Source organism: Netta rufina (assembly GCF_964035555.1).
Source record: "Netta rufina genome assembly, chromosome: 6".
NCBI lineage: Eukaryota > Metazoa > Chordata > Aves > Anseriformes > Anatidae > Netta > Netta rufina.
In genome coordinates, this window is record NC_140129.1 from 33795227 (window position 1) to 33866348 (window position 71122).

Consider the following 71122-nt stretch of genomic DNA (forward strand, 5'->3'; position numbering starts at 1 on the left):
CCCCGTGCAAAACCTCCCGACTGTTATAGGCCAGTACCACCTTCCCCAGCGCCCCTCTCCCTCCTTTCCTCCTCCCTCTCTTTCTTGCTTTTTTTTTTTGTTGTTTTTTTTTTTTGTTCATTTTGTTTGTTTTGTTGTTTGATTTCCCAAAACTTGAAAGCCTTTGGCTGCAGAGAAAGGAGCCGTGCTGCCCGGGGACAGGCGGGATGCGAGCGGGCAGAGGGATGGCAGCTCCCCATGGGACATTTATTTCGGATAACTCAGCTCCCAGGGGACACAGACCAGCCTGGTGGTGGCCTTAACGATGCAGCCACCACCTTGACACTGGGAGGGGGACAGAGGAGGACTCCCTGTCCTCCCCATACAAAGTGGGTCCCAGCTGTGGCCCCACGAGCTCCAAAACCCATCGGGCGGTGACCAAGCGCTGCCGTTCCCAGCGGGCAGGTGGAGGGACCCGCTTTGCCTTTGGGGTGGGAAAACCAGAAGGGGTGGACGCGGCACGGGGACCGAGGCGCACGGGGAGGTTGCCGGCCATTTCACGCACCAGCGGCCGCCGGGTGAGAGGAAAAGGCTGGAGCAGGGGTGAGGACAGCCCTTGGACCACATCTCCCAGGGGAGATGTTCAGCAGCTGGGTTACCCCTTGTCTGTACTGCAGTGGCCTTCGAAAACCACTAGTACAAGAGCATTTTGCACTATTTCTCTGCTCCCTCTCTCTCTTCCTCCTTCTCTTTTTCTCCCCTTTCCACGTGAAAACTTCTTTTTGTTGGTGTTGTTTTTTATTTTTTTTTTCTTTTTTTGTGTTGTTGTTACTGATTTTTTTTTTTCCCAAACGGAGCATTGTATATTTAACAACCGACAGCTCACCTCGCTTCCAGACCGCTGTCCTGGCCCTGGCGAGGAGCCCTGCGCACCGTGCCCTGTCCCCAGCCCCGCCAGCCGCCCGCCACTGCCACTGGGACAGACGTCACCGCGCACGTCGCCCACCGTCACCCACACTAGTTCACACACACCAGATTCCGAGTTTCCTGCCTGGTCTTTTTTTTTTTTTTTTTTTTTTTTTTTTTTTAAATCTTTAAGCAATACTCACTACACATTTTACGGTAGCTTTTTATAGCTTTACATACATACGGTAGCTCTGTTGTTTCGTTTCGTTTTGTTTTCGTTGATTTTTTTTTTTTTCCAGTAAACAAGAAATACTCATAATCTTACTGGTGGGAAAAAAAAAAAAAAAAAAAGCAGTTTGTGAAAAACTGACAATGGAAGAAGAGCTTAATGCTCTGTTTAGCATTTTGTACTTAAAAAAAAAAAAAAAAATCTCACATTTTATTAAAAAGTGAAGATTGCTGTATACTATTTATTCAACTTATAATTTATGTTACTCTTTGATCTTTGTCTTTTCTCATGACAAAGCATTTATTTAATAAAGTTATGCATTCAGTTAGCTTGTGCCTGACCCTCGTGGAGCGTCTGTGTGCCGGCCCTGCCCTCAGCACACTGTGCCCGGGGAGGCTCAGCCAGCCCCGCAGGGTGCTGCGGGAGGACCAGGGCAGGGCTGGTGTGGTGGCAAGGGTTTAGGAGAGCTTTAGACTCGGGAGCAATCTGCTAAGGCAGCAGGAAAATTGCACGGTTGAGCTTACAGCAGGTTCTGCCAGGTTATTTGGGGAGAGAGATTGGTGCCAGTGATGCTGAGCTCCCAGCTGCTACCCCAAACAGATTCACAGTTTGGGTCACAATGTTTGAGCCTCAAAACACCACAGGCAAGGGGAAGTCCTGCCCCAACACCCCAGCGTGCAGGAGCATCCCCAATCCACCCATGCAGGGCAGCCCAGCCAGGCCGTGGTCCTCAGAGACCTCAGGGTAGCTCTCAGTGCCCCTTCCCACCACCCCTGTCCTTCCCCATGCCAGATCCAGCCGCCCCTCCACCCACACCACCCTTCGTCTTCCCACACACCCACCTCCTGCCCTCCATCCACCCCTGCTGCCAGCATCACCCTGTGCACCCAGAGCAAGGCAGGACACAAAACCACCCCCTTCCTCCCCAGATGAGGACTGTAGGTCGCCAGGAGCGTGCCAAAACACGTCCCCCCATCCTCATCTACACCACGGGGGGCTGGCTCTGCCTCCCGCTCACCCCACAGCCCATTGACTGGGGGCCAAACCAGGCTGTGGGGTGACCCCACAAGGCTGGGCACCCCACAGCGCAGGAGGCGGCCGGCAGCAGGCGGCGCGCTGAGCCTGCCTGCGCTGCTCCTGCTGCCTGAGCTGCTCGTGCTGCTGGGCAGGGAGGCGCTGCTGCTGCAGCTGTCAGGCGTGCAAGGCACTGAAAGCAGGCTTTCCACCCCAAAAGCGAGGGTATTACCCCCCCAAGCTCACAGGACAGTGATTCATAGCCCTACCACCATGCTATGGCTACAGGCAGGTGTAGAGAGTAGCTAGAGCTGCACATACTGTCTCATTATGTTGTTTATATTAAATATTATTTGCATTATCCTAGTGTATAAGGTATGCTGTACTAGAAGTGCAGTTTGCCAGTGCACACCAGACCCCACAGGGCTTTCCCTGATACCCAAGTGCCGCTGGCTGGGTCCCTGCACCCTGACCTCCCACCCCATCACCCAAAACACACAAAGCTGGGCAAGAAGAGAGCCCAAAGCCCAGCCCCAAGCTGTGACACCCAGCAGAAACGTGCGTGCATGCACACACACCCTTGAGGATATGTCACAAGGCTGGGGCAATCTAACCAGAAGCTCTTTGCCCCCCTTGCCCTACAGTAGACCCTACTGTAACCCAGGCATGGCCGGGCTCTGGGCTCCTTTGCCACCCCCAGCCCTCTTTGGGCAGGGTGCTCTGCCTGTCCCCCACCCCATGCCTTTTCTGGGTGCTCCCCCCGAGCTGCAGAGCTAAATACAGGATTTGGGTGCCCAAATCCCTCTGGGGACAAAGCCTGGCCTTCTCTCAGCCATGCAGCCCAGGCCCAGCAGGGGCAAGGCCCAGCAGGCCCACCCACAGCACGTTCCTCACAAGGCCCCTGGTTAACCCCAGCCACACGGGGCCTTGGCCTCAAAGCCGCGATTTTAACCGAATATAGCATGGTTTGTTGTTATTCTTTGTTTTGTGGTGGTGTGTCCCAAGCGCTGTGCTTCGGCCAGGGGACTTTTCTCCAAGCAGCACTCTGCCCAGCCCAGAAACTCCTCACACAGACGGCAGAGGAGACCAAAACCATCAAGACCTGGCTGAGCCATGGAGAACAGGTCCATCTGCTGGCTAACCAACAGCATGGTCAGGCACAAGCACCAACTAAAACACTGCGGCTGGGAAAGCTGGGAGGAGCAGAGCTCCCTCACCCTTAGTCTTTGGCCAAATATCTGCCACGACCCCAAAAAGCAGCGCCCACACCGGGCAGAGGGACCCTTCCTCGGAGCTCTGCGAGCACAAGGCTGGTCAGGGTGCTCACGCTATCCCCTCCCCACCAAACCAAGTGTGACAAAACCACCCACCCTTTTCCACCAAACCTGGCTGCCATCAGGCAGGGAAATGGTCTCCGCACACATGTGCTGGCCAGATGCTGACTTGAGAGGACTCGAAGGCACGGTTGCATTTTGCAGAACCACAAAAAAACACCGCATGCAGCATGGCCCAGAGGGGGGATGGGGGTGACACCAGCTCCTCTCCGCTCGTACAACTGGGACCAGTGAGGATGAAAGCCAAACTCCCAGTGTCACTTGTTGGGCCCGGCATTTTACAACACCCCCAGGGCAAAAGCTAAACAGGCCCAAATTTGTGTGTGATGCAGCAGGCAAGAAAACATGCTCTATTAATAGAGGGGAGTGGGGAAGGGGGGGGGGGGGGGGAAGATGACAGTTTTCTGGCATCCCATTTAATTTATTCCAACTTTATGCAGCTCAGCTTTTCCAAAAGAGAAAAGAAAAACAAAAGAAAACTTCCTGACTCCTAAACAAAACAAAAAGTACAAACTGCAGCTGAGAGCCAGCATGCACAAGGTTTACATGAAAAAGCAGAACACCCTTGGCTGTTAACAGAAAACAGGTAGCATCATTTTTACAGTTACTTGGCTTTGCATGCAGGTGCGTTCCTCCCCTCATACGTTCTTGCTCCCTCTCACACATCTCCATCGCCTTCCCACCACAGCCCCGAGGTCTTTTCCTTTTCTCCTCCACTGATACTTCCAAACTCCCGCAAGGACACAAGGGGTTTAATAGACACAGACCATCCATGCTCTTTCCACTTCAGATGTGAAACACAGGGACAGGAAGGAAGAAAAAAATAGCAACGAATCCCAGTGCTCCCTTTCCTGCAAAGTCTGGGGCTTTTTGCTTTTCCTTACCCAGCTTCAAGCCCCCAGATGAGGGATATCAGCAGGAGGACTCCACTGTGGTGTTTCTCCAGAAGCTCCAAGGACAGCACAGTGACAGCACCAGCCCCTCAACCCCTCTGTTAGCGATGCCCACCCCCAGCCCTGCCCAAAGTCCTGCAAAAAGCTCTAAGACAATTTGCTTGCTTTTAATGTAAGGAGAAGGACGTTTGCAATTGCTTTGCAAAGGGTAGCCATATTAAAAAGGGGAGGAAAAAAAAAAAATCTCCTTGCTTAGGCGACGGGGAAGTTATTTATTCTCAGCGTCGGTGTGTTCTGTACAGAAAGAAATCAACAGGTGAAGTAATGGCAGAGACACATCGGTCCTCAGAGCGGCATGTCCAGTGCAAAACCTCTCAGAGTGCCTGCAATTGCTTGGCTTTAACCTATACAAACGTGCACGTGGGCAGACGGGTGCGTGTGTGTCCGGGCCTTTACAAAGCATGATATATACTGTACTTACAAAAAAAAAAAAAAAAAAAAAAAGTGTGTGCTGAATAGCAAATGCTCACTCCTGTCCCAAGCGAAAATGGAGGGACAAGAGCAGCTGCTGGGAGTGCAGGTTTTAGATGAGTTTTTCCTATCTAGAAAGAAAGAAAGAGAGAAAGAGAGACACTCCCTGGCTGGTTATCCTAAATCTACACAGGCATCCTTCCACCCAGCCCCGGCAAGTTCACTTTAGCTCCCTCAGCTTAAGCCGATCCTAAGAAATACTGGGCAGCAGCCCTCCAAACCCCTCGGAAAACCAAGCGTTCAGCTCCGCAGTCACCCAGAGGCCCCATCCTCCTGGACCAGCAGGGCTGGCTGCAGCCAGGGGTGGTTTTTTGGGGGGGCTGTCTTGTTTCTATCCCCTGGCGATGCCCCCTTGGGGGACGCATCCCCATTGCGCTGGCATGTTCCAGCTGGGAAGGGGGGCTCTCCTCCTTCCCTCCCTCCCACACCGCATCCCGCGCCAGGACCAACAGGACACGAGAAGCAGTATTTACAGTCTTTGGTCTCGGGGGAGGGAGGGATGGAGGGGGGGAAGTGGGATATTTTTGTTGGTTTTTATTTTATTTTATTTTTATTATTTTTTCCCCCCTCCCCTCCATGGCAAAGGGTTTTTGCCTGCGGAAGGTGCCGCAAAGCAGCAGGGAGGGCAGGGCCACGGGGCGAGGAGCAAAAAAAGACCGGTTCTCTGGCTGACGTTGGGCAAAAGACTATAGGAAAGCAGTCCCTTCTCCTTGCAACCCCCCCCCCCCACCGCCCTTCCCCTCCCCTCGTCCCTTCCCTCCCCAGGAGCCGGGCAGCAGGAGGGCAGAACGTGGGACCCAACCCTGGTCTCTTCCAGAGCCTAAAGAGACACGCTGAAACCCATGTACAAATCCAGCACCAGGGCCACGGCGAGCAGGATCACGTCCGTCTACTGGCTCCGCAGGGCGTGTGCTCCCCGGTCCTCCTGCTCGTGGGCTGTGTAGAAGAGGTGGCACTCGGGGTCCCCACGGATGGTGGGCGCACCCTGGATCACCTTCCCGTGGATGGGGTCCACGCACCAGCACTCGCCACGCTGCCCGTTCACCGACATCTTGCACTGCAGGGAGAGGGATGGGGCAGACGTCAGCGGAGGAGACACGTGGAGAAGACCACCCCCGTCACACCCCTGTGTGGTTTCTCTGGAGATTCAGCGCAGACGGTTTGGATTTAAGCAAGGTTTAGGGGTGCTGTGCGAAAAGAGGGATTAAATATGCTGACAAAGGGCCTCCATAAGCTTCATTTTGCCTGCAATTGGGCTAAACGTAACACCTAGGCCCCATGGAAGCACTCAACCGTGTTTGGGAACAGGGTCCCACCCTGTCCCCATACAGAGACAGGGACCACAGTGTGCCTGGACCTCAACTCTGTCCCCCAAAGCCTGCTCTAAGCAGAGCAGGCTTTGGTTTAGAGCAAAATTTCTTGCCCTAACTGCTATCACCCAGCCCTTACACCAGCAGGACTGCAGGCACCTTGTACCCAGTGCTCATCCCTCCAACCCCAAGAGACATGTCCCTGAACAAGGCACAGCAGGAACCAGCCCCCACAGCAGAGGTGAATCCAGCAGGCCAGGCTCTGCATGCGCTCTGCAAAGCTGAATTCCAGCCATTTTCTGCAGCTGGACTGAGGTCAAAACACGGCCTTGTTCACGGGGATAAAAAGCAGGAAAAGAGGTAGAAAAAGCAGCCCCAGCATGAGTGCGCACCCAGGCACCCTCCATCTCATTCTAGCCCACAGGAGGTGGGAGCAGCCAGGAATGCTTTTGTTGGCATCCAATTTCCAGCAAAGAAAGAGGAGCCAACACTCAGCTCTAGAAGCTAGATGGAGAAAAAACTAGGAACAGCCTCATGCTTGCCCTGTTTGCCCTCAACCAAACCAGGAGGAGAAACAGCATTTTTGTCCCTTCTTTTTTTCTGCAGCTACGGTCAATGTGTAACATCTGCATGCTGCAGAAAGAGAAGGGACAGAGAAAGATTATTTCAAAGCATCCTGCTCTTTTTTAATACCAAAAAAAAAAAGTGTTCCTGATCAAGGGTTGAAAGTAGTCCTTAAAAGAAAGGCTTAGCTGTGAAAGCAGCAGGCCACCTGATCCCTCCAAGGGATCAGCTCCACATAGCCAGAAGGGGTGCTTGCATACAGGTATCTTTGATGCAGGTCAGCCCTGGACCAGCTGGTGTTTTGCTGCCAAAGAGAGCTTTCTCCTGTCTGCAGACTCTCCTGCAGCACATGATGCTCTCCTAGAGTCTGTGACTGTTCCTCACACTGCAGACATCAAACACCTGGCTCTGAATCAGGCCCCCAGAGGCTTTGTGGCACCACAGCATCTTACAGAGCTGCCCCAGCCCATCTTCCAGGGCCCCTGGGACCTGCTCCCTGCCCCAGGAGCAGAGGAGGATTTCTATGCCGTGCTGAGCAGAGGGATGCCATTAGGAGCACAGCTTGGGCTCCAGCTCGTCCCACTTGCCTGCTTGAGATTGTACAAGCCATGCTTGTCGCAGTTGGGGATGTGGAGGGAATAGAGGTGCTCCAGGGGACCTCGCTCATCCGGCAGCCGCATGGTGGAAATGCGTTCCAGGACCTGATCCAGCTCCTGCTGACAAGGGGTCTGAAAAGAGACGAGAAAACAGAAAGACAAACAACCCATGTAATCCCAAATCCGTGTAACGAGACCGTTCACAGCATCATATCCCCAAATCTTCACGTGGCCAAGAGCCAACCCAACACCTGATTGCAGGCCTTGAAGGCACGATGGAGAAGCCTCGGAGATGCTTCCGCAGCAGCCCTGAGCCTGGGCTCCCAGCTGAGGCAGCTCTGCCTGCTTCTGCTTTATGTTGTATCTGCCCGTCCCCCCCAGCAGCAGTAACAGCATGGAAACTCTCTCAAATGATGATATCCCCATTACCACACCATGGAGACACGTCTGTCCCACAGAAATCAGCCAGTTAAGCTAAATTTGACCCAAGAGCTGCAGGAGTAAGCACAGGGACTGCACACTGGGGAGACTGGGCCATGAACATGCCTTTTCCTTGGAGATAAAGGCTCTTAAAAGCTCCTGTCTGCCCCTGTACTCCCCACACATAAATGCCTTGTGTTTATAGAGAAGTATTACAGACCTTTTGGGGTGGCTTTCCAGCCCTATGCCACCTAGTTGCCTTGACCAAGCTGCCCACTAGAGGGAAACCATGGCCAAGAACCAGAGGGCAGCAGGACAGGGACAGCACACCGGGCACTGTCCTGCTGCATGACAGCCCCACAACACTCTTCAGGGCCCCCCTCAACCCATGCTGGGGCTGTCCTGCAGCAGGCAAAACCCCCCTGCCATAAATCCCTGGGGGCTGCTTAGGGAAAAAGGGTGTGCAAAAGCCAGGCTGCAGGCAAAGGGCATGCTCACGCCCCTGCAGGGGCTGGTGCTGAGCCAGCAGGACCCCCCTTCTCCAGCCCTGCTGTCAGAGGGTGAAGCTGCAATGAAAATAACGCCTCCTCGCCAGCACATCAAAGTTCATCAGATGGCGTGTTCAACCCCAGCTTCAGGCCAAAACAAACGTTTGCTTTTCTTTCTTTTTTTTTCCCCCCTCTCTTTTTCTCTCCCTTTCTTTAAAAGGCAGCTGCAAATGTCACTTCTGCGTTCAGCATCTCCCCCCGAGAGCCCATGAGGTCCCCGTGCCCCCACCACCCCCCTCACACGCTCCCTCCTCTCACCCTGCCCGTCGGCATCCGCGACTTCTTCGAGTCCTCGTGGTTGTGATGGGGCTTGCCCACTTTGCCCATCTGCCGCTGCTGCTCATTCACCTTCTCCCTCATAACCGCCAGCTCCTTCATGCCCGTTTTCATGGGTTTCCTGCCCCCAGCTCCGCTCAGGATCCCTGGGGTGCCATCCACGTGATTCTCAGCAAGGATGCTCTCGGACCGGTCATCGCCATTGTCTGCAAGAGAGAGGGCAGAGAAGGAAAGGGTCAAGCTCAGCCAGGCACTCTCTCACATGTTCGTCCCATCCTGGATCGCTTTCAAGCATGGACAGCTACCAAGCCATAAAATCTTTGCATGCAAAAATTTTAAATTGCATTAGCCCTTTCATCTGGAAGGTGAGAATAGATCCTTTCATTCTGGAGTTATTACCACACGAAAAGACAGTTTAGAGATCAGGGGAAATCGCTGCTGCTGGAGAAGTTCTTTCTGGTTTTTCTTTGACCTTCTAAATTACTTCCCGAAGAATGTAATTTTCCCATCAGAAGTCCAGTTGAGTTAGTGATGCCAAGTGTGCTTCAGCTCCAAAACTTAAAAACCACAGTGATTAGTAACAATACCTTGAGTCCATCTATCATCCCCCAGAGTATCTCCAGGAATACTTGCTCAATATTAATGTGCTAAAATAAATTCTCAGGACTGCTTTCAAAAATACCTTTCCTCTTTTTTTTTTTTTTATGGCCACCCTAATTTCCCTCAGAGATCCTGCCATTTCAGTGATTGTCCTTGCCGTATCCTCTTTCACATTGTCATATGGTGCATTACTCACCCAGCTGCGAGCACGCAGCCTACCTACTTCTGCGTTTGGCCACTTCCCACTGTGGAACAACCCCACACGTCCTGGGCCTGACTCTGCCACTGCTGCAAGCCACAAGACCCCTACCTAATTCAGCCATTTCAAATCTCTTAGCAGAAAAGCTGGATAAACGCCAGGCTTTTCCCACCTCCTCCATTCCCTGCTTTGTGCATTTTCCCAGTTTGCTGGGCGCTGTTTCTGGTAGGCGATCCTTGCCAAAGCAGGACACAACAATGGCAGTGCTGCAGTCCCTTTGGACTTCGCAGTGGATGCAGATCTCAAATCCTCCCATTTGCTCCAGCAGGTGACAGCTTGGTCTCCTCCTTGGTGCCTGGCAGCACCCGTGGTCTGACCTGGCTGAGATACGGAGAAACCTGAGCAACCACATCTAACACTGAAGCTGGATTTAACACTTGAGCTAGCCCTGCTCTGAGCAGGGGCTTGGACCAAGACTTCCAGAGGTCCTTTTCAGCCCAAATTATGATTCAACCTATGCATGTACAACACCCTTCTCATTACAACCCAAGCTAATGTGTCTACACATAGCTCTTCAGCAGCTCAATTGGTACAATGGCAGTGACAGACCAGGCCCTTCTGGTCCTACAGTGGTGACAAGCATGAAGTTTCATAGCATACCAAGGAGAACTCTAGCACCCAGCCTCCAAGCATCAGCAACACAGTCCAGACTGTCTCTGACACCTCAGACACTTGTACAAAGTCACATTAAACTGTGAATGACAGGGCACACAATACTTTAGTTCACGTAACAAGGCTTAATTTATGGTCCTGCCCTGCTTTTTGGAAGACCAAGTAGGCAGAGCACTTAAAAAGTTTAACATTTCCTTCCTTTTAGAAGCTGCATCATGTTTTGACAGGACATAACTGTACCATCTTGACACAGAGTGGAAAATCATAATAGGAAGTGTTTTATTTCTGCCACAGCTTCCCAAGCTCTTTTCTGCAGGTGTTATGACCCCAGGGTCCCACAGGGAAAATTTCAAGGAGAGTTTTGTCTGCAATTACTCAGTAAACGTGCAGCTGCCTACAGACTGATGGCAGAAGAACAGCCCAGGAAGGCTGGATGACAGACCAACCCCAACGTCCCATCCACAACAGACCACCAGAAGCTGCCTGGGGACAAGTGTCAGATGGACTATTCCCAATCTGTGCTGGAGAGCAGCAGCAACAGCCCTTCTGTGCTGGAGACTGCATCTGATCCACAGGATTTAAAAGCCACCAGTGGACCCATCCTCCACGGATTTGTCCAATATCCTTTTGAACTTCCTCCCAGTTTTGGCCCCAGATCTCCCAGTACTGGGATCGTCTCACTTCCCAGAAATACTAAATATGTTTGGTTTGCAGGTTTTTAGCTGCTTAGGTAGTGACTGAAAAGCAAACATGGGGCAAAACCAATCTGGCAAAGTCCACGACTTTCCTCAATACCGGTTCCAGACAAGAATTTGGATGAGGCTTGATAGCCAGATGGGCGAGCTCAAAGTCTGGGCTGCTGCCTGGCGATTGCTGCCTTGGCTATCATCCGAGGAGCTGGGCAAGGAACATTTTGAGCAAGAATCTTCTGTTTATCCACCAGTCTCCCCATTAATTAGAAACACATAGCGAGAAGAGAAGGCCATGAGGCCGCCCTTCAGACAGGATCAAATGAAAAAGCACCGTGCAGAAGATGGGCAAGGCCTGCCAGGCGCTGACTCGCAACCAGCTGCTTAGGAGGTTTTCAGCCTCTCAATGTCTTTTGTCCTCTCCTGGGTGACCCCACGAAGTGACCAACACCACGAGGAGAGCAGCAGCAAGGCAGTGTTTTGGACACATTGCAGTCCCCTGCTCCATTCAGAAAACTGCTGGTGCACAGTGACCGAGGAGCAGCGTGCTGAACGCAGTGCCTTCCCTGATCAGCTCTCGCTCCTTCCTCCCTCCAACTAAAATATATAGACATCTGCCCAAATAAGCACTGCTCTAGTAAATCAAGGCAAGCTGGTAAGCCTCTTGTCGGCTGATTCATTCACAAAACCTGCTTCTGATAATATTTTCGCTCATTTTTCTCACTTTCCAATGCTAACAAATGTCAGCCCAAAGAAAACCCCTGATGGGAGCAGAGCGTGCAAGCCCATGTGCACGAACACACCCAGGGACGGGAGAGGTTGGTCTTGGCTCCTCGGGCACCCTCACAGGAACAAACCTGGAGCCGAGGCCAGAAAGGTCCAGCTGCTATCAACTGCAAGTTTTCCTCCACGCCGCTGAGACGGCTTGATCCACCTTGGGCAGACTCCAGAGCCCCAGCACAGCTTTTCCCCTCTCTCAAAGCCTGCGCTGCTCCTTAAGAGGAGTCCTCCTGGGCTGAGGCTTTCAGAGATGGCACTTTTTGATTTTGATTTAGCCTCCGTTTTGTCCTCCCCGTTAGTTCAACTTCACTCAAGCCAACAAGCAGGACATCCCCCCTTCCCAGCAGCTGGACAGGAGGCTGGGCCCACCATTACTTCATGAAACGAGACCTAGCTTGGGTAGACATTTGGTAGGCCTCATTTCAAAGTGCTAAGAGGGGCCTGGCAGCCATGGCAAGAGCAGAGACACTGAGCCTCGAGGTTGGGAGAACAAAGAGCCAAACAATGCTTTTTACAGCCTAATAGCCGAGAGGAACGAGTTGTACACGTCTGCTTATGACTATCTATGAACCAATTCAGCCACCCACCAACCCCACCGGCATGGGATGGGCAGGCATGAGATCGCCTAAGATACACAGGCCTAATCCATTTGTCATCCTGGCAGCCGCCCTTTCGCTGACCAATTTCAATTTGCGCTAAATATATCCGTGAACAGAGCGGTGCCGAACTCCAAAACAATTATGTTTTATAGCTCTTCCATTTTCCTGTGGCATGTGGAAAACATCTCCTGTGCTATTTTGGATCAAAAGGTAGAGCACGCCACGCAGGGCGGGAGCGGCGAGGCAGGAATCAAAGCAGATAGCCCAAGTTCTCCTGAACGCCGATGCGGAGCCCATGAAACACCTCTCTCCATGCCAAGGAAATGATTTCCTTATGGCCTTTTTCAAGGAAAATTCCCATTGGCTTCAATGGGGTGAGGACTTGGCTGAGGAAGTTTATCCCAAAGGCCATCAGTTAATGTCTGTAGCAAGCCACGCAGTCTCGCCAACATTTTCAGAAGCGGCTACTAATTTCCAGCACTAAAGTTTTCAGGAATCTGGTTCAAGACCTTCAGGTACCCCCACCGAGATGGTGGAGAAACAGAGGGGCTTAAAAAGGACCTGATGGCTCCTGAGAAGAAAGGAGAAAGAAGCCCCATGCACAGAGAGGCAGCTGCTTGCTTGCTCAGAAGTTTCACATGCATTTGCTTATCCGCCCAGGGTGTTTACACAGCATCCAAGTGCTGATTGTGGTCTCAAATCCACAGAAAGTTTTGACCAAGTGGCCTTCAACACCCTGCTCGCAGCCCCCTCAGCTTCATGGCCTGGATGCTCCCCGGGCTCGCATCTCCCTGCCGCAGCCATCCCTCCTCATCTGAAGACAAAGAGCTTTACGGTCCATTAATGACCCCAGAGAGGGAAGTGTTCTTCCTGGGACACAGACAGACAGACTTTAAGGAGCTCTGCTTCCCATCCCAGCTGCCAGGAGCCCAGCCCTTGTCCTGCACCGCCTGAGAGCAGACAGAGCCTGTAAGCCTGACCCTTACCACGCACCACAGCCAGGGAATGAGTCGCAGGAAGGTGGGGAAGGAGCAGACAAACCCTGACTGCAGCCTCGGTGACCTCTGCTTCATCCCTCTGCAAAGCATTTCTAGGAGAGCTCTGGGCAAAGGTTCCTGTGCAATAGCTCTGGTGTGGGTGTTGTTGACCTGGAGCTCGGATACCTCAGGAAACGTTTGCCAGCAGGGATTATATCGGCGTTGCAATTTCCTTGCGGCAGGGGCTGCCAAGAACAAAGTCCCCCCCAGGCCTCTGGCCTACCCTAACCCAAAAAGGACCCAGGTCTGTCACTATTGCTGCCAGAATAAGAAACGCCGCAGTGGCACAGCATCCAGCAGGGCTCAGCTGACAGCAGAGGGGGGGGACTTTGGGGGCATCGGTGCATGGCCCAGGCCCACACGTAACTGAGCCAGGTTGGACATGACTCTCCAGAGGCAGAATAAACCAAGGCAGTCACTCAAGTTTCACTCTTTGCACTCAAAAAAAAAAAAAAAAAATCAAAAAAAAAGGACTGGAAAATGCCACAGAGGGAGTGCAAGTAATGGGCAATGTAGGAGAAGGGAGGCAGAAGGGATGTAGGGCAGAAAAGAAGCCCTCCCACCAGACACATCCAGACCAGGTTTAACAGCCATCAGACCAAGATGGGAGGAATCCCGTTTCGGGTTTGAGGAAATTCCCACTTTGTTCTACAATAGATGGCTTTACCTCCACTATAAGCTGTCCACAAAGCACCCAGAGCTCCCCTGGGGCTCTCCAAACTGCCTTTATTTATTTTTTTTTGCCATCCGATCTTTTCAGTCCATCTCGCACTGAAGGGAACGCTATGTCCTGTCCAGGGCTTGCTTCACAAGCTCCTGTCCCTGCCCCAAGCCGCTGGCACCGAGGGGTGATCCAAGGGGCACCCAGTGCCTTCCTTTGGCTCAGCTGTCTCGCAGGAAATGCTTTATGCTCCTGCAAAGTGCCAGGACATTGACTCAGGGCAGCGCAGCCTCCAGCAGTCACTTAACTCTTTTCTCTGCTAGTTCTTGGTGGCTACAAGGAGCATCCTTCCCTCCTCCATCCCTCTGGGTCCAAAACTGGAAAAAAAAAACCCACACCTAGTGCAGAGTGCCCTGCAGCACTGCATCACGCCCAGACTCCTCCAGCACACCGGAGCAAGCACTGAAGCGATGCTGAGACAGAACTGATCGCAGATGAAGAAGGAAGAGGGACTGAAATGTCCCTTCCCCTGGGCTTTATTTCAAATTGCCTTTTTTTTTTTTTTTTAAATCGTGTTTGTAGACTGATTTCCCAAGGATACAGGACTTGTGCAATAACACAGCCTGCCCCTATGTGTTTCTGCATGTGCACGCGTTTGCATGACTGCCTATTAGTCCTCCTCCACCTCCCAATATATCTACAAACACGTCAGCAAATGCCAACTAAATCTCAAACAGGAACCCGAATTCTCAAAAATAGTAAGTTTCCACCATTTCATGGAAATGTGCAGCCAGGCTGGAGAGATGAAATAGCAAGGTTTGTTTTGTTAAGCTTTCTTTCCAACTGATTCAGCTGATGGGCTACGGAGCACATCACCAGCCCACTCTGTGTGGGCCCAGCAGAGCACAAACCACCGCTGGGGAAGGTCTGCTCCGGCCCTCCTCCTGCCAAAAGCCAGCCCACAAGTGTTGTTTGTGACATCCCGCTCCCTTCCATGCCAGTCCTTTGCTTTGTGCTAAGAACGATAAGGGAAAACGCTGTTTGGGTGACTCAAAAAATGCTTTTCCAGTCCTCCCATTCACCCCACGTCCACTCGCAATCCCATTTTTCTCTCCTCCACTTCTTCCCCCGAGCATGGAACTGCAGAGCTGCAATCATCATCCTCGAAGGTGCTTACAGCAGAGATGCCCGGGACTCCTAAATGCCAAGGCTGAAGAACCAGAGGGTCTCAGGCCACGGCCGATGACAGTGGCTTTGTCCCTACCTTTGCCACACAGTGAGACACCTCGGGCGAGCTGACTTGCCCATCTCCACCTCCATCCTGCGGTACAGGGGGAATTCACTCACTGTTTTCCCAGGATGCTGCTAAGACACCAGTCCCAAAAGTGGCAAATACCACGTTTTGATGTTTTCCAAGGCTCCTGTTCAGCAGCACATGCACGATTTCAACACGTGTGAAGGCAGCTGGCTAAGGGGAAGAAACGTTAACATGTTTGAAAGGTTTTGCTGAGTGAGGCTCTCCGAGCTCCCTGCCACCATAAAAGCATTCCCCCTTGTTAACGAGCCGTATCTCAGCCCTTTCAACACACTTCTCTGATTAGCCCTCTGCAAAGCTGCAATCTTCCCAGCAGAACCGAGTGAATTAACTCAAAAACACTTTAAGCTTCAATTAATTGCACTGCAGCTTCCCTGTTTGACCTTGACCTCGCCTGTAAAATCCCTAGGGTAGCTACTTCTTAGTCATTAGGGGCTTCTGCCTGAATGAACCGAGCTGTTAACATCACCAGGCCACCTCTCTGCCTTCCATCCTCTATCACTCACAGGTATCCCTGTGGTCTTCAGTGCCTCGGCCACCCTAAAAAGCCTGCACCAACTCCCATTATAAGCTCAGCCCCTAAATCCTCAGTTCCTATGAATTTCCAAAATGAAATAAGACCACAAAACCACCTCATTGACTTCCTACAGGCTTCACTGCTGTGTTCAAATTTCTTTTTTTCCCAGTTTGTTAGGAAACACAGCATCAGCTGAGCCCAGTGAGGCTTTTGCTTCACATAGTCTGGACAACGTGAGCACTCCTCTCTGCAGCCTACGTGATGGTGCCCCCAAGTTAATTATTATCTAAAGTGACCTCGGTTTGGCAGCAGGATGCTGCACCTCTCTTTACTTCAGGAGAAGAGCTGCTGGCAGTCACAGAAGCTTCAAGTCCTAACGAGGACAATTCCCAGGTATGAAGCTCTGCAGCTTGGCCAGAAGGAAGAAGAGATGCTCTGGGGATTTGGGAGGGAATGATGGACTAATGATCTGGTGGACACACAATCGGGTACAACCCAAACTCACTCTGAACTTTTCTGTCTCCCTCAGGTTTTTGGAGAAAATGTAACATACAGGACTCCGACTTGTCCCATTTCGAGATGATTGCCTTTCCAGGTTCAGGCAGCAACAAGTTAGCTGGAGACAGGCACCAAGGAAAGGCATGCTACCAGAGCAATTGCTCAAATCTACCCACCAAGGTCTTCTAACACATGGAGCACGCCTCTTGGATAGGGTGCTTTAACCAAATACAAGGCATCCTCTTCCAAACGGAGGTGGCCAAGGGAATCTTTTGGGTCCTTCTCATCGAAGTTTGGGAGATGGTCACAAAAGCACTCCCTCTGCAGGCAAGCAGTGCCCTCCACCCGTTCCAGCTCCTCAGGGATGGCTCAGTTCAACAGAAAGGTGTCCTCTGACCCTGTAAACCCAACTGTGCCCTTTGGTGCCCGACTACAACCCCCACCAAGACCAATGGCTAGTGCAGAAGCAGCCGTGGACAGTGTGCAACCAGAGGAACCTACAACGGCGTTCCCCTGCGCCTCTTGGAAAGGCTACACGCAGGGGTGCCAGAAATCTGACCTTCCGCTCTGCAGAAAGGTAGAAAAGCTTGAAAATCAGGAAGAAAAACAAGTGAAAAAAAAAAAATACAAACCTCAAAAGGTCAGAGCAGTGCCCCACCCTGCCTGCCAGAGCCATCTCTCGTCTATCTCCGGTGCGGCTCCACTCCCTTCTCAGCCACATTGGCTTCTCTAGTTATTATGACTATTGCATGCAAATGGAATGAACTTCAGCCATTTGTATTACTAGTTTTTAAATAACATCTCACTTTTCCACAGTCAGTTTTCCAGACAGCAGCCCGGTCCAGGGCTCCCCTCACCACCCACCCAAATCTCATTGCGCATTTCCTCAAAGTCTGCCTTTTCAAAACACGCTATTATTATGGTAATTCCTTTCTACCTTCTCCTCAGAAACCCTGCCAGACCCCAGCTGCAATTACCACCAGTGTCACCTCGAGGTCTGCCGGACTTACTGTCCCCGTGCAACCCCCTGGCTGAACACACCAGCTCTCAAAGCCAACCCTCGGTCGGATTTTTCCCCAGGAACCTGCATTCCCCAGAGGCAAAGCACAACTGCCTCCAAATAAAATTGGAGCACTGAACTGTAGGTGGAAAGGCAGCATCTGTCATATTTTAGTTGCAAGTCTCCTCTGCCCACCAGCAGCTCCCAGCTGTCTCAGGCACTCTCAGACGTGATCCTCCCCTCCTCGTGGGGGCCACCACAGGCTTGTCAGACCCCACATTTAAGCCCCAGGTTGAGGTGTTCACAGATCGTGTGGCTTTTCCCTCATTTGATGACCAAACACAACAACTTTGCAATTATTTCAGGTCATGTCAAAACACTTTGTTCATCTCCAATGGAGTTCCTGGAACAATATTTCACTCTGGCAGTCACTTCGCTTGATTTCCTTAACCCTTGTTTTATCCTTCTCCCAGGTAGGAACGGAGCTAAATTTCACCCTCACGGCGAAGAACGCCACAAGGAGGATTGACCCTGGTCTTGATCATGCATTTACCATTCACAGAAACCAGGCAATGAAGTCCTCGCTGATGGGGAGCCACTGTTCAAACAAACAGGAGCTCTGCCAAAATCAAGAGCCACCGATTTGTCCCACTGCTGAACGACACCCGGAGACATGCAGGAATGTGACGAAGGGCTCAGACTCACCGATATGCTACCAGAAGGCAGCAATTTACAGCAGATCAACTGATCTGGAATAGCAGCTGATGGCATACAACAGCCACGCTTGTTGCCTTTACGCTCCTTCATTGACTTCAAAGCCTACAGCGCGCGCAGATCAATGGCATTTGGCTTTCAGAAGGGGAAGTTTCCTCCCACACAGGTGGGAGGAATAAGCGCAAGGCAGCCCTGCCACATCGCTCTGCTGTGTCACTGCTCTGGTCTCCTGCCGTTGTAAGGAAAGGGGGCTGGATCTCGCTGCGTTTCCGAACGATGCCGTATTTCGGGCCACCCATGAAGCTGCCCAAGCTCCAACCTCAGGAGTACGCAGACTCCCACCGAGCAAGAGGCAGGAAGAGAGAGAGTCATAAAATTGCGGTCAAGGAAGGAAGAAAAGAAAGAGGAAGATCAGTCGGCTGTGTTCTCCAGGAGGAGGGAGGCATCCCGACGCCTAAAACGCAGGCCACCACAAAACAGCGATGGAGACAAATGTGATAAAGCAGCTGGACCACCGAAAGGGAAGCTCTGACGTGCAGCAGTCAGCGTGCTGCTCACAGAGCCCCGGGCGTTATCCTGCGTGCATCCAGCCAGCGTGCTCAGCACCAAGCGCCCTGGCACGTTTGCTGTGCACCTGATCCTGGCAGCACCCCTCACACTGCAATCCTGCTCAGCTCCACCCCAGCCTTCCCACCAGGTGATGCTGAAAAGATCTGGCTACTGCCTGCAGGACAAGTATTCGTGGAAGATATACCCAGACTCGTGGCCAAGAGCCCTTTTGGGGGCGAACTGTTGGTACGGGTGATCCCCCCACTGAGAGCAAGCCATCCACGTCTGCGTTAACACACCAAATGGGGAAAATACTGAGCTTCCACAAGGAAATGCCAGGCGATCCTCTGGCTTCAAGACGGACGGGCATTCTCCATTTACCCCAGAACGCCAGACAGCTTTGGCTAGCTTCTGCCACAGCGATGTTTAAAGCCCTGTCCAAACCAACCTCGCACATGGTCTAAGCATGGACCAGATGAGTCGCTTCCCCCCACGCAAACACCCCAAACCCCAGAGGGCTGCTCAGCAGTGGGTGCTGCTCACCGCCTTGCCTTGCAGGTATTAAACAGCACCTGAACAAGTCCCACCTGCCCTTCATTCACCTCCTTACTGCTTAAAGCACCCCCTTACTTCCTGCTCCATCCCCATCCCCACCCAGGGCTTTCAGCAGATCCAAAAACGAAAATCACCGCGCTGCTCCCCATCAGAAAGCACGGGCGCACACATCCGCCTCCACCGCACTCAGTCCATAAAGCTCCGCTTCATCGGAGCCACTGTTGCCACATCTGGGAGCGCTTGAGAGCGCGTACATCTGGTTCGACTGAGCACTTGACTTTATTGCTGCTTTATCTCCGTTTTCGGAACAGGCCTTGAGGAGAGTGCTTGGGACACTTGTTTTCTGTTCTTACTCTTTCAAATTTTTCTCCCCATAGAAATCCCACCTGAAACAGGAACAAAAAGCCCTGTGGCAGACACTCGCGTGCTTTTCGTGACGCCTCCCCCCAGCACAATGAACCCCATCCCGAATTATCCTGCTGTACATACTTCAACACCACGGAGCCTTGATGCAATCTCCCCATAGCGTTCCTCTGCCCTGGAAAAAAAAAAAAAAAAAACCTGGCGGGAGGTGTCACGGTACAAGCCAGGGAGAAAAAGAAAGAAAAGAAAAAAGGTCTCGCTGCCCCTGCCATCTCCAAAACTTTGCCTCTGCCAAGTTACAACAAACAGGAAAAGCAGAAATCAAAACACAGCCCCCACATCCCTCTCCATCCATGCAGCTCAGGCTGCACTGCTGCCAGCTACCGCTCACAAACAATTACGCTGTGAGCCTCCTCAGGCACATCCTTCCAGGTGGCCTGAACAGCAGAAAAGCCCAGCTCAGGAAGCCTGCATCCAATACACGGGGTGCTTGAAATCCTTTCCAGGAAGCGCAGAGGTCCTTCGTGCCCCTTTGCCAGCTCCTGTGCTGGAAGACGCTGGCTTCTGCCGCTGAGGAGCAGCAGCCAGGCACGCAGGGGCTGGGAACAGAGATGAGTACTGGCTGCAAAGTTGGCAATTTTCCCACTAAGCCACCCCAGATGCTTCCCAGGAGAAGAGCACGGCGGGGCCCTCCTGCAGGAAGGAATCGGGGCACCACCGCTGGGCGCTGGCATCCTCCCAGGGACGCGTGCCCAGCATCTTTCCACATTTTTCTGGCCACCGTGTGTCTGGCATGGGCAGGTACCAACCACATCTCTGAACCCTGGTTTTGACACTGCCCCTGTCATATCCCCCAGCACATCCCTCCAACCATCATCACCCACCCACCCACACAGAGCCCTGTTCAGCCAGCACCGCTCTGATCCCTCCTTGCAAACTCCAGCTTTCAGCTCCCCTGATGGAAGCAGGCATCCGCGTCCTCCTGCCTGCTCCCCTTCCTACCAGAGTAAGATATTAAAGGCCCTGCCAGCCTTCCCCACGCCACGTTCCAGTTTGATTTCATGCTGCGGTCCTGAGTTCAATCCTCTTTTATCCCTGCTGCCTGGTATCTTTTCTTCCATGTCTAAGCACAAAAGCCACCCCTGAAGCAAGCAAAAAGGAAAAAAGCAAGCAAAAAAGGCACACCAGCAGCAGCTGAACGAGCTCCTCTGGTCCTTCCTGCCCCAGCCCAACAGGGCCTGGGATTTCAGGCCCAGGAGAAGAAACAACTGAACAGGAGAGGTAAAGAGGGGTCACGGTGTAATTAAGCTCTGCACTTGCTGTCCCGGTTGGGTGTTGCTGTGTGCTTGAGAGTTACTTGGATGCGCTGGAGCGTAAAACAGACCCATCTTCTGGAGTTCTTCTGGGCTCCTTGGGAGGAAGCTACAAGCAAATTACAACTTCTAAACTTCTCCCATCCCCTTCCCCGCATCCAGCAAGGCTCATGCGGACAAAGCGAGGACACCTTTCTCACCAGAAAATCCCTCTTTTCCTTTCCAAGTGAATCCTGCTGAGCACTACCCACCATGGAAAGACCAAACCAAGTCATCCCCACAAGGATACCCAGTCTTCTAAAGAAGAACGATCTTTTCCGTGCCCGATCTTTTCCGTGGGATGCTCGATGAAACAAAAGCAGTGACCTCCTTGTTCCTCCCACTACTCACCGCCTCACAGCACGCTCTCGGCCCACGAGAACAAGCCAAGAGAAAGACCCAAACACCCAGGGCCAGGTCTTCACGTTGCTGAAAGGGACTCTGAAGACCCTTTAATCGGGAGGTGACCTTCAGAAAGCAACGGGCACCTGCTGCATGTCACACAGGTCTCTCTCGCACCTCCGAAATCAGCCGTAGCCCTCCCCAAGGGGCTGGGAGCCAGGACACCTCTTCTTTAAAGAGCAAGAAAAATGCCCGGCCTTTTCACAAGTACAGAAGGCTTTGGCACAAGCCAAGGGCACAGGAACAAAGCCAAAGCACATGGAAAACAGCAGCAGCAGCAGTTCTTGCCGCTGCCTAATTTGAGAGCTGGGACACCGCCCCGGAGCGAGCTCACGAGGGATTTATCGCAAGCTCCCGATGATCTCTGCAGGACAGAGCCCAACATTTCAGGACACCCTTCCAGGGCCATCCCATCACCGCCCTGACAGCCCCAACCCATCAGCACCCATCCTTGTCGCGGGCTGCTCTTTCTCAAAAGCCTGCAAAGCGCCTTGGCCGGGCCCCAACGAAAGCACCTTCTAGTGGGATTTTTCAGGTTTCAAGGATATCAGTGTCTGGCACAGGCTGAAGTAATTAAGACAACATCCAACAGACGATCTGGCATTAATTAACTAGCTATTTACCACTGCGAACATTACAAATCCCACTTTCCAGCTCTGCACCAAAACACTTTTTCCCCCCAACTGCTTTCTCCCCTGCCCCATCCCTGACTTCCCCCAAAGTCCCAACGCACAGCCGTGGCCTCTCTGCCAATTCTCCTCTGCCAGGGCCATGCTTTGCCTCACCAAATAAACAGCGATGATCACAGCCAGGCCGAAGCTGGAAGCTGAGGGTTAAAGGGAAAAACGTGTTGCTCTTGGCAAACAGAGAAACCCGGTTTTCACTGAACAGACCTCAAGATGGCCAGCCTCAGCCATATGCGCTTGCAAGCATCATGCTTGCGTTTTGGACCCTTCCTCTCGAGTACAGGGCAAGAAAAATCCTCAGGATGACCTCATTTTTTACCAGCTTCACTGAGTCGGTCCCTCTGCAGGTACGGGTCTGTTCAACATCAAGTTCTTCCTACCCAGAGACACCCCAAAGCTGTGACAGCCGAGGGGGAGCTCCCTCCCTCATCGCAGCATCTCCCTCCTGCTTCGGAAACGTGCCTGGAGGAGCAGCAAGCAGGCAGCCCCAGAGGGAAGGTTTTGCAGCGGTCATGCAAATTCTGCTGTTGTAATGGAGCACCACTGATAAAAGCAGGATAAATTGGTCAGAGGATAGAAAGGCAACCAGGGAAGATTTTAGTTCACCTATAATTAAGTATATAAAGACTAGAAAGGAATCGATGACTCTTGCAAATACACAACTGTTACTGAGATGAAAACTATTTACTGGATGAGACGTACCTGGACAATACAGCTAATTAGTCACTAGCACTGTTTTCAGGAGGGTTGTGATGGCCTCTCCTGTTGTCATTGACTTCCAAGTTCTCAAGATTTTCAAGGACATCTTTCTTCAAGCCTTAAGGCTGTGGAAAATGAACCCGAGAGCACCCGAGCTGGATGCATCCACAATAAAGACCTGATGTTGTATGGGCTGAACTGAGTAACTCCATGGAAGAGAAGGACGGTGCTCAGATCAGACCTGCTACTACCGTGGAGCAGAGCATGGGATGGAGGTCTCCAGATGCAGATTCCTCACAAAAGTGGCCTTGATCCATTGCCACGACTGATGAGATTAGCCTAAATCCTTAAATCAGACAGGAAACGAGGCAGTGTCAATGCAACACGACAGCCCCAGGAACAGACAAAGGAACAAACTCTTAATAGAGCATCAGGTGGTGGAAAGTGTGAGAAGTCAGAGAAGTCATGCAGACAAATTAACTGGAAAATGGCAGAAGGCTGATGAATATTTGGCTCCAAAACAGCCATCAGCTTCCCTGGGATGTTCCCAGAATGAAACTGTAGAATGAGCCATAAATAGTCTGAAGTGCATCTTGCTCCTTTACCCCAAAGGCAGAAGAGCCACACTGGGGGAGCTCAGAGGTAGGGAAAAGCAAATGCCTAAAATCCAACCCTCACTGAGTCACAGGAATAAATCATTCCAAAGCAATCTACACAGGACTGCCATAAGCTGGGGAAGAGCCTTCAGGAGGCCTTCGAGGCATGTGACACGTCTCAATTTCTTTCCTGCCAGCTTTTATTTCATTTGCAGTTCAAGTACCAGAGATGCCAGCTATCCTTTCCCCTGCTGGGGGCTGGGGACCTCCAAGGATGTACCCGATAACTCCTCTCGAGCAACTAATTCACTATCAAGGCTTCCTAAACCTTACCATATCTACTTATTGGCATTGTACAAGAGCTTTGCTTCAAAAATCTTCCCTCCTTTCCCCACTGCAAATATTCGCTTTCTGAGCACTTGCAATTTCTCCATTCCCTAAGTCCCGTTTCTTTGAAAGTTTAAGGTCACAAAGGACAGATTTCCTCACTTCTATCTCCCCCAAAGCTGGAGTGATTTGGGTTTGCTACAGGGCAAACTCTAGAGCCTACAAAAATAAACACATAGTACACTTCTGTTATCCTGAAATGCTGAGCAATAAAACCTCAGTAAATAAATACATACATGGAAACTTGCTTTAGGTCAGACTATGTCACACTGCTTGGTTTGCTAAAATTAGAAAAAAAAATCTTTTTTAACAAAGAAAATAGGAGTCCTGCACCCAGAAAACAGCACTGACAAAGGCAGAAAAAGCCTCTGCATTTCCATTTCCTTTCAAAACTCAGTACAGCAACTGCTTGCAAAACAGGAACGTTGCTTTAGTGTAGATTCAACTGCACTTTGAACCAGACCCTAAATTCTGCGAGCGATTTTATTTTGCATTTGGTGGATAAATATTGATCTTTATCAACCCCCTGCCCCCTGACAAAAGCTCCTTTTGCCAAGCTGGAGGAGCGTTAGCATGGCAAGGTCACCGCTCCGTTTCCCTGTGCACTGCAAAACTAAGGAGAACACAAGAGAACAAAAATAACTAGGTACTGTTTCAGGGAAAAAAATCCTCCTTAGCATTAGTGCAGAGGTGTCCCAAGGCACTGGGGAACTGCCTGTGCCATCAGCCACATGGTACCACCCAACGTGGGAACAGGAAAGCTGCTGCCCTGCCCTTGAGGTGCCAGCTGGAGAAGATGTCCTAGAAGGAGCGCGCTCCAGCCAGCAGAAGTTTGAGATGGGATGTCATTAGGGCCGAGTTCTGGCATGCTGTCCTCATGCCAGCACTCCTCTCTAGCTCGCTGTGCTCTTTTTCTCTCCCCGTCTTTGTTTTCCTCCCATCTCACGAGGGAGCAGCCAAGCCCTCCCCATTGCACATGCTCTGGTTCCCCTGGAGCTCTTCCGTGCACCTGCGCCGGCCCTCAGCCATTCTTTTTTCAAGCTCGTGACTGCAGCCAAGGGCTCGCCAGCTGCCTTCAGAGGGGTTAACACTTCCCTCGCCCCACAGGAGGCTTCTCTACAGATTTGGGTGAGACTGGGTTTTGCAAAGCAGGACCCGAGTGAGTGTCCACCCTCACCCTGGAATCGATGAAAATGCTCTGGTCTTATCTACTGATGGATCCTACTAACGTGTGTCCTTTTCATCAGTCTCTGGTCTGGTCTTTTACTGCACAACATGTGATTGCATTTTATCCCATTTTGGACCTTGTCACCCCTCCAGATCACTTACCCTGAGAAGTTTTCCTGAACTTTCTCTTTCCGTAACAATCCCAATTCAATGCAATCAACCCAACCAGTGAAGCCCTTCACACCTACCGTTTGCACCAGGGCCATCACTGCAAACCCACTGCCAGCTCCACTTGAAGTCCTATCCCTGGGGTTCCCTACAGCCAGCAGCCCCACAGCCAAGCCCCACCATCCCCTCACAAGCTTCTGTCACCCCCTCACCCACCATTTCCCAAACTGACTCCCACTGGCTCCATTTTAAGGACTATCTCATGCACATTTGTACCTACTGCTCTCCCAGAGATCACTCAGACCTGACACATGGCAATGTTTTTTTAATTTTTAAATGAAAAAAAATAAATCATTTACTGAAGTATTGGCTCAGCCTGGCACGATCTGCCTCTGCTTAGCTCCCAGGGCACTCCATCTGCTCAGCACTTACCTTCAAATCCTTCATTACTCCTCCTTCCAGATCTGTTACAAGATCAGTCATCCATTAATCTGTCCAATTTACAGCTCTATATTTGTTTGACTCACTCCCCCACCTTCGGGGAGCCTAAATACTGGGTCCTTGGCTGCTATTTACACCATGACCTACAAATCCGTACTCATGACACAGCGATTTTTTGGTATCTGTCCCTTTATAAAGTTCCTGGCCTCTGCTCTCCTACCAATTTCAATTTTGATTTCTGTTTTTCCCATCAGTTTTCAAGGTTTCCATGTCCTCATCCCCTCCGACTGTACTGAAAACTGAGGCAATGGTTGGTTCGTGTTGGAGCCATACCTAGATCATCTTTAATCTCCAGTTGGTCTTCACCGCACAGCGGATTCAAGTCTTTTTATTTATATAGCTGAGAAACCTGTTGCTATTTGTTTTAATTTCCTTTGCCAGGCCTAACGCAGCTTGACTTTTGGCAATTCTCATTTCATCCCTACCCCTCCTGACCTCTAAGACATTGCTTTTTTTACCGATTAGTCTTTTTTCTCCATTCCTTGCAGACACTCTGCTCGGTCCCAACTACCCTTTTTAAGGTGGCTACTCGCTAGCCTCAGCCTGGAGCCCTTTCCTACCAAGTTCTCCCCTTCTTCTTGGGATCCCTGGTCCAGAGAGTTTCCACGCCTTTGAACTACAGGAAAGCTTTGCATCTTCCACACTCAAGTTCCCATGCTTCCCTGCCCGGATGACTTCACCAGCCAGATTTTCATTTTTCAAAGTTTGCCCTTTCAAAGACAAGTATCCTAGCTCCAGGCCTACTTTTGTTTAGGCTTCCATTTAATTTAAAAAGGAATCCATTTTATGAGCACTAAGTCCAAGATTCCTCTGTACAACAAGGTCCTTCTGTAACATCAACACCAGTTACCAAAACAAAACCTAAAATAGCACCTCCGTTTGCTGGTGCTGTTACTATTTAATGAAAAAATCCAGGCTATTCCATCCAGGAATATCTGTTTTACCTTATTAATACAATGCGTTTGCCAATGTGTATTCCTAGATATAAAGATACATACCTCAGCTCCCACAGCAGTATTATTTTGGAAACATTTATCTTTCTAGTAACATTACAGAGGTCTATCCATACCAACTCTGCTACGCCTCATTTCACAGGCTGCAGCTCTTTATCTGTCCTCCCATGGCTATTTCCCAAGGTGCTTAAACGAGCTGCCATCTCCCTAGGCATTTCGTGAATACCTCCAAGCAGTCCTATCACCAGGATGTTCCTCCAAAAAGTCAGGCTGTCATGGCCCTTCGCTGAAAATCGTTAGATAATTTATACCTTCACTACTTTTGCTCGAACAGATTGAAGACAGGGACACAAGTCAGGCAAGTTGTGTGGGGCTGTGAATGGATTTGTCATGGAAGTCACAAGCTCTGGCGTGTTTCTTCATCAAAACTAGCGTTACACAAAAAAAAGGCAAAATGCAAATGAAAGGATGAATTAGACTAAGACAAAAATGAATTCTGGTAGACAAGAGATTCCCAGTGCCCACTTTGTTACTGATGACAAGACCAAAGAGCTTTGCTTTCAGTACTGCCTTTGTTTCTGCTCCCATTCCATTTTTTTTTGTTTGTTTGTGTGTGCTGTGTTTCACAGTAAAGTCCTTGGAAGCAGCTAACACGGCTCCAGCCACAGTCTGCTTAAGGTAGTTTACACTGATGCAATATAGCTGACTTCAGGGGAGTCAATCCTGACATCATGAAGGTCCCATAAACAGTTTTGGGGCCAAGTTCGCAAGCTGGGAGTCAAGAGAACTGGATTCAAGCCCTCCTATCTTGCTCCCTCTCCCCCCCCATGAGACCTTGAGGAAGTCACTTTATCCCACAATATAAAAAACGATCATAAAATTCCCATCCTTGACAGAATGGCTGCTAAGATCAAGCCAGCAGATACAAGGAAGTCCTTGTAACTCTGGCAAGGACAGCCACATAGCCACACCAGATATTTCGCTTCAAGTCCCTTGCTCCGATACTGTGCTTTTTAGTACCACATAAATAATTCCTTTTTTTCTTTGGCCTCTTATCTCCAAGCATACAGGTTGGATAAAAAGGAGAAAAAAAAAAAAAAAAAAAAAGGTTTCTTTCTCTCATCAGCCTCCTGCAAAGGCCGGAGCTGCTTTGTGAAACCTGAGAGGAAAAGATCTGTGGCAATTACCTCACCTGCCTCACTCCGAGGATTGCCTCTTCACAAGAAGCCTCACGCACTGCAGCTGCCCAAACCAAGACAACCCCAGGCAGTAACACTGAGCTGCATGTCTGACTTATGTCTGACTTGCTTTTTATCTCAGGCAATGCATATTAAGCAAAGCTGACCCCATGCAAAACCCCAGGAGAGGCAGCTGCCTCTGCCCACCTGCAGCACCAAACACACCTCACGGTATCGCCTCATTACCCGCTGAAAAAATTGTTCTTGCTTGGCACCAGGCGCTGTGATTATTGAAGGTGGCTGAGGTTAGACACTCCTCAAACTCAGGACTTTCAGGAAAAATTTGGGTGCGCCTCTTCCTCCCATGCAAGAAGATTCAGCAATTTTGCAAAAAAGTCATTTGCATTTTCCCAACCCAGTCGTTTCTCATATCAAAGAGGTGTACGTGCCAAAATGTACGTGAGCCTAGGCACATTAACAGGTAACAGTAGTCTCCAGCTTGCCCTTAAGAAAAGTCAGGCAATAATCGGCTCTTTACTCTCATGGGGAGAAAGTTGCTCCCAGGTGGTGAGCAGCTTCAGAGACCGAGGTATGGACCTGCAGGAACCTTTAAGACCCTAGGAGTGAAGGCCAGACTCCACCTCCTAGAAGCGATAAATCTCATTCTACCTCTGAGTCAGGTGAGCCAGTCAAATGCTGTTATCATCACTGAAGATGACCACTTTGACCTGAGGTCCCCTCAGGACAACGGGGTCCCAGCGTATAATTTGCTGAACAAACCCATTTAGAGATAATCTTGTCTCCCAAAGCCTTCTTCATCAAAGAAGAAAAACAGCCAGGCCTCTAGGGATACACAGCTCTTATCTCATTGCCTCGTGGCTGGATTAGCTAATAAGGATCTTCAGGTTCAGGTCCTGAAACCGGCCTCCTCGAGTCCACCTGCTCCTGCCAAACCCCCAGGGGCCCGGCTGACTGCAGGGCCGCGTTATGGAGAAGGCCTCCACGCAGCCCAGAGCCTTCGCTCTCCTCGAATGCACCAAGATTTCGAAGCACTCGGGGAAAACAACAACTCTGCTGTCTCCGTGTTTACAATAGAGCAGACAGGCAAGCTGGAGCAACCGAGGGTCATCTGTTCAAGATCATGCAGGCGTCGGTGGCTGCGCGAGGAATCGAGCCCCGTGCTCCCGACTCCAGCCCTTGTTTTTTCCACAATGGATAGCGTAATCCCAGGGTGAGGCAACTCCACTTGCACAAGTCCCGACTGGCTGCTCCTCTCACCATAAGGAATGCTCTTGCCTGCTCTCCATTGTACGGTCTCGATGGCCACGGGTTTGGAAGGAGGACAAGGCAGAGGCGAAGGAACAATACAGCGGTATAGAAAGGCAGCCTGACTGCTCGTGTTGCCCTATCTCCTCAGCTGGTTACAATCTCTTCCACAAAATGGAATAACAAGATGACTAATGACTGGAAGACGAGTGCCTTGCTGAAGCAATGCAGCAGGGCAAAGGAGTCTCGCCAAGGGCCATGGAGAACCTTATTTCATTGCTTCCATGAAGATAGCAGCCATCCACCTACCTCACTAGCTCCATCATGCCTTCGAGAGGCCACTGCAATGAAAAATAACCCTTCGCTTCCACTGAAGGCACTGATTAATGCCCCCAGATCACCTCAGTTGCTCTGAACTCCTTTTCCTTTAATGAGCTCGGCTAGGTCTATGCTATTCCACCACAGCTGTTCACAAGCACCTATCAGAGATCTCAAGCGCCCAGGGAAAAGAGCATGAGCAGGATCAGCCAGGAAATCCCCAGATGGCCTACGGGGAGGGAAAAAAAAGGTTGCAACCACATGATGCAATCCCTTGAACTTAAGTAAACCTGTCCTAACCAGTTCTCATCCAGCCTAATTTCTTCCCAGGGCAAATGAATTTCTTCCTGGGACAGCTGTTTGTTCACGTACAGATGTCCAGAGGCGGCTACCTCTGTGTTTCTGTTGCCTTGTCTCCACCACTTCAGCTGCAACTTCAATTATATCTAAAACTTATTTCACTCCCTGGTTTGAGCAACAGCAGCTCTCATTTTGGAGAAGGACACTCTTTCCCCTCTTCCCTGTTTTCTTTGATTTCCCCCACGTTTCCACATCTGGGAGCAAGCCTTCACGTTCCCTTTCCCTGGAACAAGGTTAATTTGTGACCCTGTCCTTCCTTCTGCTCTTGTGGCAAATAAGCACCAGCCCAAACCCACTGCATACTGATGATTCCCACCTGGAAGACCCTCCAGGAGCTGGAGAAGTTTCTTTCACACCTTACTCTGAAGATGAGGGTTTTGCTGAGCTGCACGATCAACAAGTGCCTAAAGAAAGGGAACCGGACTCAGGCAGCAGCAGCAGCTCTCAGTAGAGGAGAGAAAAGGTTTGAGGAGGCAGAAAGGCACAATTGCATTAAAATGCCCAAATCTTTCCCAGAATACTCACAGGGGGGTAAAAAAAGAAAAAAAGAAAAAAAAAACAAAGCCAGTTTTGGCAGCTCCCAAGCCCAAAATGACAATGTACTGGTGTGTCCTCCAGAGAGCAGAACCAAGGAGGCCAGCAGTCCAGGGGGCTGGCACAGAGGAATGCTTCCCATGCAGCCCTTTGACGTCAAATTCAAAGTATTAAAAGGGTCTCCTCTCTGCCAATTTTCACAAAATGAACAACAAATAGTTCAACTGGCTTCAAAGATTATTACACCGGGCATGCAATGGAATGACTGAAACATGGGGAATGTCACCACTTGTTTGTTTAAAGACCAGGCTGAAAAAACACAGCTATTTTTGTTTTTTGTTTTTTTTTTTTTTTAGGAGACCTGACTCCCACAGTCGGTCTAGAAAGACCGATAAGGAACTATACATCAACTTACCACCAAATCTTTCATTACTGAGCATTATCCAACCTGGCACAGAGCAGCTCAGAGCCAAGGTGGGGCTGGAAAAACTCCTGTTCCTGAGCTGCATCCATGTGCCACCGTGGCTGGCCAAGGCAGAGAAATCAAAACCATTTTCCAAGTCCCACCGAGTGTGAGACAAGCCAGTGAGTCTCCAACGAAGGTCTCCCATCTAAGAGACCTAACACCCACAGGAAATGGGATTGGTGTTATCCCATTTGTGTTACTTGTGGTCCACACAACGCCACTTCCAATCCCCCGCTTTGGCTCCTCACTCTCACCGCTGAGAGGGTGACTTTCAGGAGGGGAGCAGAGATGGTGCTCACCCAGGAACGAGCTCCAGAGAGCCCTGAAGGCAGACGGCCCTGCAACAGGAGCCTCAGCAAGTCATCTCTCACAGTTAGAAACGCTGACTAATTAGAAACATCTTTAAATCCCCAACTGGGGAGATGCCTGAAAAAAGCCAAAACATAATAATAATACTGATGATATTTGTAACTGCTGTTACTTGTTATCTTCCCAAGATGTTGACAGCAGCTCTTAGCAAGCATACACCAGTGAATAGCTTACATGCACTAATTCTCTCTTAAAAAGCACATATTTAACCCTCAAAGAGCACTTTTCCATCCCACGTGAGACCTTAGCAATTGCCAAAATGATTTAAAATCTCAGCAAACAAGAGCTCTTGGAGGTGATAATCAAACCCCTCTTGCCCACATGTGACTCATAAGGTCTATGTTTCTCATGCTCTACAGTTTCCAGCTGGGACCCATCAGCAAGCTATCGATGGCCCCTTATATACAGATGAACAGGTAATTAGTAAAAATGTCCTAATTAATATTAATGCGCCAGAGTGACAGATCTAACAGAGCTTGACTTTTTAGGGTTTTCTGATTTGTTTTTCCTCGTGTAGCTCTTTCCTGAGACTGTGCTCAGGGGACTGTTGGTTCTCCGATATCTGATACCGGAGAAGTTTTGGCTACAACCCATCAGGAGACACGTACGAGGTGCAGTCCCACCACCCAGCAACTGTTTTCACAAAAGCTGTAGGAAACCAGCACCTTAGAGCTCAATCCCCCCCAGTGAATGTTCTGGTTCAAAAGTTTTCAGGGTAGCCATAGAGACAAGGATAATCCACACGTGCCCGCACACAAGGCTCGTTTGGAAGAGAGCCAGGCTCAAAATGGGACAGCCAGTACACGGCTTTAAAACAAGAAATAGAAGTCTCTGCTGAGCACAAGAGCCAAACAATGATCACGTTTGCACTTCATTGCTCAGATGCCCTCCTTATAGATTTAAAACGGCATGGCAGAGCAGAGACATTCAGAGGGGAGGATTTGTAACCAGACACTGAGCGCTCAGGATGCACGCAGCGTGCGCGCACGTGACGGCGAGCAGGGGATCAGAAAAACATGAAACCTGGGGATTTTAAGGGGTGGGGGAGAGGCAAAGAACAGGCACGGTGCACCCAGCTCTGCAAAACTCATGCACACACAAGCAGGGCAACCACAAGTACTGCCCTGGGGAAGCAGAAAGGCAGCTGCTCACCTCACAAAGCCTGGGGACAAGGCTTGCTCACAGCCACAGCGATAGCAAGATGTTGCCCCAGCACAGGCAAAAGTGATGGGGCAGCATCCTGGGGAAGGGGCAGAGATCAACAGCCCAGCAGCACACAGGATTTTTTTTTTTTTTTTTTTTTTACCCCAAACACCATCCAGGGGCTGTTCCCACCTCTCACGTGTGGGAAGTCCAGGGACAAGGCTGGCTCGAGCAAGTTGAATTAAGGTTGAACTGACTTGGGGAGGGGGGAGCTTTAGGACCCAAATTAAATACAGCAGGTCAGTGAGACCCTGCCACTGGCTGGGGTATGGGCTAGCTCAGCACAAAGGAGGAATTCAGGTGCACCTTCTGCAGGTGAGACACCGCCTGACTCCAACTAACCTTGTTTGCCAGGAGCAGTATTTGCCCCCGTGATGTGTCACCCAGGAGACCAAACTAGTTCACAACTCAAGTACTCTCGCAAGATTTGCTCTCCTCGGGTCAGAACAACTTCAGGAACAGTGTCAAGGCTTACATACCGAAGAAAAACACATCCCATCCCCAGCCCAAACCCCTCGAAAACAAGCAAGAAAGGAAAAAGCTGCGTCAGGCTGGAGGACACAGCACAGGGATGCAGGCACCAGCACGTCCACAGCCCCAGGGAGGGGCAGGGGCTGAACCACAGCCCAGGGCTGCTGCTCAGCAGCTGGGGCTCGAGCACTTGTTGCAGCAGGAGGAATTAGTAAGAGGCATGGGGAAAGGTGGGGGTGCCATATTCAAGGCCCGAGCTGCTCCAAAGAGCAGCAAAAGCAGCCTGAGGTAAGGGTTAGTTGGTTTTCTTCTGTTTTCTTTCTTTGCGTTCAGACTCCTGAGCACAGCCCCAGGAAGGGTGCACCCATCCGAGGTCTCCATGTGCATCTCCAAAGACGGAACACCCTGAAAACAAGGACAAGCCAGATTTTATTATTTTCCCCTCCTTGAGCTTTGAGGGAGCCAGAAGAAAATACTTCCCTGAACGGCAGCAGCTAGCTTTAACATCTACCATTCCCTCCGCCGATCCTTGCAAAGCACTGAATGGGAGGAGCAGGACAAAAAAAAAGAAAAAAATCCCTGTTGCCCCATCCCCTGGCAGTTCAGCTGTTTGCATCACCACCATGAATCAGCCTGCGTGCGTGTGGGCACTGCCCACGCTGCCGGGCATCGCCTGCAGCTCAGACCCTGCTCTCCTCTTGGAGGAGAGCGAGGAGGGACGGACGATGGCCATCAGGTGCTCCCGCAGCAGCGCAGCGTGGCCAGGGGGAAAAAATCATTTTTTCCAGGATAACGCTGCAGCAGTGCAAGCAAATCACCCCACCCGGAGCCTGAAACTGAGTTAAGATAAAACACCAAGCTCAGCCATCGCCCATCGGAGCCGGTATTGCTGCAGCAAAGGTCCTGAGCTTTCCCCCAGTATCTTTGCTCCGCAGCCACGTTCAGGTTACGAGCCCCAAGGACCACAGACCTCAGCCTCTGAGGTTTCCTCCTGCAAGGAATGCAAACAGCTGAGAAATGCTCGCGGCTTTCCCACACGGATCCACAGAGGGAAGCCGAGACACCAGGCAACCGCAGCCTTTCAGGAAAGAATTCGGGCTGAAAAATGATGGCTCTCCCTCCTGGCGGGGGTAACCTTACACGGGGAGGGACTCTCGACCTGCATCCGCACCGCAGGCACTTGCTCCAAGCAGAGATCCCAAGATCCCAGTGCACGAGGGCTGCCGGATCGGGACCATACATACGTGTTAGGGCTTTTTCCTAACGCACATCAGTCAGTGGAGGGACCCAGCAGGAGCCTGGTCGGGCCAGTGGACAGAGTGGGGGTAGGGGAAAGACTGTGACAAATTGAAAATTCAGCATGGATTGCGTAAGCGCCTGAATAATTCCTTTCAAGCCAAAAGGGATTCCTGTAAAAGAGGTAGTTTGCTGCAGTCCCTCGGCTCTGCTTAATGAAAGGACCCCCAGACAGGTCCGGTTGGATTTTTTTTTTTATTTCTCCTTAAAAAAAAAAGGACCTCCTTATAGCCCTGTTGCAATCTGGAGGATGCAACTGAGCTTCCATACTTCGGTTCCCACAGCTCTCCCCTGCCAAACGGGTGACACTGGAGACAGATTTCCCCACACTGGCTGGGCGAGGAATTTGTTCAAAACGGCAAAGACGCTCATTCCCTTCAGCTGGAGACAAATTAATGAAAAACAATGCAAGATATTCATAGGGGAGGAGGGAAAATCTGCTGACAAATATTTTCTCTAAAACATTAAGCGAGATTTATTAGAATGTGGGATCATCTCCCAGCAAGAAAGAAAAAATTGGTGAAATGAAGGGAAAAGCAGGGGAAAGAGTCACAGCAGCAGGACTGACAATCACCAAACCAGCCTGAAGCTATAGGAAGGAAACGTGGAGCAGCAGTGCACAGGAGGGTCTCAACACCACACGGTACCAACAGCCACCCCAAACCCTGACAAAATGACAGCAAAATGACAAAAAACCCTGACAGCATCCTCCCAGCGACAGACCAAAAAAGCCTTCCTCAAGGGCAGCAAATCCCCAGGGGGGACCAGGGGGAGCCTGAGCATCTCACCTGCTTGGAGAAGGAAATCAGGAGGTGTGAAAGAAAGGGGTTGGAGGCCATCCCCAAACTTTTTTTTGGTGCAGTGTGTTGTTTCCTAAGAGGATAGCTGGCCACAGCAGAAATAGTGCAGCTCACCTTGGTCATCTCGGCACCCATGTGGATGTTCTGGTGTCTCATATGGTGGTTGAGCCCAGAACTCCAACCCCACAGCTGCTTATTTTCTACCTCCACTCCTGCCCCAGTTCCCCTTCCTCCCTTTTCTTGCCTCCCACATGAGCCCTAACTCCCCTCCTGGCCAACCTCTGACCCCATCTGGTTCGGGAGGGCACAGATGTCTACCCTGAGCTCCACGAATAGATGTGAGGACCAGAAGACGGGATGGGATGGCAGCTCAGACAGTTTGGAAACCACTGCCCATGGGGAAGGTGGGAGAGCTCCAAACTCATTGTCCCTGCTTGGGTGTCCCTTCTCCTAAACAGGGACACAAATGCAGCTCAGGACAATCTCCTTCTCACAGCCCAATCCCCAGCACAAGCGCTGACTCAGGCGTGAGCAACACCCGCGCGATGGCATTGCCTGCCCTGGGCACCCAGACAGCCCTCAGCATCAGCCGAGAACGTGCTCTGCCCCAGTGAATCACACACCAGCCCCAGCAAGTCCTTTCATGACCCATCAGTCACCAGAGGGGAAAAAAATTACAGGCACACAAAGTAATTAGAGGTGTAACCCTCTCCCCTCCCTCTGTGCAGGCTTAATGCTCCCTTTGTCCAGGCATGTTTGCCTTGCTAAGTCGTGCCTCGGGACAGCTTTCTTGACAGAAAACAAAGGTTAATTAAAAAAAAAAAAAAAAAAGCAGCACAAAGAAATCCCTCATTAAAATGGCCACCCTCTCGGCATGGCTCTCGACCCAGCCTGGTCCTTCCTGGAAGCTGAGCACTGACCCCCGGCCATCACCCCTGCAAGGAAGCCAAATTACACGCAGCCAGCTCGGGGCTGACTCCAGCAATGGAAATCAGGCAGGGGAGCAGACCTGAGGTGCAGCAAGGTGCAAGGTGGTTACCTGCCCCTCGGACTGACCATTTTTCCCCTCTAATTAAAACCCCGGTGGCACACATCACCTGTGACCTACTGCAACCCTGCCACCGACAGCTCTTGGGACGAGCCAGGGCGCTGCTCCCATCCTGCCGCACCTAAGCAGCCGAAACCACAGCAAACCTGGCTTCCAAGTGCTTCCCCTCCACGATGGAGGTCTGTTACAGCACAGGCTTGTCGAACACAGGTAAAGCCTGCTTCAGACCTGCTGTCTGCAAGTGCACAAACACCTCTCCCACGTACTCATCCCATTTACCTGGGACGCACACCAGCGCCTCTGAGCCTGAGAGCTCGAAGTGGTGAAAGCACACGCACGTGTATGCACACCAGCCAGCTCATTAAAGCTAATTAAACAGTCTTCCACGGGGAGTTTTGAAATGCATATGCAGCAATTTCTGCACATTGCTTTCTTCAGCCCTCTGGATGTGTGAACATGATTACTCACACCACATGAAAAATACAGCTAATATGAAACTTCAGGGAGCTGCCACGCTTGCACATTAATGGAGGTGTGCTGTGATTTAATCAGATCCTTCCTGCTCGGAGACAAACATGGTGGCAGCAGTACAGGGGATGAACATCCAATGCTCAGACTTCTGTCCAAGCCCAAATCAAAGGGATTGATCATTCGGAATTGCAGGGTTTTTTTGGTAAATTCTGCAAACCAAAATGTCATCAGGGTAAGGCGCAGAGCCAACACACGTGTAAGCAGCATTATCAGCACCAAGATGACCACTGAGCAGAAGTACAAATTTATTGAATTGATGGGCTCAAGCAAAGAGAAAATAAAGCCCAAAAAAAAAAAAATCACACCTTCATGAGCTTCCAGTATAGAAAAATTGTGGCCTCAGACCTGATAAATGGTGCAAAGGAAACCTGAGCAGGGCCACTGGCACCCTGGCCACACTCAAGGAGCAGCTCCATTTGACAGGAACCACAGAGCCATCAGCCCCAGGAGCTCATGGAGCCAATGCTAAGGCACCAGCCCTCCTGCAAGGGCACAATTTGGGACCCAAACCCAGCCACATCAATACAGGGAGACATTTCAGTTGGCATGTGTCTGTCTGTATACATGATCTCACTAACTTCATGACATACACTCCAAAAACAGGAACACATACATTAAAGCCATGTACCATGACTGCATAATGAGGAAACTTCCCTAATTTTTCCACAGATGCACTTTGGGTCAAATTCAGCTGCAGACAGATGATGGAAAGACTTCCATTGACCTTTTGGGAGCTGGTCATCATGTAAATGCACTCAGGGTACAGCTAGTTAACCATAAGGCCAGTATGTTCAGTGAATCTGCAAGCTTGGCTAGTGAAGCCAAAGGGCTTGCAGTTTCCATCAATCAAGCTACTTCCAGATTTGATTTATTTATTTATTTATTTATTTACCATTGCTCTTTCAGGTCTCAAAGAAAAACATACACTAAGCTCCTACACTGAAACAGAAAATAATGAAATACAAGGGACTACAACAACCATCATTCATATGGATGACACCTGCAGCATTTTATTCTTTTTTTTTCTAGTTGTCTAACCTATATTCCTACAGTTCACAGTAATAAGGAGGTCAAAATATGCAGGACAAGTATCCAGCCACAGTTAGTGCACACAGCTGCACTGACCAAGCCCTTCAAGTTTCATGATTACTCCAGTGATACAGTTTTGACAAACACTACACTCTCAATTTAAAAGGCACCAGAAATTAACTGCGAACCACAGCATATAAAGCTAGAGAATAGCTTAGCTGTCAAAACAAGACAGGAGAAGCCATTTTCATCAATAAGATCTTTCAAGAGAAGATCTCAAGATTTCAGCAAAACGATACACAATAAGTGTAGTTAAAGGAAACCATAGTTGAACAAAACTGAAAACAGCTTTCCACAGTATTTTGTTGACCCTACATTAGATGACTTTCCTGTGTGGCTCATTACCAGAGCCAATAATGACATTTTCAACTTTTTCCCCAATTTGGTCTGAAAGCTTTGGGTTACAGCAAAAAATTCAAGAGAATCTGTAAAGCTTGAGAAACAACACAACCAAAGACTTTGCTTTATTACAGAGCTGGCTTTGCAGAAGTGTTGCTTCATCCAGAAAACTTAATAAAGATTTAAAAAGGTATTCATTCTGACTACTGGAAAATACAGATGTTAGTCCTAGATTATATCCTGTGAGAAACAAAAGCTTTGGGAGGGGAAAAATTTAAAGCACTGGAGTCACAACAGCTTTTTCACAGAGACAGCGAGAAGCAACTTGAATATAAATAAGTGTCCAAAATAGGTCAGCACTCTTTTCTTGGCCACTGAAGTTTGATACTTTTCACTCAGAGTTAGCCTGGATGGTGGAGGCACACACACAGCACTGGGAGATCCCTGGGGACACAGGGGGGGCCCATCAGCAACTGGCAGCATTGGGCAAGACCTAGGCCTGCAACAAATCCCACGGGGATGGGTTGGGGCTCCCCATACATCGGGCTAGGAGGTGCAGAGGAAAAAAAAATGAATCATTTCTAGAGCACGGAGCAGCAGCAAGTCTGCTGGTCAAGCCCCAGCAGCACCCCTGCCTCACACAGCTTGTTTACCACCAATAAAAAGCCCATTAATTGCACAATGCACCTGTTAAAAATAACCCCCAAAAGTCATTACTGGTAAATTAGTAAGGCATCAGGAGATGCAGACGCCTCCACATGGTGTTATGGAAACCACAGAGGAGGCAGGCTTCCCTCAGGAGCTTTCCCTGAGGAAGACAGGGATGGGGATTTCTCTCCCTTTGAGAGGGCACAGCTAATTTGAAGGGCTCAGGCCCAAAATACAGCCTCACCAAGGAGCCCAGGGTTTCTGGGCTCAACAGAAACCTTCAACAAACTTCAACAAGTGCTTGGGCAGCGTTGTTCCCCCCCCAGGCTGCCCACAGGCCCAGCTGAGGAAGGAGCCCACGAGGGCACACGGCTCAGGCCTTGCAGATGCTGCCTCTTGGGTTGCTGACCCCAGACTCGTGCAGCTGAAGAGCTGCCCCAAAAACTGACCTGGAGTCACTGCCCAAGCCCCACTGACTAGAACAGGGCCAGGATCCCTTCTGGTTCACAAGGTGCTAAGAGGGGACCTCAAAAGCCTTCCCTCCCCATACCCTCACTCGAAGGCAAGTCCATTTTTCAGACATGCTCCAGGCCTGTAAGAATGGACGTGGGGCCATGCAAACAGGTGAGTGAGTGCTGTGCTATATCCCAGCAAATAAAAAACAAAAACCCCCAGACTTCAGAAATGAAACCGTTCATCAGCACAGAGCCCACAACACCTGCATTGCCGCTGCTACAAAGAAACCTCCCCCAGAGCCCCAAACACTGAAAATCCCCAGACCTGAGGATGACAGGCGGTAAAACACACCCAGTGGACTTGCACGTGGAAAAAAAGGGAGGAAGAGCTCCCCTGCAGCCTCCACACCACAAAGAAGAAACATGCAGACACCCACTGACCCCACTATTTAACTCTTAAATTCAGGTGGGACTTGATGGAGACAACAGAGGGATAAAAACTAGGCCCAAATTAGCAGCTGGTGCTTGTGCCTGGATGGTGAGGATGCTCAGCTGCTTCAGCCGAGATTGTCTCCAGCTGGAAAGGGGTGAGAGCAGCTTCCCTGGCGGGGTCTCTATTTTGGGAACTGCCACTGCTGTTTTAAAGCCGCCCTCAGGGACAGCTGTCCCCTTGCAGGCAGCTTGTTCCACAACGAGTCACCTGCAGCACCAGTGAGGTTACACCAAGGAAAAGTTTCGTCTGTTGAGGTCCTTACCAGATTTGTGCTTTACCAAATAGCCAAAGGGCTCCTCCCAAGGGAGCCACGGAAAGGCAGTGTGCTGGGGCTCCATCTCGGCAAGCTGCAGCAGAGCTGTGCTGGACCACTCGCTGCAGGGAGACCAGGAGCTGGATTCAATGATCCTTGTGGGTCCCTTCCAACTCGGGATATTCTCCGATTCTGTATATTCTATGATTTTCCTCGCCCACGCAAGGTGGCAGGGACAGCTCACACCAGAACACCACCACCTCCAGCCCCACTGCAGTTGCATTTGCCCACCCCAATTCAACCACGTAGCGCGTTGAGAAACCCAACCTAACCCAACTCCAGCTTGAGGATGCTTAAATCAAAGCCTGGCGGGATGCTGACCCGCTCTGGTCTCGCCCCTGCTACATCTACAGCGCCCAAAACATTTTTGGGCGCGGAGGGCGGGGGGGGACAACTCCGCTCCAGCAGATTTCAGGCTGGATCGGGTGTCGTGCTGCCCGCACCGCTGTAATGCGACGCCGGCGTAGGGCAGCCCGCCAGCATAAACACCGTATCGGGTGCTCTGGCTGCGCCGACAGCAATGCAACCGTGTCCTGGGGCCGGATCCAGCCCCGGCAGACACGTGCACCTCGGGTGCCGGTGGCTGCTGAGATGGAGCTCGGGTCTGCCCACGGCGGTGGGCACGGGGCAGACAGAGCGGAGCAAGCCCCACGGAGGAGATCTGCGTGGCTGGCGAGTGCCTGAGCTCCTGGGAACGGCCCTTTTACTGGGCTCCAGATGCTGTGGAGTGATTGCTTATATGAAGGCGGGGGAGGCCTCTTTACTGTTTCTCATTTCCTCCTTTTTTTTTTTTTTTTTTGCTTTTTTTTTCTCCCTCCCCCCCCACCCCCCCTTCTGATTTCCTGGTTTTGTTCAGAAGCACAAGAGAGTCATTCATCATTTTTCTTCGAGCACAAGGAGCGCTCTCACCTCCCCCTCACCCCGAAATCCCTCCCCACCAGAACAGGGCAGGCGTTCGCCGGCCAAAAAGGCTCGCAGCGGGGAAGGCAAAGCTCCCCGGTTCCTCCAAAGAGCTCGGCACAAAGGGCCACTTTCTCAGCCGGGTTCAGTGGGTGCCAGCCCCGAAAGGGTGAAGGCCAAAACTCAACGACAGCAGAAACGCTAGGTCAGAAAACGGATATCGGCAGCAGAGGAAAGCAATTTGCACCGGTTTGAATTACAGGAGATGCAAAGCAGAGGGTAATTTGCATGCTGAGGAGACAGACAGTGCCCCAGGTAACAGGAATAAAGAGCGAGGAGATGCAGGGCCGCTGCCTCGGCAGCCCTCCTGCCAACCCAAACCGGGGCAGTTCCCGTGCAGGGCTGCCCCAAAGCCTCTGGAAGGGGATGGGCAACAGTGCAAGAGCAGCCCGGGTGCAGGATTTGCACGTGGTGCCAAGCCACCCGCCCCAGCTTTGGGATGGGCTTTCAGGAATCCCTCAGATAGTTGGTAAGAGGGAGAGGAAGGAGATGACTACAGGTGTACACATCCAGAGGGTCAACAACAGCCCCAGGAAAGCCTTCTCATACAGCTTGAACATGTCAAGTTCAAGCCCCACTGGTGTTCACCATCGTGCTGCCCTTTCCACAGCTTCTGATGGCTTTCTCCTTGCCCTGCTCTTGGAGGGGGAGAGCCAGGACTAAAACATCTCATCTCAGTACAGCTGCACCAAAAGGAGACGCTCTCTCCAAATGCAAGTAGAAAAAAATAATCAAGGTAGTTAAAATGCTTGCACACGTTTTTATAAAGCAACTCTGAGTTTGCACAGAAAGCAGGACTGTGCAAAGATGTGGCAGCTGTATGGGGTCTTTTGGCTTGGCTGATGACCTGGAGGAAAGGAAAGTGGTAATAAAACTGGACTTACAGAAAATGTTCTGGGCTTTTGTTTTGTTGGGTAGGTCAAAAAGGTCTGCTTATGGTCAAACACAAGGCTTCTTTTCGGTGTTTTTAGAAGGAAAAGAAATTGAAGACCATGGTCAGTAACAGGGCTGGTGGGATGGAGGGAGCCTAAGTACCAGCAGTTCCATCGAGGAGGTACGCTTGTGGCACAATTTCAGCAAAAACTGGAAAAACAATACAAATAAAAGCAACCAAATGGCTACAGCATTCAGGGGCATGGTCTGGAGACTGGATTTGGTGGACTTCCATGAGCTCAAGTATCATCATTTGGAAAGACCACAGAGTTTGAACGGGGGACCTAAGACAGACAGCGTTTACATCTCAGGCAAAGGAAAAGCTGGACCCCGCCGGCTGCTCTCTGTGCTCTCTGCAGGTCTGAGCAGGTCTCCACCGAGCCAGACGGGTCCAAATGAGGCTGCCAGCACCTGGGTGAAAATATGCAAAGTGAACCCGAGAGTGGGCGCAGGGGGAGAAGGCGAGGCTGGCAGAAACGCAGCAAGAGGAAGAGAGAGGAAAAGAGGGAGTACTTTATAGCAGAAGTAAAATAATAAACCAAAAAAAAAGATGCAATGGGAAGAATGTACAAGGCTGTAAGGACAGGAACAGCAGCTACCAAAGAAGGCAAAGGGGGACTGGGGTGAACACATTGCTCAGCATGGGTATAGCGGTGTGTTTCCCTCTCGGCACCAAGGAGATCCCCAAGGGATCTCCCAAGAAGCCTTCTGCGAACAGGGACCAAGTTCTTGGCTCACCCACCAGGCTCCCACCCCGCAGAGGACCAGGTTTCTGCTGCTGGAAAGAGTATCAAAAAGAATTCCAAAAAAATCCCCGGGGATTTTGCATTGGAGGTTTTCAGAGGTTTCTTCACCCCGGCATGTTCCAACTCGGCAGCACATGCCGTGTGTGGCACCGCCGTGGTTTCTGCAGCGTTCAGCAGCGGAGCACCTCGCAGGCTGTTTTAGTCTAAGAAACGCGGATGCAGAAGGGGATGAGAGCAGCCCAAAACTGAGACGAGCTCCAAAACGAGGCCGCCGTCCCCTATTCCAGCTACAGCCCTGCACGAGGAGCAGCGAAAGCCCGGCACGTTGTTTTTTTTTTTTTTTCAGAAAGAAGCCAGGCAGTGAAAAGCCCGCAGCGGGAGCATTTTCCTTTCAGGCTGACCCGAGCCGTCCTGCATACCCGCAGCGAGGGCACGGCCACGGGCAGCCAGCTTGGGGGGCAAGGGGAAGTTGATTTTCGCCGTCAAAAGAAAATAGGGAGTTCTGTTCCGACGGCAGGAACGCAGCCGTGACATTTAGTCACTTGCTATTTCTGCTTCCCGGGTACGTCCCTCTACACAAGAGGGGCAGGAGTCCTCCAGGCGGCCCCACAAAATGTGTTTGCCCAAATGTTGGTGTCTAAACCCACACCGAGGTCCCTGCGTGAGGACAAGGTTTTTGGGGGAAGGTCAGGCTCCTCTGCTCGGTGCCCGGGTAGAGCAGGCTGCCTCTCTGAACAGATGCATGGAAAAAGGGCGAACCTGCAGCTCTGGCCTAAGGCTGCCCGGGGTCTGACTCACCAGCCCAAAACAGCAAACCCAGCCACGCCACAAGCCGGGGCACGACAGCAGCACTGCACCACGTTAGTGCAGGTTCAGCGATGAGGGGACCAACGCCACATCTCCTGCTCCCAAGCGCAGCCGCTCACCACCGCTGCCATGGGAAAACCCGCATTTGCTCCGTTTTTGGCGGCGACAGCCCAGGATCCTAATTCACATGCTCTCGTGGCAATGCTCCTGCAACAAAACCAGCACCCCCGGCCCAAATTCCAGCTCCCCGATCAGCACAGCACCTCGTCCCTGATGTCCCCATCCCTCTTGCCCTGCCCGAAGGCACCGGCTGTGGCTGTTTGCCCTCCAGGCACCGTGCATGCCTGCAGGGTTGGAGAGAAAAAAGGTGCAACCGGCTCGAGGTAACTCCCGTGCAGGGCAAACTGCAAGCTCCGAGCCTTGCACAACAAGCCCAGGTCCCAGCGTCAGCCCAACCCAGCCCTGCCCCGCTCCTGCTGCTGACACTGCTCAGCCCACGGCTGCAGGGATTTCCAAAGCACAGCCCAGTCTGCTGCCCGCTCACAGGGACACCTTCCTCGCCCCGCTGATTTCCACCAGGCAGATCATTAACAGCTTTTTCATGGAGAAATCTGGGGGAATTCCTCCCATTAAAAAATATCTCCTCAATCTGCTGGCATCCACCACGGACTGCTTCGAGAGAAAAGCTGCAAGAGCTTACAGCCGAAAATGTAATTTTTTATGGCAGTGGACAGTCCAGAGTGGATTGTAAATACTCCCAGAGGAGCATTCACACACTCAACACGTAGCTCAACGTCAGGCTTGAACATGGGTAGTGATGACGAGCGACAAGCAAGACGCATTATTCAGCTGCCTAAAATGCAGCCTCATCATGGGATGCCATGAACGGGTTATGCATTCAGGCAACTATCCCCACATGGGCAGGGGAAAAAGAAAGAAAGGAACTGGGGGGAAAAAAAGAAAAAAAAAGAAAAAAAAAGAAAAAAAAAAAGGCAGATTCAGTTAAATATTTATAGGGGGCCTCTGCATTTCAGAGGGGAGCAGATTTGATGTCAGCTGGAACATTTTGGCTCTGCCTGGGCACATCACTGTCAGGGGAAAGGACACCTCCTGGATGGGACCTCCCTTCTCACCACGGCTGCTGCTCCCAGGCACATGAAGCAATGAGAGATGCCAGCAGGCAGCAAATGGGGTTTGTAAGAGCAATTCCAGCTTGGTCTTATGCGTGGAGATCTTCCTGCCCAACGCCTCAAGACACAGCAGTCACGTACACGGCTGAGGGTTTGCTTCCCCGGCACTTGAAGCCCCACTGCTAGAAGTCAGGAGGGCAGCTGAAGGCAAAGCTCACCCCATACTCACCCTTTTCCAGGAATGCCCAATTTACTGGCCACCACCTAAGGCAGGATTATGGGCCTGATGGACCTTTGGCCAGCTTGGTTTGCTGCCAAGTCATATCCGCACTGCCCAAGCATTTTCAGCACAGCCTGAATTCATAAAGGTCTGTTTCAGGACACAAAGGGCAGCCCAATGGCCAGGGGTTAAGGTAACAAATCCTTGAAATCAAACTGATAAAAAGACAGAATAAACACAAAACAGGGGTAAGCAAGGACTGAAATCAATAACAATCATTACTAGAAAGTCGGAAGCTGTCCAACCGGCTGAGATTAGAAGAAAGCTCTCTGCATTATCTTTTCTTTTTTTTTTTTTCTTTTTTTTTTCTAACAGGCATATTTTGTTAAAGCTGAAAGATTTGTGATTAATCCGTTGTCAGCTCAGCTGGCCTTAGTCCTTGTAGGATGACAGTCATAGTTCCCAAGAGGCCCGAGCACAAACCAAGCCATTTTCAGTGTGGTGGGACCTGCAGGAACCTGATCACCTCCCTGGTCAGTTTTGCCACGTTCAGCTCCAAAACAGGAGGAAAAAAAAAAAAAAGCAAGCCAGGCACGCCCTGATCCACAAAGGTGGAGCTGCTCAGATTCACACGGAGAACCCCCTGTCCATACACAAGTCTCTGAAGCAATGTTCATAAAGCAAACACTGGGATGACCGGCAAGCAGGGCTCACTTTGCACACCTGCCCCTTACCAACAGGCAAATCTCAGGACATCGGTGCTTCTGAAAAGGAGATTCAAATAAAACTGAGCACACTGAGTCCACTGAGCACATTTGTTTAAAAAGCTACGTGAAAGACGGTAAGTATTTACAGACAGACTCCCCACAAACGTAAGCAGGGGAAAGTTATCAGCTCTGGGCTCCCAAAATATTTACTTAGTCCACAGTTATTCTGGCTACTCTTGAGTAGCTCTTTCCAAAGTCGCATGCTGTCATTTTGATGGCATTCCCTTGACCAAAACTCAACTGCAGAGGACCCTTTCCCATGGGTGTTTCCAAGCACTTTCCTACCACAGATACAAATAGGGTCCTTGCAAGGCAGGAGAAGCACTATGGAAACTCATCACAGAGGTGGGAGAGAGCTGAAGGTGCACGGCCTCCGCCATAAAACATCAAAGGGTCAGATGTGAACGCTACATTAAACTGAAATTGCAGGATTGATTAAAAAGCCTAGAGGAATGGTGTAAGCTGAGCAGGGGCCAAGAGGCTGAGAGAAGACACCCTTGTAGAGCAGGCTGGGGCATTTTAGTGGCTGCAATTGATCTAAAACTTGGGTTCAGATCTCATCTGGCCAAAAGCCACAGCTTCGGAAGCACGTCTGGTGGAGGATGTCGGTGTACTCTGCACATTTCCTGACAAAGGCTTGGGATACCAGTTCTTATTTTTAGTACTATTTTCATTTCTTCAAGTAATGAGTTCAGTGTTTCAGGCAGCCCTGGAGGAGCAGGAAGGACATGTCCTGTAATAAAACTAATTAATTCATGTGGAATTTCTAGCCATTATTATGAAAGTGGCCAAATTCCTCACTCCTGAAAAGCTGCCAAAATAGCCATTAATCTGGCTGTGGTCACGAGCAGGATTCCTGTGGCCTCCTTCAACACTCGACTGGCCCCCAGGACAGAGACTGCAGAAACCCAAGCGGATGTTGTGATTTCCTCGCACCGACTCCCACAGCCCGAGCTTTACTAAATAGGACCATTGCCTTACAGGGCTCCGTGCCAAATTCCTCCCGGTGCCCCCAGACCAGACATGCCCCAGTCATGTGCACAAAGGTCGAGACCTGCCAGACCTCCAAAATCAAGCAGTTTGACGGCATTCAAAGCCCTGCAGACCAACCACTTCCACCCACACAGCCCTGGTCACTGTCTCAATGACAGGTGCCCTGAAAGGAGCAGGGTACCGAATATCTCCTAGACACGCTAAAAAATGTATTCCTACAGCTCCACCGGGCCTGCTAGGAGCCTGAGGTTTTTGGGTCCCATCTGCAGTCAGTGGGAAGCCAGGCTCCTCCACAGAGAAATTTCAGGCAAGAATCCCATCGACCGAAATCCCTCAATAATGCACAAGAATTAATGGAATCTGTCTTGCTCCCTGTGAGCTGGGGGTGACAGGGTCTGTGGGGTCTGGCAAGGAAAAAAAGCATGGAATAAACTTATTTCAGTCACTAAAATCAACAACAACAACAAAATGACTCAGAATACCCACAGGGAGCCAATCTATTGTGTAAGAAGGCACCATTTTGCCATAGTCTCTTTTTTTTCTCCCCAAAAAATTTTGGACTGCTCTTTAAATTTAGTGATGGGTTAGAGGGTTAGCCTCAAATAATACCTCTGCTGCTGTCCCACCATCCAGTCCCAAGAATGGTCAGGCTCCCTGAACACCACCGGGAACCCAGATTTTCTGCCTCAAATGTCCTGTATAACAGGATTTCTAACAGTTTAAACAAAATCCTCCCCAAACCACCTCTGCACAAGATATGGAGGCAGGATTGTTCACCACGGATAAAGGAGAAGGTCCCCTACCATGTCCATGCATTGCTTCAGGCCTCCTGATCCCAGTGTCCATCATGGCAGATGATTTAACATTCACACCACAGTTGGATCAAGATGGTACAGCACTGATTTCCCTGCCATTTCATCAATCAGGTTCATATTGTGTTCAGATGAAGGGAAAGGACCGTCTACACATCAAGGATTGCATCAAGCTTGGTCAGTGGTAAGTACTGTGCCAGAAAGAAAAGGCTCTTGGAGCTCAATAGTGTAGAAAGGGAGATGGTTCTACCACAGGACCGCTGTCCTTGACCAGTCTGACTATGAGGTGCCTTGCCAGAGCCTCGGATGGATGCTGGAGGAGTTGTTCCGACCTTCAGAAAGCAGTGGTGAGACTCGTTGCAGTGTTACCGCTCAGCATTTTCATTAGCTCAACTGCAAGCCTAGAAGAGCAAAGCTGTGCAGAAGGTGAATTGCAGCACCCCCGATGAGTGTCCCCAAAAAAACAAGACGTGATTCACCCAGGTAACTGGAATTTGCCTTTGGCAAAAGCTCGACAAGGCGACTGAGGAGGACCAGAAGGAACAGAAAAGCACCGTGGAAAGCCACGAAGCTGTTGGGTTAGCCTCACCGCCAACAGAAATGCCACTGTGGCCAACCACCCTGACCTTACAACCCACACGGCCTTACCCTTCTGGTGGCCGAGACCCAGAGGACACAAACCAAGGCACTTCAGGGAGCTCCCAACCCAGCCACCGAGGTTCATCTCCCAGCTGCCAAGCTGAATTGTCCACAATACCACCAGCTCCACAGCCCGGCCATAGATACGGGCCACAGCCCCACCACGACCCCAGAAACGCAGGAGGACGAGGGCCTCACTCCGGCCGCCCCTCTTGCTCCTGCTCCTCCTCCTCCTCCTCCTCCTCCTCATGCGAAACCTGCGTTCCTCTCCCCGTTTCTGCTTGCTTTTGAAGTGCCAGATGAAACGGCAGCAGATGGGGGCGAGCAGCCCGCTCGCCGAACGCGCCGAGAGCCGAGCGTTTCCACATGGGCTGCGTGGGAGGCCTGCCATTGCTCTGGCTGCAAAGCCCGCGCCGCCCTCCAGCTCCGCTCGCAGCTGAACCGCGCACCTCGCCCCCGGCGCCGCAGGCAAACCCTCACGAATTCAAACAGAAAATAATCGCCCCCGAGCAATTTTCCAGACGAGAAAAAAAAAAAAAAAAAAGTCAAATTCCAGCCAGTTTTTTTTTCTGCTTTTGCTCTTCTGCCTTCGCTGGGACCACTTAGGGTCTGTACTGCTCCCCTTCAGAATAAAATTTGGGAATTCTGACATACAGGAGACAGGCCACGCTGGAGGACACACACGTCCTCGCTGGAGGCACCAAAAACCACAAAAATGCTTTCTGCAACTCACTTCACCCACCAGTCCCCCCAAGACCGAAAAGCAAACATTCCTGGGACACAGCTATCAGATGCCCACCCCTTCCTAGTTTTAAAACAATATGGGAAGGTTATCAGAAAACCTGATCACCAAGCCAAGAGAAGCCCACTGGCATGGGCCAGGTCTTTTAGTACTAACCAGAAGAGCTGAGAACATGCTGCCCGGAATGAAGGCTGAAAACCAAGATCTTCCAGGGAAATTTGCTGTGGTCTCGATCAGAAGTACTGGGCATTGCTTAATGAATTTTCCCTGCACTGTAGGGCTTTGGGGCTCTCCCACAGAAGATGTCATGCGAGTGATTGCAACAGCTCTTCACTGCTGTAGGTACGCTGCATTACCTGGCTACAAGGACAAGATGCGAGGAGGCACAGAAACTCCTCTCAAAAATCACCTCCAGACAGTAGGGTGGTGGAGACATTATTAATTTCAAGGGCAGAGCATTAAAAATCCCTTCATCCCACCTGAGCTGTTCTATCTGCAGAAAATTGTAAGGAAAAGCACGGATTTCAACACAGTCCAATTCCCACCAGCGCTTTGTGTCACTCTCAATTACAGCCCAGAATGAAATACCAAGAAATCGTTCCTCGCGGCCGGCAGAATTAATGGGATCTTTGACTACAGAGAGCACCAGGCAGTGAACTTGTTCCCTTACCAGCCAAGAGGCACAGTGCGGCTTTCTTCAGAATAAAAGCTGCAATGTCAAAAGATAGATTAAGGCTTATAAAAGTGACCTGATGTTTTTCTGTATCCCAGCCCATAAGAAAGGCATGTGATTACTGACCCTTTCCTTTCTCAAACAATTTCTCTCTATCACAAGCTGACGCAGCACGAGATTTTTATCTTCCCACTGCTATCTCGCTAAATACGTGTAGGGCAGAACACCAACTACAACACAGCTCTGCAGTGAGAACAACGGAGCCCAGGCTGTCAAACGCTGAGCTGCTGTAAGGCTGCCATAAGCACGCTCTAACCCTTTTTTCTCTTCAGCCTTCGCCCCGGATAAGCACCGCGCCACGTTCGCGTGTAATGAGATGTCAGCTCGCGTGTTTAATGAGGGCACACTCGGCCAGCTCATGAATGTCCAACGCCTCCCAGCTTGCTGGCGGCGGCTGCCGAAGGTGGGCAGAGATGTCTCAGCCAGAGGTTTGGTCTGCTGAAGGCAGATTTTCTGTGTGGCTCCCCCTTTTCCTGTACCCTTGGGCCTGACCTTGGGCTCCTAGCATGTCCCTTGCATCAGTACAAAGCTGATCCCATGCAGAAAAGATTCAGGGAGCTAAACCAGCAGAATAATCAGCCAGAAAAATGAAGATTTTGTTGGTTAATGCCTTATCATGGCCCGCCCAGGGAGCAGACAAGGACCAAGACCAACACGACAGAGCACAGGGATGTGCACTGGGACAGGGAGGGAGTGGGGCATGATTGCTGTGAGAGCAGCTCGGTGGAGATGAAAGGCAGCCAAAAAAAATCTGCACGGCATGCCAGGACCCAAAGCCCGGGTTTCTCTTCTCTCCCAGGTGCACTCCCAGAACATGCACCATTTTTAGCCTCCAAATCCCCCGGCCCACTCTGCACACGTGAGCCATCGTGGTGCTGCATGGCACATAGCAAGGGAACAGGCACAGGGGGCTAAAGTGGCTTTCTCAGCGAGACTAATGCCATCTGGTAAAGCCTCAGTCTTCCACTGAGGACACACATGCCTCTCTGGCAGATGCAAACAGTCAGCAACACCATGATGGAAAGCAGAGCCCGATGTGTTCAATATGTGCTGTTAAAGGACACCCTCCAAAGCGGCTACACGCACGCTGATTTGCGCAGCACCTTCCCAAGGAAGAGGGAGGAACATCGGGAAACTCAGTACACGCCTGAGCTCGGTCCTCCTCGTGTGACAGAAATGCTTTAAAAGCATCTTCACGTGCTACCTCGCCCTTCATCTTACTCTGCTGGCCTCAAACAAAAGACCTTCCCCGAAGGAATCGCAGCCCCAGGAGGGAGCTGGGCTGTAACCATGCCCAGAAAGCTGGAGTAGCCCAATCCAAGCAGAAATGCACACAGGCCTCAGGACAACTGCTGCTCCTCGTAGCCCCTTCATGATGAACACTTGCCCTGGAAAACAGGCACAGAAGTGCTGCCGGCCACCGGACGAAACCCTGTCCTCCGAAACCTGGTTGTGTCTGTGGGCAATGATGCCAACAGCTCATCGGTCGGACACAGCAGCCCCAGCTGATGCTGCAGCCAGGTCTAGCCCAGAGCCAAACACAAACACACCTCTCGCATTCCATTTTTTTGCTGCTTTGCCTCCTGAATTGTTTATCTCGGCTCAATTCCTGGATGTGGATAAAACAAACGACATGGACTTTCTCACAGACGGGGCTTCTCGCTCTTCCCTTGACAAATACCACGCTCAGCGAGCATGAGCCTGAAACCCAGAGGAAAGGAAACAACTGCAAAGGGCAAGAAGGAAACAGATCATTTGCCAAGGGACAGCATGAAAACACATTTCTCCTTTTGGGCCAGAGCCTTGAAATCCTCCCAGACTCCCCCTTCCCTCCAGCCCATTTTCACACCGCTATCACCCCCACCACAGCAAAGCCAGTGGGCTTGGGCCTGGAGGAGCATTATTGTCAAGAAGCTGCTCCACAAGGTGTTATTTATTATCTTCCTACTTAAAGATGACAACCGGCCCAGGACCTGATGGGTTTAGTCCTTGACCAGACACAGCTGCTGCAGAAGAGCTTGGAAACCTGGTCCATCTACTGGCAAAGCCCCAGAGGCAACAAGGACAGACGAGCCGTATGCTTTTTCATTCACGTATCACCCTCAGAGCTGTTATTAATTGCATTTCACTTCTAATAACTTCTGCCACAACAAAGAGCTCTGCAGCCCTTCAGTATAGCCGGGGGAGAGCTGCAGCAGCGGCTGCAGGGATATGAACACAGCAGGCTGGCTTCTTGCAGCTCTTTTCTCTGATGTCCTGTAACGCCCGAGCTTGCACAAGCCAGGCTGAAGACCTGGTTGCAGCACTCATCATGAACTTCTCCCATGCCCGTGCGCTTCCACCCCAAAAGATGCCTGGCATGGAGCAAAAGGGGATGCTCCCAGAAGGGTTCTCCTCTGCATCTCACCCGCTTTCAGCAAGGCAGCAAATTCACAGCCTCCGAGGCTCTGTCAGACCTGGTCACACCGACCGAAGGGGCAGAAGCCGTGGGGGCAGAAGGACAGAGAGACACACACACACACACAGGCACGTGCGGATGACAACAAATGCTTCGTTTCCCTAGAAAAGCTGGAGAGAAGCAGAAGTCTTCCTGGCAATTCAGTGGATGTGAAAAATGTAGTCATAGCATTGCTGGCATGGTTTTCAAGTTGCTGTTAAAATTCCACTTCTATTATGCTACCTCCAGCCTCAGAGTCTTCTGTGTTTCGGAGCAATACATTAAACTGTCTTTTAGCAGCTGCCTGCCAAGGGGAAATGGAGGTTTTGACATTTGACCCGTAAGGAAGGATGTGTGGCATTTGGGGCTACCCAAATAAGGATTTTAGCTGCATGTTAAAAGGAGCTGCTCTTCTAACAGTTAACTATTTTGACGCTGTTTTTGTTCCATGGCAGCCCCTGACCAGGTGAAGGGGACAGCCCCAGCCTTGCACGTTCAAGTTTGCCTGAGGCCACGGTCTTTGCCCAGCTCTCCTTCCATTGGGAAAGGTTGCCCTGAGTAGCATGGGCTGCAGAACGCATTTCCTTTGCTAAAAAAGTGGGATTCTGAAGCAGAACTCAGCAGCCAGCAGTGGGTTCAGAGGGGCACCTCACTCCATTAGCACAAATATCCCAACAACACAGTAAAACGGTACTACAAACCCACCCGAGCTGCACTGCCAACGGGGAAAAAAGTCCCTTAACTGGTCACTTTTGCAAAACTCTTTGAGAGACGAGCTTTAATCCTAGGGTAGTGTCTCTATGAGGAGAAAACAGATGTTCTTCAGCTATCCTCTAACTCAGGCAAGACGCTTTGGGCCATCTGCTGACGCTGCAAAGCTCTGCCCTGCTCCACCTCCCAGCACGGCTCCCGCTGTTTGCCCTGGAGCAGCACCAGCACCCCGCTGAGCCCTCAGCCAGGTCAGGTCGCTGATCCGACAGAAAAACCCACTGCCTGGTTTCTTGGGGCTGGCTCTCTGCAGGGCTGACAGCATGAGCCTGGGTATCCCGTGGTACCCGAAACGCCTCTCAAAGCTGGCTCGGAGTCCAGCTCCTCTTGGGTCTTGGGCCACCCCGGACCTGCTTAGCCAGAAGATGGCTATCAGGGACAGGGACACGAGTGCTAACATGACACAAATGCCATCCTCACCCTGCTCCACGTGCCCAGCCCGTTACTCAGCCTTAAAATGGTGCGCAGACCTCCCGGCCGTGCCGCAGGAATAAATAAATACACTGGAGACTGGCATGAGAGCTTCGCGCACAATAACAACCCTCTGTCCCGTGTGCAGGCGGCTTCCGTCAGCAGCATGTAAAGTTTGTTACACGATGACCTGAAATAAACTGGAAAACAGTGTGGTCCAGTGGCATCGAAACTATTTCAGAGGCCCTGATCCCTGGAGGTGCTGAGCCTCCATCTCGCTGCCTCCATCAGCGGGAGTTCGTGCCCCCGGCTCCCCGAGGAGGTAGAGGTTCTCAGCCTGATTTCCACAGACTGCTGCTATTTTGTTCCAACATTCCCAACATCTTCAAAATACCCAAAGCCTCTTGTGCAATGAGCAACATCCCCTGCTTCCTAGCTACATGGTGGTTTATGTTACTTTCCGCCTACAACCATTTCAGGATTGGCTTTACAGACCTAAGTGGAAGACTAAACAATGCTGGAGCCACAGCAGGAGAATTTGCAGAGTTTTATTCCTTGTTTCATTTGGGCAATCCTTCTGCCTCTCATCAGGGACAAAAAAACTTGCCAACCTCTTAATTTAGGAATAGCACGAGCTCTGCATTCCAGTCCTCAATCAGCCAAAGGAGCCTTTTCAAGCTGGAAAGGGGAAAAAGGGCAAATACCTTTAAGCACATTTGAAAAAAAAAAAAAAAAAAAAGGCTCAACACCTGCCTTTTGCAGGCAAAAACCTGCTCTCGGGGCACTGATGAAACAAGCTTGACATCAGCATTTGAAAGGGAATTCCAATCCCTGCGCTTCGGGTGCCAGACTGCTTTCCCTGTCACTGCTTTGAACGAAAAGCAAACTCTCCCTGGTATATATTTTGCAGGCATGCTGCAGATGGAAGCAGAGATGTGAGCCTGAACAGAATAGCATCAAGTGAAGCTGGCCGATCGGGCTTTTGTTTTTGTTGTGGGTTGTTTTCTTTTTTTTTTTTTCTTTTTCTTTTTTTTTAATTTTTTTTAATGGCTACAGCAACCTGTTAAAAGTTTTGTAATCTGAAGAGAGCGAACCCTTTTCTGGATGTCCAGGCTCCTCTGCCAAGACGTGCTCGACTGTGAATATTCCAGCTGCATGTTTCACATCACGCTGGTTAAAGATGTGCCAGTATTTTTATTATTCACCCCCTATGGACATTACAGAGCACCACATACATTAAAGTGTTCTTAAACTGCGCTATTTATATAGGAGTGTGTGCGTGTTACATACACACAGAGATATGGTCAAATAAATCACATGCAGTGTGAAGGAGTAAGGGTAGTAAAATCAAGCAAAACACCCAGTGAAGTAATGTAAAAATTCTGAAAAAAAAAAAAAAAGGACTATAAAATCAAAAAAGCAGCGTTAACTCAGAAAATCACCTCTTAACCCATCTCTGCAGCCTTCCCCACTCCCCCCCACCAAAAAGCACAAGCTTTTTTTTCTTCCAAAAGCACAAGCCTGAAGTCAGCGCCAGATTCCTTAAATCTAAATGCCCTTGGCTTCTTCTGGCGAGTGTAAAACTCACTCCCTTGACACCCGTGTGCTGTGGCCGAGCAGGATTTCCCATCCTCGTGTCCTCCGCAGCCGGGCAGAGGAGGGGGACGGCAGCGGGGCCCGCAGCGGCCGCAGTGACTGCAGCGAAGCAGCAGCTTGCGGCGTGCAAAGTTCCCTGCACCTCCGTTTTTTTCTTTCTCCTTCTCTCCTTCTGCTTCTCCCTCTCGATCGGGCGAGAGCCCAGGCGCTCGCAAACCATCGGCATCCCCGGGAGAGCTGCCTCCCGCAGCAACAGGTCGGGAGCCTGTAGCGCCCCGTCCTTCGGGCTGAGTGCTCCGGGATGCTCCCGTTGCTCCCCAGCACCCAGTGCCCGGGCTGGCGAGGAGGGCAGAGGGGGTCCCAACCTCTGCGGTGGGCTCCGTTGGGGTCATGGGGTTTGGGGTCCCCACATGGCAGCTCCCCAGCCAGCCCAGCCGGCAGCGCATGGTGCGGGACTTTTAGGGCATCGGTCACTTTTTGGGGTGCCTTCAGCCCCCCTCCGAGCCCTGCTGTGCACCTCCACCTCCCCTTGCTCCCCGCAGGGCTCCCCGTCGGCTGCATCTCCCCACGCTTCCCCCCTAAACCCCCCCACTGGGGCTTTTTTTTTTCCCCGTAACACCCCAACCTCCACCTTAACCCCTGTGCATCCCCACAACCCTCGCTCCCAGTGGGGTCCCCCGCTTTCCCACCCCACACCCCCGGGCTCCCCATACAGCAGCACCCCCCAGGATCACCCCGGGGGTGAGGAACCCCAAACCCCCTTTCCAAGGGGATGCTCCCCGGCATCACCCCAGGGGGTGCACAACCCCAAACCCCCCTTTCCAAGGGGATGCTCCGAGGGATCACCCCGGGGGTGAGGAACCCCAAACCCCCTTTCCAAGGGGATGCTTCGAGGGATCACCCCGGGGGTGAGGAACCCCAAACCCCCCCTTCCAAGGGGATGCTCCGAGGGATCACCCCAGGGGGTGCACAACCCCAAACCCCCCTTTCCAAGGAGATGCTCTGAGGGATCACCCCGGGCGTGCACAACCCCAAACCCCCCTTCCAAGGGGATGCTCCCCCTGCTCCCCTCTCCCCGGTAGGGTCCCCCCTTTTCCCCCCGGTGCTCCAGCAGCTCCCGGGGGGGGGTCTCACCTGCGGGTCGCTCGGCGCTGGCCCCGTACTCGGCGGCATCCCTGCGGCGGGCGCAGGTGCCCTGCCCTTGCACCAGGGCTTGCAGGGGCAGCTCGGCTCCGGGATCGGGGTAGCAGCGCAAACCGGCGGCGCAGCGCGGGGTGTAAACGCCGCAAGCTTCGGCCTCCAAACGAGCGCAAACCGGGCAACAACCGCAGCCCGGTTCCCTCACCAGCTCCGGGCAAGGCGGGCGGGAAGCCGGGGGGCAAGCGGCCAAACGCTCGGCCGTGCAAGGAGGGCAGCGGAACAGCACCTCGGGCAGCGCCGGCCCCGCCAGCGCCAGCGCCAGCAGCAGCCGCGGCCACGGGGCCCGAGCCGCGGCGCCGCCGCCGCCGCCGCCGCCGCCACCGCCGCCAGCACCGAGCCCGCCGAGCGCCATGGCGGGACTGAGGGCGCGGCGGGGCCGGCAGGTGGATGGACGCGAGGCGCTCGGCCCCCCCCGGCGGCGCGGCTCGGCACGGCTCGGAGAGAAACGGGAGGGAAAGGGGAGAGAGAAAGGGGAGAGAGGGAGGGAGGGAGGGAGGGAGAGGGAGAGAGGGAGAGGGGAGAGAGCCCGAGCAGCGCTGTGCGGAGCGGGGCCGGGCGGCCGCCTGCAGGGGACGCGCTGGGTCCTAGAGCCGGCCCGCGGCGAGGAGCGGGGGGATGAGGGGATTCGGGGATGGGGGGAAAGGGGGGGAGGTGATGGGGGGTGGTGGCACCCAAATTGGGGTGGTGGCACCCAAATTGGGGTGCTGGCCCACAGGTTGGGATGATGGATCCCAGAGTGGGATGATCAACCCCAGACTGGGATGCTGGCTCCTAGACTGGGATACTGACCCCCAGACTGGGATGCTGGCCCCCAGAGTGGGGTGCTCACCCCCAGACTGGGATGATGGCCCCCTGACTGGCATGCTCACCCCCAAACTGGGATGCTCACCCCCAAACTGGGATGATGGCCCCCTGACTGGCATGCTCACCCCCAAACTGGGATGCTCACCCCCAAACTGGGATGCTGGCCCCAGACTGGGATGCTCGCCCCCAGACTGGCATGCTGGCCTCCAGAGTGGGGTGCTCCCCCCCAATCTGGGATGATGGCCCCCAGACTGGCATGTTCAACCCCAAACTGGGATGCTGACCCCCAGAGTGGGGTGCTCACCCCCAAACTGGGATGCTGGCTCCCAGAGTGGGATGCTGGCCCCCAGACTGGGATGATCAACTCCAGACTGGGATACTGACCCCCAGACTGGGATGATGGCCCCTAGATTGGGATGCTCGCCCCCAAACTGGGATGCTCAACCCCAAACTGCGATACTGACCACCAGACTGGGATGTTCACCCCCAGACTGGGATGATGGCCCCCAGACTGGGATGCTCAACCCCAAACTGGGATGATGACCCCCTGACTGGGATGCTTGCCCCCAAAATGGGATGCTGGCTCCCAGACTGGGATGCTGGTCCCCAGTCTGGAATACTGACCCCCAGACTGGGATGATGGCCCCCAGACTGGGATGCTCGCCCCCAAACTGGGATGCTCAACCCCAAACTGGGATACTGACCCCCAGACTGGGGTGCTGACCCCCAGACTGGGATGCTCACCCCCAGACTTGGATGCTGGCTCCCAGACTGGGATGTTCAATCCCAAACTGGGATGCTTATTCCCGGACTGGGATGCTGACCCCCTGCTGAGATGCTCACCCCCAAACTGGGATGCTGACCCTCAGATTGGGATGCTCAACCCCAAACTGAGGTGCTCACTCCCAGACTGGAACGCCAACCCTCAGAGTGGGATGCTCACCCCAAAACTGGGATGCTCACCCTGAGACTGGGATGGTGGCCCTCAGACCGGGATGCAGACCCTCAATCATCACACGGATGTGACCGACTTCTTCATTAGTTAAAAACGTTAATAGCGAAGCCAAGGGAACGCAGGCAGGCTAATGAAGCTGGAAATCCCTGTTAACATCGTTTTGGGATGATACGGTTAAAGCCAGGCGCTGAGAGCTGGAGCTCCCTCACCCGCGGGGATGCCGGCTCTGTGGCACTCTGCGTTAGCATTTTCTGCTGCAGGTTTGCTGGTGTTTGGGTTTTTCTTCTCAAATTAAGGCAAACGCAAAGTGCAGCTGCTTATGCCTCTCATGCAACATGACGTTCGGCACGGGATTACTCATGGCCTTGGAGTTTTATAACACATTTGTTTGCAGGAGCCATGAGCCCAGAGAGGAACGGCGTCTGTGGCATCTGGCACGCTGCAAAACCCACAGTGTGCGTCCCGGCACCTAACACACGTTCCCATCCCACCCCCCAAGAAATAACTCAGGTTTTTACAAGGGTTTAATCAGGCAGGGTCCCTTTCTCTGACCACCCATCACGCTTCTGCTATGTTGTTACGAAAGAGCTGCCAGCTCACTTTATTTGTGAAATCCTACAGCCGCATCTTTGCACCTCGTGGTGATTTTAGCCATCCTGGTGTCACTTCTGGAGGAACCTGGTCGCTTTTGGGGTCCCTGCGGCAGCGGCATCTGGTTGCAGCACTCCCTGCTCGGAATGCAAGGGACTCCAAAACTCCAAGCCAACAAAAACATTGCCCTGAAATTAGAAGCAAATAATGAAGATATTTTTGTTTTGCTTCATCACTTCATGTTACAAAATCGCCTTTTGCATGACAGAACCAGAATTTTAGCCTGAGTGACCTAAGAAAGTCCCTTTCAAAGCCAAGAAGAAAGAAAGAAAGAAAGAAAGAAAGAAAGAAAGAAAGAAAGAAAGAAAGAAAGAAAGAAAGAAAGAAAGAAAGAAAGAAAGAAAAGGAGAAGGAGAAGGAGAAGGAGAAGGAGAAGGAGAAGGAGAAGGAGAAGAGAAGAGAAGAGAAGAGAAGAGAAGAGAAGAGAAGAGAAGAGAAGAGAAGAGAAGAGAAGAGAAGAGAAGAGAAGAGAAGAGAAGAGAAGAGAAGAGAAGAGAAGAGAAGAGAAGAGAAAAGAAGAGAAAAGAAAAGAAAAGAAAAGAAAAGAAAAGAAAAGAAAAGAAAAGAAAAGAAAAGAAAAGAAAAGAAAAGAAAAGAAAAGAAAAGAAAAGAAAAGAAAAGAAAAAAGAAGAAAAGACTTTGCATTTGTTTCTCCTACAAATCTCAGGGTGGGAAAATGGGACGCACAGCACACAGCAGCCCCTCAAAGCCTCCCTTTAGCACGGATTTGCGAGCAGATGTTCCATAGACAAGGGAGCGAGTTATTCTCGCTGCACACTCACGACTTTTCGGGGGGGGGGGGGGAGAGGCTCTCCGTACCTTTTTTATGATCTGCCGTTGACTTCACTAATGACTCACATTTGGTTCCAATGAGATATTTTCATATGACTAATGAATCTATATTTGGAGGCGTAAGAGGGTTTGGCTAATTATCTGTTGCAGTCAGTTAAATATTCCAAGTATTCCAAGTAGGTTTTCTTCCAGTGGCAAGCGCTGTGCCCTCGTGCTCTCTGTGCTGCTGGGGCTGTAAAAGCAGCCCGGCACTTTGACTCGTACCAGGCTGACATCTGGGTTTCTGCGTGTGTAAGCACAAGAGATGGCCTGAACTTAATTACGAAGTGAAGCGATCCTGCATTTTTTAGGTGGCCGGCAGGTCATTCCCCAAGGGAGGATTGAAACCCGTTTCTTCAGCAGGCGCTTGATGCTTGCGAGGCCTGTTGTGCTGGGGTGCTTGCTGGCGTGCCATTAATAACTCCTGGCAGGGGCAGATGCCCGATAAGCACCCTGCTGTCGGCTGCTGGTGCACAAATGGGTTTTCCCCAGGGAGAGCTTGGAGCCGGCGAGGGAAGGGCAGGGAGAGAGCAGAGGGGGAGGGAAGGGGCTTCTTCCCGAATTGCAGCAGGACCTTGCACGTAAGGACCCTGCGGGGAAAGAAATGTGCAGCTCCGATGAGGGAACCAGCCGGCTTTTCCTCTTCGGAGCCCCCATCAGAGGTGCTGAGGCTGCCCCGTTGTTTTTTTTTATCACCACCACTTTCTTGGTGCAAGCGCGGCGGGGCAGATGCTGCCCGTTGTTCTCCCACCAGAGCCCTCGCTGCCGAGCTCCTCGGCCAGAGAAGAACAATAAAGTAGATTTTACAGCTGTTGTGCTTGCGGGGGGAGGCGAGGAGAAAACAGCTTGAGTGCCCATGGCCGGCTATAATTTCTCCAGTGGGTCTTTGCTGACAGTTTTAGGATTAACAAGTGAGCTCTGTTCCCAGGCATTTACCCCTCTGCATAAGCTGGCCTGTTTGTTCTCAAGGGTTTATTTTACCCTACAAAATATGGCATTGCCAAACAGATGTAGGCTTGTTCCTAGAAAGGCAAGTTATAACTGAAGCCGCATCTCACAGAGGCTTTAGCCCTCGGGATTGTTTGTAAATGCTACAGTATTCCTCCGACCCTTTTCAGGGCAGTTTTTTCCCACAGACGTGCTGGTCGGGTCTTTTATGGCTCTGTCCTTTGTCAAGGATGAATTAAGAAAAATAAACTCGCAAACACAAAGTGGAGGCCCAGCCCGGAGATCCTCTTGCTCCCAACCATTAAGAAGTATTTTACAGTGCTGGGTGGGGGAAAAAGAAAACAATGTGTCCTCCTGCATTTTTCTCTCCCTCATTTTTAGCTCTAGGGGTAAGGAAAAAAAAAAAATAAGAAGAGGAAAATAAATAGAAAAAAAAAAAAAAAAAGAGCCTTGGTATTTTTGGAGGCCTCCCGTTCAAGAGGCTGACACAAAGCACTTTCTGTCGAGTGCTGCAAAAAGCCTCCCGCCTCCCAGGGCTGCCCAGGAGAGGAGCAGGTGATGAGGAAGGGAAGGCGGTGAGGAGGAAGGCTGTGGGGATGTGCTCGGTGGTCGGCTTCTCACTTTCTCCCCAGAGATTTGGCAAACAGACCGCGAGCGAAGGGGGAGAGGTGTGCAGAGCGCCGTGCACTGGGGTTCACCACACACCAGCAGCACAGCGCAGCCCATCTGCGTCCCGTCGCCCCCACAGCCCCTCCTTCCCCAAACTGCTCTTCCCCCAAACTGGGCAGAGTTCAGATGTCAGCAGAAGGGTCAATTATAGGCCTTTAGATGGAGCCTATCTAAGATGGCTTTAGAGCAGCCCTAAACTCATTATCTGTGAGCCTGAGCCGGTAATTATGAATGCTTTGGCCTGGGGTCGTTTGTTTAGGTTTCTGTAGCACTGATTAGAGTTAAGCCAGGCTTAAAGTTCGTGGGAGGGCATGGAGCCATGGTGGTGGCTCCAAGCCGTGGTGTTCCCCGGTAGCCAAACCTCTCGCTCATCCCTAAGCATCCCTCCAAGACGCCAGCATTAGTCTCAAGTGTAAAAAGCAGCTTGAAATCAAGCAGCTGGCCAGGAGGAGGTGATGCAGAAAGGATTAAATACTGACCCAGGGCAGTCAGGCACCGTGACTCGGGTTACAGGGACAATAAAACAAGAGCAGAAAGGATTTGTGTGGGCAATGTCCCCAACTTCAGCCGGTCCTGGGTTAATTGCTGTTGAAAGAGGACCTGGTGAGGATGAAGGAGATGAAGCTGAGGGAGGGGAAGGAAGATCTTTCAGCTCAGTGAGAGGTAGCAGCACATCTTTGCAGAAATATTCCGACTTTAATCAAATCTCCATCTAAAGTGGGTGGCTAAAGGACCCTGTGGTGGTGTGAGAGCCACCACATTGCTCACACCTGCCAGCCACAGAGCCTCCCGGCCTGTTCCTTCTCCTCCAGGAGGATTTAGGTCAAATCTGACGAATCTGAGAATCCAAAGATCCCTTTACATTTCTGTCGACAGGCTTTCCCCTGTGTCTGGTACCCCTTGAGCAGAGCAGTGGGGTGAAAGCATTTCAAAGCACACGTAGATGCTCAAGAATTTTATTAGCAGCATCAGCCAACATTTCCACTTGCTTTTGTATTTGCTGTTGGAAAAGTAATAACAACTCTGGAGAGTCTACTCAGGAGAGAAAACAGCTCTTTCCTAGGCACCATGCTGCGATGCTGCTTTGTGTAACAACACAGCACGCGGGAGCGGAGCAGAAAGGGGCTGCAGCCCCGTGAGGAGCCGGGATTGCTGACACAAGCCCACAGAAAGTGCTCCAGTGGAACAGGATGAAGGCAAAGGAAAGAGTGGTGCGAGTACGTAGCAAGAAAAGACTCCAGCTGCTGGTCTCTATCTGCCTGTGTCAAAGCCTCCTAGGGGAAGTAATTTTATTTGCCTCATGGGACGAATAAAACAAGCACTGGAAAAAATACAGGGAACAGTCTCATATTGGCAGGGGACAAGACAGACCATTCAGATCTCAACCCGGAGCACAGAGCTCTCCCAGGGCAAGGGAAATATTTGAAGGTGCACCAAAATTTACCCCGAACACAAAGGAAACCCCACGCCCTTGCAGTCTGCTGGCTGTTGGGAAGCAGCAGCTGTTCCTGGACCAGGGAACACACAGGGCCACGCTGCCTTTGGCCCCCTGTTTCTAAAGCAGGGACTTCCCCTGTGCCCTGGTCGTGTGTTCACACCTCTCTCAGGTCTGGATCTCTTCTGGAGACGGGGCTGGCACACGGGGAGACGCAGCCAGGAGCAGGGGACGCAGCGCTTGCAGGTCCCTGGCTCCCCCAGCCTCAAGCAGGCCCTGTCCCACCTCTGCTCAGGGATTTGGGCAGCTCCCACTCGTGGGGCACTGCAGAGCAGCGCCAGCTCTGCCCTTCTGCCTCCAGACACAGCCCTGGCCCTCCTCAGCAGCAGCACAGCAGAAAGGCAGGGACCAGGCCTGGGTGAAAGCACTTTTCTTAGCTGCCTGGTAGCTCCTCAGGAAGGGTGAACGTGCCCTGGTGAGCATCGCAGCCACTCGACTGGTAACGGTGCTCAACTAAGAACATGGCACGAAGACACAGGACCTCAGCGGAGGGGATTCGATGGTGGGCTTCAAAGCACAGCACCTGTGGGAGGAGGTGGGCTGGGTGGCCTCACACTGAGGTGAAGCTGTGAGACCTCCTGTGCTGGTGCGGCCCAGCTGGGGGGTTCCCCCAGCAGGACACTCCTGTGGCAGCCAGTCTCTGCCTTTCTTTGGCACGTTTATACATTTCTACACAAGCCCACAGGCAGGGCCACTGCTGGGATCTTCTCCCCAAGCACCACTGCTCGTTCCTGGCTTGTAGCTCAGAACCTTGCTGGTTCCTCTTACACGGATGGAGCCGGGCTAACGAGCTCTCCTCTTCCTTGCCAGCCTGCCAAAGAAAACGTAGGACAGAAATAACAAGGGTGGGTCCCCTCTGCCCAAGGCTGTGGATTCCTTCCACACCAAGGAGAAGTCCCCTGGTGACCCTGCAACCAGCACCTCCTGAGGCCTCCCACCACAACCAAGCAGGTGCTGTACAACGTAGAGAGCTGCCCTGGAGACCACCAGAGGTTCCCTTCAGAGCTGGAAAATGTTGCCCCACAGCCTTGTCCAGTCCAGTTTTGGCCATTTTTGGAGATCCCACAGCCTCTGTGGGATTAACCAGTCTTCCTGGGAATTATGCCCTTTATATCTAGTCAGAACTTCCCTTGCAGCAGCCCATGTCTGTTGCTCCTCATCCTTTCATGGTGCCTCTCTGAGAAGAAACCTGCTCCATCCCCTCTGAACCCTCCCTTGAGAGACTCAAGCACAGCAGTCAGCTCTGGCTCTGCCTTCTTCAGGTTGAACAAAACCAGCCCTCAGCCTCACCTCATCACTTGCTGTCACATGTTAGTAATTAACTGAAAAAATTGTATCCTTTTATTTAAGGTTCTGGTGTCTCACCCCACAGTAGAGCACAATTTGGGGTTTATAGCTCTGTGTTTATTTCCAAGGAAATTTTACTAGCCTGATGTACAAAAGCTACTTAAACCTTCAAATGACGTCATCTCTGCTGCAGAATACAGCTCACTAATTAACCCTTCACAAAAACATCTCAGCTTAGGTCTTAAAGGATGAGCAGTGGTGTAGCCCAGTGCAAGGGCAAAGGGCTCTTGAGGAGATACCGGGAAGGATCCTGAGCGTGCGTTTGCATGGACATCAGAAACTGCCTGAGCCAAGTTCCATCACGTTGCTTTGAAAGCCATTGGACATTAAAAACGAGGCTGCTCCCACTCAAATAAACTAAATTTGGATTTTAAGTGCAGCCCCGCTCTGCAAAGCAGCTCTATAAAAATGTCATTGCGGGACTTCCTGTTTATTGTCTCTCGCAGACTCCGAATGAAACCCGTTCCACTAAAAAAGAGACCTTTTCTACAGAGCCATTTGCAAATGCAGGTTCTCCTCCTTCACCCACAGCTCTGAAACAAAGGCTCCAAGTCCGCCTCCCCAAACCCTGTGCTTTTGGGATTCCCACCTAGCCAGAATCAGCTAATCAGCTTTCTTGCTCTGTGCTCGATCCATCCTCCTCCAGTGTCCATCTGTCCCGTGGGTCAGTCTGTCCCTGTGGCACTCTGCTGGGGCTGCACAGGGCTATGGGAACAGCCAAGAGCAAATGCAGCCTTTAGCTTAAGCCATAGATGGGTTACTCTCTTTGCACCTACTAGAACAGCTGTGAGATGGAGTAAAACCTACTTATTTTCATTGCAGGCATTGGGATTTTGCAGAAAACCCAAAGAAAGCCAGAAGCCTGGACATGACAGGCGTGAGTACAAGGTTTCCTCTGGCATTGTCGACTCTCCCAGCCTGCAGCACGTACAGCCCAATTCTGACCCGTTAAAGGAAGCAAATGCATAACAACTGGTGCTCTTCTCCCGCAGCACCTTTTGAGAGTTGAACCACGCTTTAAATCACTTTGATGATGCACACCAGTAATTTGTCCTGAGAACAAAGAGAGACCGCTCCCCTCCCCCAAAGCCAGAAATATCTGCTTTATCTCAAACTCGAAGGTTTTTTGTTGTTGTTTTTGTTTTAATTTGCTAGTTAAATCTGATGAATCCCCACAGCCAGGTATGAGAGTGAGCAATGCACATCCCCAGAAAGCAGGGAACAGAGCTCCTGTCCTGCAGCACATAGGACCATATGCCTGCCAGCTGGAGCAGTAACAGGTAACAGTTGCATGTAGGGATGCACTACAGCTATAAAAGAGCAGCAGGAACAGTTTGAGCAATCTTTATGCACACCTTGGGTGGATCTGCTCCTTCGTGCAGCCGGCAGGCTGGGGAAACTGCAGCTTTTCCAGGGAATCTGCTGTCAAGATCCAAGCCTTTGTGCTCCAAAGTGGACCAAAGAAAGGAGGAGACGCTTCATCAGAAAGAAAAATCACACAAAAGCATCCTGCTTGCATCTAAGCACACTTGTAAGGGTGGATAATAGCTAAAGTTTGAATATAAGACTGTGCCAGTACAGCAATATAGCAAAGAATAAATGCTGGTGTTACCGGGCAGGAGAAATGACAAGATGCAGCTGGGTAGAGAGGGGGAAAAAAGAGTTAGAATAAGCAGATCTCATCTGCTGGAAGCCCAAAACAGTCCCAAAGGATGTTTCCCGGCAGTTTGCTGGGTTTGCTGGTGTGGGCCTGATGCGAGCAGCGCCGGAGGGACTGCGGGGACGGGATTGCTCTCTTAGCTCGCTTGCCCTCTGCCGGATGCCAGGGGCTCGGCGAGCCGGGTCCAACACGCAGAGCACCCGGGTTAAAGTCGGCTCCTGCCCCGTGCAGCACCACGTTTCTGCAGGGCTGCATGCACTGGTAGCTGCAGGGCGAGGGTGGAGGGAAAAATTGAACACATCAGGTATGGCAGAGCTAGAAACTGCAATGGATATAGAAAGCTGTGGAGGGTAAGTTAAAAAAAAAAAAAAAAAAAACTTCGTCTTTCCACTTGTAACCCTCTGAATTGCAGAGCATCAAAATGAGACAAGATTTTTCTAGTTCACGTTCTCAAGATTTGGAGATCTATGCTCCTGAAGGAGTTAAGGGCTGCTTTCTAATGCCATGTAAGCCAGGCAATGCCAGCAGAGAGAGGCTCAGTGGAAGGGGCACAGAAGTGCCATCTCAGCAAAGCCCAGCCATGGACTCCCTGCTTCCTTCTGCAATGCTCAGCAAGAAGCCAGCCTTCCAGCAGCTTGGGCAGTGTTCACACCAGAATAACCAGGAGGTGCCAGAGAGAATGGGAAGCCCAGCACCAGTATGGGGCCAGTGGAGCTCCCAGTCACGGTGGCTTTTACCGGAGCAGCACTACTAAGGGCAGTGGCTCAATACAGTGTCACAGGGAGAGATGGGCAGCAGCTGTCTGCTCGCTTTTACCTTCATGAGGGTGTTTGGCCATGCCCAGGTGCCTGTCCCATGCTACACCAAGCTCTGGGGACATGCCTCTCTGCTGAGGGAGTCAAACAGAGGAGCAACAAGGGCACAGCTGATGAGATGGGAAGATAATGCAGCTTTCAAACTCTTCCAGCCACTTAGCCACTGCAGAAACAAGCCCCATCCCAATGGCTTTTTGTGGGCCAGCCCTACCCAGAAAAACACGGACACAAAGGATCTCCTAGGAATAGCTTCTGCGTCTCTTAATTTCACGGGACAGGTCAGGGCACGGAGCTGCACAGAAGCCAGCAAGGATTCCTGTGCACAGACAACAGCAGCAGCCTGCACGAGGGCTCCAATGAGATTTAAATGATGGCCTGTGGGAAAACATCAGCTTCTCCAGACACAGCAAAACCAGCAGTGATGAGAAGCACCTGGAGAGGTTTGATAGCAAGATCCACGTGGCGCTGTGACACCTGCTCTTTCACCCGCACCCTCCCAGGCAGGTGGAGCTTTTCTCTTTCTCAGGACACCTCACAGATCCCCCACTGCTGGAAATTCATTGGAAAACCCACCCTGGAGTGGCTGAGAAAGGACGTGACTGTGTGGCTTCCTATACCCAACATTGCTGCTTGCCAAATTGCCACAGTTACCCCCTACACCCACTTTTCTCCCTTGAAAAGCAAGTAGATGCCCCCCTTCCAGTGTGACAGTAACTTCTCACATGAGGACAAAGGGTGCCATAACACACATTTTGCCAACAGACACAGTAAGTAATGACTCCAAAAAGGGCAAAAGCACAGTGAATGTCATGAAGCACTATGTTAGTCAGGCATGAACACATGCCCTGCATGAAGTCTGGAGCCCTGCAGCTCAAATACAAGGCTTGCTTCCCATGCTCTGGGTGGGTCCAAGGCACTGCTCCGGTGCTGGACAGACAGCCAGAGCCTGAGCTCCTTGGCAGGTCCTTTGAACCAGAGCAGGTCCAAGCTCTGGGTATCTCAGCCAGTTTTCAAACCCACTCTTAAACAAGCAGTGTGGATGTCACAGCTAGCCTGGGGTTGCTACAGCCTAGTGTGAGCCCAGGAAGCCTCTCAGGGCTGTGCTGCACACTGGGACAGTAAACCCACCGTCCCTGTGACCACAGCAAGCTGTCCCCAGAGCAGTACAGCTCTGCTGGTGTAAGTGCACTGGGGACTTCAGTGAGCCCAGCTAGAGCCACTCAGAAATCACATCACCCCCCACCCCTGACCCACATAGCTCTGCGGGTAAAAGTCTGTAGCACTGCTCTGGCCAGAGATATTAGACATAACAAATGTATTTTTAAAACAAGGGGGAGGAACATTTTTCAGGCCTAGGGGGTAGAGGATGTTGGCTTGAACTGCAGGAGAAAGTTCAAGGTCAAATCCTCCTGCATGCAAACCAGCTCCTGCGGCAATGCTTTGCAGGAGTGCCAAGTATCAGCCCCTAGTCTAACATCTTCCACACAAGTATCGCTCTGCTCTGGGCACACAAATGCTTCTAAAGAAATCAGGCTGTAAATCAGCTCTGCTCTTGGCTAATAAAGTCCTCGAGGCAAGGACGGTCTCTAAATATTACCTGAAAGCCAGGCGACAGAAAGCCAGGTGGTGCTGCCTTTCTCACACCATGTGGGTGCCGCTGCCCCGTGCTTCTCAGTCAGGGTCCCAAGGAAGACAGGGACTCATAATTCTTATCACCACCTCTCTTCCAAGACTGGGACAGATAGATGGACAAGCAGATCATGCATCAGGAAAATGGATGACATGTAGAGTATCTCTGGCTTCAACAAGGTCTTCCTCCCATTGGGAAGGCAACCTTAAAGAGCCTGGACCATTCTCAAGGGACACCTATCCCAAACCCCTTTCCCCAGCAGAGACTGCCTGAAGCCTTAGTGTTTTTAGCAAGTGTCCTAAAGAACCAAGGGGATACTTTGTCAGCTTGAGCTCCAGTCAGTTGACAAAAACAAGAGCTAAAAACAGACTCTGGTCCTATCTGGGGCCTCACTGCAAACAGATGTAGTTTTACAAGCTGTTTTTCTTGTTTTCTAAGCATTTTGCTCTCCTCCTTGTTGGAAGAGAGGCAAGTGGTTGACAGTAGGGAAGGGAGTGATGAAGCCCACCCCATTCACGATGTTTGCTTGATCTCACTCATGGCCCCCAGCCTGAGCCACAGCAGGTCCCTGGTACAGCAGATTAATGTCCTTGCGTGCAGCAGATTTATCACTGTCCCCTCGGGCAAGGTGTTCCTTCACTTTCATTACAGCAAACTGTTTTCAGAAGAAATGCTGCATCAGGAAATCAGCTATGCCACAGATGCTAAAAAATGTGGCTTGTGTCGCTTAAAGCTCTCAGCGCGGCCATTTTTCTTCCCTGCTCCTTTTCAGTTCCTTGTCACCCTTAAAATACATCGAGAAAGGGACGTGATTAAGGCCCTGCAACTTTGTCCTGAGGTCTTTACCTCAGCCAAATCCTCAGCAGAATATTTGTCACGTGCCTGCCCCGAGGGCCATTTCGGAGTTCACCCAGCCACCTGTGACTGCCAAGTGCTCTCCCTAACCGCGGTCCTGCCCGTGCTCCTCGCCATGCCGGGGTCTTGTGTGCTTCCCAAAGGGTCGGGGAGCGTGGCCAGGCTGCGTGGCAGCCCTATGGCAGGGCTGAGCAGAGCCCCGAGCCGCCGGCTGCGGGGGGAGGCTCCGTGCATCCAGCTGGAAGAGGCCGTCAGGGCCGCGGCCTGCCAGAGTCAACACTCGCCCTGACCTTCAGCTGCGAGCGAGAAAATCCCGTAACGCACGCCTTGCCACGAACAGCTGTGCCTGCGCCGTGGCCAGGTGAAATTACTGTAACGGGCTGCTAATTGGCCTCTCGCTGAAACCGGGCCAGAGGCAGCAGTGCTGGGGAAGATGCAGTGCAGTGGGGGGAGCATTGGTTGTCCTCCCTGGCACACCCTCCATCAGGAGACCACTTGCGAACCATCTGGGCTTGCAGTGGGTCACCTCCAGGCCTCCCAGCTCAGCTGGGGTCATCCCATCTCCAGAGAGTCCTTCACCCCAGCACTGCTTGGAGGAGAAACAACAGCCTGAGCCGCCCTGTCCTTCACATAGGGCCCTGTTCTTGCCGCCTGGCTGCCCGCAGAGACCCTCCTGGCTGGCTTTCAGGAGCAGATCCTTCCCTTCGTGGCTCACCTCGCCCCACAGCCACGGATGTCCTTCTGCTGGTGCCCAGTGGTTAGAGAACTTCGCCTGGTGCCAGGTTCTCCTCCGCTGCCTGGCTGTACTCTGGGACATGTTGGCTTTGCGTCCAGATTTTTCAAATATTTTGCTTTGTGGTTTTTCATGCAGTGCTCAAGATATTTTGCAAAAGGCACCTTATAAATTGACTCAATGAATACACATAAAACACCAGGTTTAATCCTTCCTTTCACATTCTTCCTCTCATTACTAAAATGTCCCCAACATACCAACCCCCTCCCCACCTTGTGTTTAGGCCAGACCAGGCCAACTTAAAATACTTTTGGCTTCTACAGGAAGACTGGAAAATGATTATTTTATTTCAAGGAAGCTTGTTTTGGACTAAAATCAGGGCTTGTAAACGATTGAAGCGAAGAACGGCTGTAAGGACTATCACATCAGGTGCACTAAATAACAACAGCGTATTGTTGTTTTCATGCCAAGCAGTCCAGCACCAGGTGAGGCCTCCTCTCACCAGCTCTTCTTCACTGGGGCAACCTGAACGGGAAAAAGGAGACATATTTTTTAAAATGATAATAAATAAATAAATAAATAAATAAATAAATAAATAAATAAAGAGCAATTACTCAGGGACAGAAAGGCTAAAGGAGCCCCAGCCCTGGCTTGAGCAGTGTGGGTGCAGCCTCAGGGGCAGACAGGACCTTCCCACACCAAGAATGGGACTGTCTCCCCTGTATGGGTCAAAAAAGCGCAAGACTTAATTGAGTTACTCCTAAAAGCTGGGTTCAGCTCTCCAAAAAGCAGGCCAGATGGGCACTAGTTTGGAATTAACTTTAGAGGAAGATCCATCAAACCTGTTTTAGTTTTCTCACCACCATGGTGTTTGTATCGTAGCCGAAACCAGAGGTGCTCAGCCATTCAACAACTGTCTGCACTCACCATCCTCCAGCTCCCATCTTCTCCTTGCAGCCCAGCTCTGCTCAGCACCAACGGGTCCTTTCCATGGCTGCTGAACACTAGAGAAATAATGGAAAAGCACCAAGGAAAAGCAGTGCAGGTGAAACATGGTGGTGGTATTTCAGCCTGTGCTGGCCCATGCTCTGCATGCATGGATTTCCTACAGCTGCTGAGAGATGGGGAGAGACAGGAGTATTGGAAGACATTTTGTACATCACCAGGTTATATCTGAGCATTCAGGATCCTCTCTGCCACTGGACGAGAGAGTCTCATCTGAAAAAAAAATAAAAATAAAAATAAAAATAAAAATAAAAATAAAAATAAAAATAAAAATAAAGAGAGAATCGTGCTTCGGTACCTCCATCACATCCATAGGGCACAGTGAGAGACTCATGCAGTCCACAGGGACCGGGGGGCACCCAAATCTGACAGGCCTCAGAGTGGCCCCTGGTGATAAATCCCGGAGGATAATAAACAGCACAAGGCTCATAATGGGGTCTCATCAGCCAAGAGGTCAGAGCAGCCAAGAAACCACATTAGCTCAGATTTTGTTCCTAGATCCCTAATCCTGCAGTGTAACTTTAAAATATTCCTTTAAGGATCACAATGTTCTGGGCAAAGAGACCTTTGGGACCTCTTGGGTAAACGTGGGCATTTCTTGTATTCATTACCAGCCTCTGGCTGCATTAATACCTTAGCTATTTCATCACAGGCCTCTCATGCTTGTTAATATGTCTTTTGGACTCATTTCAGCCCGCAAGCCTCCCAGTTCCACAGTTTTGCTGAGCAGCTTTGTCCTTTTTCAGAAGGAGCTGAGCGCTGTGGTCTGGAGGTTAAAGCCCTGGAGACCTGTGCATGTGACAGCCTGGCCTCTGTCCCTGGCTCAGTGCAGCCCGGGCACCCCTTTTACCCTTTCCATCCCTCTGAGCCCCGTGGAGAACACCCACCAGCAGCAGGGTGACCTGGCCCCAGTGTCTGTGGGATGAGGAATTACATGTGAACGGATGCATTTGTGTTCATCTGACCTTCTCACTCCTTCGCTGGCAGCCCAAAACGCCATCGCAGCAGTGAGGCCAGGCACAACGCGGGCTCGGCCTGCCCTGTCTGACACCTGTGAAGCTTCAGGGTAAGGCTCTGAAGGCAGAGAGATTGGGCTGCTTTGTCCATTAAAACAAACTAACAAAAACGATAAACCCTGCTTTTGACACAATCTTAACCATTTGACGATGACTGTAGGCGCAAATGGAGTTTTGTCCTCAAGGTCAGGAAGGGGAAAAGACATAAAGGTGCTTGTCATGGGATTTGTTTACATTTTTTTACTGGGAATAGTTCACTCCACGGGTCAGGGAGAACCTGCAAGCAAAGCCAGCAGCAGTGAACCCAAGCCCACGTGTCTGGGGAAAACCAGGCCCTGAGAGGTGTGTCCAGGGGTTACCCTTGATGCCCTTTGGGGG

General features: G+C 51.4%; 2 protein-coding genes across 2 annotated transcripts in view; one reads left to right on the forward strand and one right to left on the reverse strand.

Annotated features, from left to right (window-relative positions):
* The window catches only part of IGFBP5 (insulin like growth factor binding protein 5), a 22247-nt gene extending 20898 nt beyond the window's left edge, over positions 1-1349 (forward strand). The window contains exon 4 of the mRNA XM_084288628.1: positions 1-1349. This exon is cut by the window's left edge and continues 2864 nt beyond it. The gene's annotated coding sequence lies outside the window, so the exon portion shown is untranslated.
* Positions 1350-5644: 4295 nt separating this feature from the next.
* Positions 5645-55682, reverse strand: IGFBP2 (insulin like growth factor binding protein 2; the record flags this gene model as incomplete). The annotated part of the gene is made up of 4 exons (XM_084288619.1): positions 5645-5943; positions 7348-7488; positions 8583-8806; positions 55265-55682. 4 exons carry the CDS (start codon positions 55680-55682, stop codon positions 5776-5778), a joined length of 951 nt encoding a protein of 316 aa, XP_084144745.1. The 3' UTR covers positions 5645-5775.
* Positions 55683-71122: the final 15440 nt, after the last annotated feature.